The sequence below is a fragment of the Atractosteus spatula genome, chromosome 10 (assembly GCF_055471065.1).
Source record: "Atractosteus spatula isolate fAtrSpa1 chromosome 10, fAtrSpa1.hap1, whole genome shotgun sequence".
NCBI lineage: Eukaryota > Metazoa > Chordata > Actinopteri > Semionotiformes > Lepisosteidae > Atractosteus > Atractosteus spatula.
Genome location: NC_142715.1, coordinates 7,101,145 through 7,173,233, shown reverse-complemented (window position 1 = coordinate 7,173,233; position 72,089 = coordinate 7,101,145). Strand labels below are relative to the sequence as shown.

The following is a 72,089-nucleotide window of genomic DNA, read 5'->3' as shown; positions in this document are numbered from 1 at the left end:
GTCTCTTCAGTCCAAAGGGAGTGTCCCACACTGACAGGCTGGAGGAACTGAGTCTCTTCAGTCTGAAGGGAGTGTCGTACACTGACAGGCTGGAGGAACTGAGTCTCTTTAGTCTGAAGGAACTGAACCTCTTTAGTCTGAATGCGATCCACCAATCAGGACAGGAGACCCTTCCCTTCCTCCACCTCCTGTCCCTGTAGGACACTCAGTCAGTGCACTGAAAGCAGGCTTCTCATCATGATGCTTCTTCATTTCTGTCCCTCCATCTGTCCTTGTGGCCCCCACCGAAGAGCCGCGGGAAACAGGCGGAGCAAAAGGGACGGGAACAGTCTCGACGATGACCCGGTAACCACACGCAAATAAAACAACCGCCGATATTTGGCATGGCCAAGCCAGCAGTGAAATCCGAGACGTACTGTAGGAGTCTGTAAGACAGCTTCACTCAAGATACACTTCCTTATGTAGAGTAAACTCACAGTATACAGACACAGTAAAGACCACACACACACACTGAGACTCAGCTGGAGTCAGATGAGCTGTTGACAAACAAACTTTCTCTCAGACACCCCTCCAGCTTCCTGTATACCAGCACCCACAGTCGTCTTGCAGTTTACAGACAGAGCCAAGCAAAATGAGACTACACACAGACACAGCGAGACTCATCTTGAGTGAGGCTTGAGTCATCTGAGCTGTTAATAAACTTGCTTTCATTTCAAAACACCTTCTTATGGAAAAGCACACATACTAAACTCACATTATGCACACCTGGTAATCTAACAGTTTGCACACGGAACTAAGACCCGAGATTACACACAGACACACACACACACATACAGAGGATAGCATACTGTTATTCTACGCAGAGCTTGTCTTCTTTGTCAGTATGCAGACAGAGCAAAGACCACAGATTCCACACACACACACACACACACACACACATACTGTACAGAGGATAACACACTGTTATTCTACGCAGAGCTTGTCTTCTTTGTCAGTATGCAGACAGAGCAAAGACCACAGACTCCACACACACACACAGATACAGAGGATAACACACTGTTATTCTACGCAGAGCTTGTCTTCTTTGTCAGTATGCAGACAGAGCAAAGACTGCAGATTCCACACACACACGCTGACCCACAACTTCAGTTCCAACCAGAACACAAGCTCAGACACGTGGGAGGAAACCGCGACTCATTCTGGCTCAGCAAAGACAAGCTCTGTGTAGAATAAGCCTGGGCGTGTTATCCTCTGTGAGTGTGTGAGTGTGTGTGTGTGTAATTTGTGTCCTTGCTCCGCGTGCAAACTGTTAGATTACTATGTGTGCTGGTCCATAAGTAAGTGTATCTGAGAGAAAATGACTCTGTCGACAGCTCATCTGACTCCAGCCTCACTCAAGCTGAGTCTCAGTGTGTGTGTGTGTGGTCCCAGGTTTCTTGGCATCTGAACAAAAACCGCCGCATGCGTGAACAGCTTGTGAGGCCGGAGATATTACAGTCCAGTGTCCCCGTCACTTTACTGGGGCATGAGGACCCACAAAGAGCGCAGGGTGAGCACCCCCTGCTGGCCCCACTAACACCAGTCCATCATAGACACAGACTAACATCAGAGCCCGTTCTGGACTGTGGGAGGAAACTGGACCACCTAGAGGAAATTCAGGCCAACACAGGGAGAACATGCAGACTCCACACAGGCAGCCCTCTGAGTCACTCACTCACACACACATACACACACACACACACAGTGGGGCCAATTTTCCCAGAAGCCATTGAAACCCAGCAGCATCCCTTTGGACTGGGGGATGAAACCAGCACACCCAAGTAGGAAACCCATGCGAACGGGGGGGAACATGCAAACTCCACACAGACAGCCCCCCCCCCCAGGTCCAGAATTGAATTGTGCCCCCCTGTGCCCTGCTGTGCCACTCTCCACTAAGAACTGTGGCACAGACACGACTTTAATGAGTCGCTTTGTGATTTTTCTTCTGTCAGTGCCCTCTCCTGGGGGTGTGGGGGTGGGGAAATTCCGATCAGCACATTTTGGAGCCCCCAGCCACGATCTGAACTGCTTTCAAATGAAGGATTGTAGTTGGGATTGCAGTCACTGGTAAACCTGTGTGAGACGGGCTTGGATACGTGCAGAGACAGTGTCCAGGGTCCGATTTGTGAGTCCAACCAAATTTTTACGAAAAGCTTCAATTAAAATACAGAGACAATGTTCAGGATAGATTTGGGCACAACAGCACAGTTGTTGACACAGCAGTACATCTGGTGATCTCAGGCTGATTTAATACCCAAAACGCATTAAGAATGTTAACCGGAATGTTAATTTTTATTATTAAAAAAAACAAAATCAGTCCTAATGCTACAATGCTTTAACGGTCATTAGCACCTCATAGAACATAGCAAGAAGTAAAACTCTTCTATGTACTTGTATTGACAAAATATTTTTTAAAATACCCTGTTCTAATGTCATTGGTTTCAATTGCAGTGTTGTTCATTTTTTTTAAACAAGTTTAGTCTTGAGAAGCTACACTTCTTGCTGGTTCTGGAAACTGGCAAACGTTAAAAGAGTTAAAGTTCACAGAGCTCTGAAGATGTCTGGAGAACGGTCTGAGAGATCACATTCACAGACTTCAGCACCTCTTCAGAAGGTAGTGTTCTTGAAGTCGCATTAAAGAGCCTAAAAGGTAATTACACAAATGAGCAGTATCAACATGATCAGGATATCTATTTACATAACAAGATTGTGGCTCTATGGCTAAGGATCTGCACCTCTAGCTGGAAGGTTGCTGGTTCAAATCCAGCAGCTGGCAGAGGTCCCTGAGTGAGGCCCTTCCCCCCAACTGCTCCAGGGGTGCTGTACAATGGCTGACCCTGTGCTCTGACCCCCAGCTTCTCTCTCCCTGTCTGTGTGTCTCATGGAGAGCAAGCTGGGGTCTGTGAAAAGACACATTCCTCATGCAAGAAATTGTATAGGGCCACCACTCCTCCCTAGTAAATTGACACAAATGTATAGACATGAATTAGAATTCCTCCACCCTTCCCAAGTTCCTCAGTTGATTGAAATAATAGTATTGTGCATTATTTCATGTGTCTTTTTTAAGTTTCTCATTTTTTACATTCGATTTTTTTTCTCCTAAAATTTGGCACCTCATTTTATCTGGATCTGGAACTGACCAGCATCTGCTGTGCGCACCAGTAGAAATAATCCCTTCTATTGTTCAAAACAAATGTGTTCCTGTGGCTCAAAGGCTAGGTTCAGAAAATACTAGTAATGATAAAGAATTCCTTGCATTTATATAATACCTTTCACCCAGATAGTAATTTATATAAAAGAGGGGATATACTCCCCACTGAACTGCTACCACACATGGGAGATGCACAGTGATCATTCTGCACCAGTAACCCCACCAGGGAGACGCACAGTGATCGTTCTGCACCAGTAGCCCCACCTGGGAGACGCACAGTGATCATTCTGCACCAGCGGCCTTACCTGGGAGACACACAGTGATCTCTCTGCACCAGTAACTCCACCTGGGAGATCCACAGTGATCACTCTGCACCAGCAACCCCACCTGGGAGACGCACAGTGATCACTCTGCACCAGTAAACCCACCTGGGAGACGCACAGTGATCATTCTGCACCTGCAACCCCACCTGGGAGACGCACAGTGATCACTCTGCACCAGTAACCCCACCTGGGAGACGCATAGTGATTGTTCTGCACCAGTAACCCCACCTGGGAGACGCACAGTGATCATCCTGCACCAGCAACCCCACCTGGGAGACGCACAGTGATCATTCTGCACCAGCAAAAAGGGGGCTTTGCAACTGCTCTGTTTCAACCAGAATATCATCACCCCCCTGGCGCCAGCCCTGCTGAAGGGACTAACATGCTTAGAGCGTATTGTTTAGTTCCAAAAGAAAACGTCGACCCTTTGATGTGTATCAGGGATGTGTCTTCTAATGTCAGGTTTTACAATAGTCCTGTCAAACAGATGAGGAAAGATCTTATGCACTGCAGCACAGGGGAGGGTCTGTGCTTCTTCATCTCCTGCGTCTCCGATGGCACCAGCAGTGTGTGTGTCTCCTCTCCCAGACTCTCTCCTCTCTGGCTGTGCCTCCTACTCTCCCGTCTCTCCATCATCACCAGCAGTGTGCATCCCAGACTCTCTCCTCTATCGCTGTGCCTCCTCTCCTGTTTCATCATCATCGCCAGCAGTGTGCGTCTCTCCTCTCCCAGACTCTCTCCTCTCTGGCTGTGTCTCCTCCTCTCCCATCTCTCTATTGTTGCCTTTTTGAATGGCAGAGAATCTCACAGGCCTGTCTCCTGCCTGGTTCTCTCTCCTGGTCTTGCTATAATACAGACCAGCCAGGACTCCTAGGGCAGACTGGACAGTCAGGACAGGGGTGAGGATGGAGAGGACACAAGCTCGTCCTGGAGGAGTTGGTCCTGTGAGACGGGAGGAGAACAGAAAGACAATAATAATAATAATAATAATAATTAATAATAATCCTTGGGAACTTTCTGGTTTCGAGTTCTTTTCCCATAAAAATAAATGGAATAGAGGCGGGTTATAGACCGCCAGTTAAACAGAGTTTGTGGTTCACTTGCAGCTACCAAATACAGTACTGAGAGGTCCCATTGTAAGGCCAGCTTATGTTCCTAAAAAATAATGCAACGTCTAGCAAAAGGGGAATTAATATCCATAAAGAATAATGTAATGAGCTTGAGATCTGATCCCAACATATAGTTCAGATATGGGTCCCAGGGCAGAGTGGTGGCTCTGTGGCTCAGGATCTGTGCCCCTCCCTGAGGCTGGAGGGTTGCCAGTTCAAATCCTGTAGCCGGCAGAGGAATCCTACTCTGTTGGGCCCCTGAGCAAGGCCTTTCATGGGTGCCATGTAAGTGGCTGACTCTGTGCTCTGACCCCTTAGCTTCTCTCCCTGTTTGTGTATCTCATGGCGAGTAAGCTGGGGTCTGTGACAAGACAAGTTCCTCATGCAAGAAATTGTATATGGCCAATAAAGTGATCTGATCTACATGGGAAAGTAACTCACAAAAAACAGCTAGTAAAGCATCACCAGCTCCTTTTGAAGTGCTGTCTCATTGAAAACCGATAAAGTCATGCGCTGGTTCAGGGTAGACATTCCATGCTTTATAAAGTCAGAGATAGTGCAGAGTGGTAAAAACTCAACTTTATTTCAGGATTTATAAACTAAGTTCACGTGTCACAGGACAACTGTCGACAGGAAGGGGAGTTTTGCATGCCAGATTATGCTCTTAATTTTTTTTCCCATTTCTGGAGCAAAATAATCCTGCAAGCACCTATGTGTCTGCCTTCTGGTGCCTGGAACAGTAAGCGTGGACATAAGCGTGGGGACGTTTTCCGGGAGTGCGAGGCCACGTGTGGACAGCCAATGTGAAAATGTAGTCATGAGGGGCGTTTCCCCAATTGGCAGGAACTACAACTCCCATAGTGCACTGCCCCCCACACTGTCCTGATTCAGGGTGTAGTTCCATTGCAAGTGCTGAGCTGCATTGCAAGAGCTGCAGATACACATCGCTCAGCCATTGGAGAGGGTTCAGGCCAGGCACAAGCTACACTCCACGTTTTCCAGCCTCATTCTGTAAAAAGCTCTCAGATACCAGAATTCATTCTCCTCCCACAGTAACAATCAGAGTGCTGATGGTGTTTCCTTGAAGGTTCCTCACTGTGTAGCTCCCCTGATCAGCTGGAGTGAGGGAGTGCAGTGTCAGAGAGCTGTTCTGCACTGACACTGTCTCTGTATTGGGGGACACAGCTGGCTGTGCTGTTCTGGACAGAACACACTGAGGTCCAGTATCCACCTCCTGCAGGATCAAACAGCACCTCCACTGGCTCTCCAGTGCAGTGAGCAGTGGGACAGACAGAGAGGCTCCAGGCTTCAGGGTGAGAATAACTCTGTGAGCTGAAAGTCAATCAGGACAGATGATATAAGAACACACTCGGTCAAGAATATAGAGCCCTCTAGTGACCCTACTGTAGACCTGCTCACCTCCCACAGTGATGATCACAGTGCTGATAGTGTATCCCTGAAGGTCCCTCACTGTGTAGTTGCCCTGATCAGCTGGAGTGAAGGAGTGCACTGTCAGAGAGCTGTCCCTCACTGACACTCTGTCTCTGTACTGGGGGACACAGCTGGCTGTGCTGTTCTGGACAGAACACACTGAGGTCCAGTTTCCACCTCCTGCAGGATCAAACAGCACCTTCACTGGCTCTCCAGTGAACAGAGGGACAGACAGAGAGGCTTCAGGCTGCAGGGTGACAGTGTCTTTGTGAGCTGAAAGACAATCAGGACAGAGGATAATATAAGAACACACTCTGTCAAGAATATAGAGCCCTCTAGTGACCCTACTGTAGACCTGCTCACCACCCACAGTGACGATCACAGTGCTGATACTGCTTCCCTTAAGGTCCCTCACTGTGTAGTTGCCCTGATCAGCTGGAGTGAGGGAGCAGAGTGTCAGAGAGCTGTTCTGCACTGACACTCACTGTTCGTACCTGGGGCCAGGGAGCCCTGCGCTGCTCAGTAAGACTATACGAGACTGGACAGATCCTGCAGGATCAAACAGCACCTCCACTGGACCAGCAGTGTGGAGGGGGAGAGACAGAGAGGCACCAGGCTGCAGGCTGTGGACTTCTGAGTGAGCTGAAAAGGGACAGGTAGAAACATGTTGAATATTTAGTTTTACAACAATACCTTGAGTTTGGACTGCGATCAGCTTCATTTTGTATTTCAGCTGTGAAAATGCAATTTCAAAAATGCACGCCCCAGTCATGTTAGGTTCAAGTTACAGTTGCATCACAACTCAATACATTTGCAATTCACTTCAAATGTTGTTTTTGTTTGATCCAGTCTGTCCTCACCTAAAGGAGATACTAACTTTTAACACCTTTTATTTCTTCTGGGAGGTTAACTGGCTTCTGAGATAATTGCTCCTGGTGTTTGTGTTGTGTATGCCTTGCAATGGAGTGGTGAGAAATAATGGACTTATTACATTATAATTAATAATAATTGCTTACACTTATATAGTGCTTTTCTGGACACTCCACTCAAAGCGCTTTGCAGGACATGGGGACTCTCCACCACCCTCCACCACCACCACCAATGTGCAGCATCCATCTGGATGATGCGACGGCAGCCATAGTGCACCAGAACGCTCCCCACACATCAGCTATCAGTGGGGAGGAGAGCAGAGTAATGAAGCCAATTCATAAATGGGGGTTATTAGGAGGCCATGATTGGTAAGGGTCAATGGGAAATTTGGCCAGGACACTGGGGTAAAACCCCTACTCTTTTCGAGAAACACCCTGGGATTTTTAATGACCACAGAGAGTCAGGACCTTGGTTTTACGTCTCATCCAAAGGACGGCGCCTGTTTACAGTCCAGTGTCCCCATCACTATACTGGGGCATTAGGACCCACACAGACCGCAGGGTGAGCACCCCCTCCTGGCCCCAGTAACACCTCTTCCAGCGGCCACCTTAGTTATTATTGTCAAGAAGGAAAGAATATGAGGAACATGAAAAGGCTGAATGTCTTAAATGTATTTTTTATACTGAAACAGAGAGGCACACACACGTCATTACAAACGCACACCCGCACAGAGACGTCCAATTATGGGCTCCAACAGGAACAAAAAACGCCAGCCTGACAACTCGAGCATTCAAACCAAGAACCCAACACGTACTCACGTTGGCAGCCTGTGCAGAAAAGCATAAAGAACCACAAGCCTTCTCTATTGGGAGGAAAAACACACACTCCCTCTCTCACACTCCTGATTTCCTTAAATAGCTCATTCTTCATCTCTGGCTCCTACATACAGTATAGCAGCGCTCAGTCTGCTTTGAATAAGCCATAAATCCAAGATTTGTTTAATCATTTCCTCTTGTGTAGGCCTAGAGTTGCTTTTCATAAAAGAGCTGTTTGCATAAATAGCTAGGGTTACAGCTGAAGACACCAGCTTCATCAACCAGTGTGTAACGCGCATTATACGTTGGGAGCAAGAGAAGAGGCCCAGGCCGTGCCTTTTCATAGATTTTTCTTCTGAAAAGTCGGGTTCTCGGAGGCAGATTTAGCCCCTCATGCATTGTAGAGAGATAGACAGGCCCGCACGCGCACACAGTTAGAGCTGCACCCTCACACAGAGTCAGACCCGCACAGACACGTCCTCTTGTTTAAACAAATACACAAACCTGACGGCACTCACAATGATCCAGACACACACACACACACACACACACACACGACATCAGCAGTCACTCTCGCACACTGGACCCCAGCTCAGTCCTCACCTCCAGCTCCTGCGAACCGCTTCGAACAAACTGCATTAAGAAAATTAGGTTGCGTTCCGGTAGCAGGCCATCCTGGGCACCAGTGTGAGTTACACACTCATTTGTAAAAGCCCTTCCGCATCGTCGGGCATGCTTCACAGTGCTGGACCTGGAGTGTGGGTGCTGTCTTTGTGGAGTTTGCATGTTCTCTCCCTGGTCTGTGGGGGTTTCCTCCAGGTGCTCCAGTTTCCACCCACAGTCCAGGGACAGGCTGCCACTTTCACTGGGCAGTGCACCATCGCCGTGTGTGGCAGCATGGTAAGTCGGATCTGATTTCAGTCTTTATTTCCTTTTTTAGAGATCCTGTAACCAGTACCTGTTCACTGCCATGATGGACAGGGAAGCACGTCACCACTGGACATCCTCTTACCTCCTGTGGCAATGGGCAGCTGATGAAGCTTTGTGCTCGCCGGATCATGGCAATCGCCACTCCACCCTGATCCTGGCTCAGCACAGGGCACCTGGGTTCACTCCCTTCAGACTAAAGAGACTCAGTTTCTTCAATCTGTCAGTGTGGGACGCTCCATTCAGACTAAAGAGACTCAGTTCCTCCAGCCTGTCAGTGTGGGACACACCCTTCAGACTGAAGAGACTCAGTTCCTTCAGACTAAAGAGTTCTTTCAGCCTGTCAGTGTACCTTTGATGGACAGGGTGCCAGGCCGTCAAAGGGTACTAACCACTGTACCAGAACCGTGCCACCGTCTGACTTCTAAACAGTGTAAACTAATTTTCTGAAATAATCGGCTGAAACTTTGTTGCGCCACCTTCTTTGTTGACAGTGTTTTGTCTTTGTTGTATTGGTTTTGCTGGACCCCGACCGTAAGAAAACACATTTACCCCCCCCCCCAGTGGATATAAATCAAAACCTCGAGCAGCAGATGAAATTGATTTGCCAGGGATTTAAATTAAAATGATCCCAAAGTAAAGCAGAGAGACTGATTTGCCTAGGCACCTGGCATGGGGTGGGGGGAGTCCCATTTGAATATTGTCCTTGCAGAGAACCAATTAGATTGGGCCTCGCTAAGCCCGAATGGTTTCCATGGGGACCGCAGCTAGGTGATTGGAGGAGAGACCGAGGGCTGTACAGGCCTGGAAACAGTCCGCGTCTACCCAGCGTCCCGGGCGGGTCGGAGACACCCCCCGCTTCCAGAGGGGAAAAGAACGGTGAGTGGTGACTAAACTAGAGGGGAAAAAAAATGTCGGGGAGCAACGCAAATCGACAAAGAATTACAGAAGTGCAAAGTTTCAGAAACACTGTGTAAGAATGAGTGACCTGTTAGGAAATCCCGATGTTATTGTTTCAGGGTGTGGAGGGAGCTTTTAACAGTTATAGGGAAATTTCAGGACATTTTAAAGATTGTAAATGTCCAAACCTGCGAGAAATGTAAGCCTTGTTCATTTGAGAGTCTGGGAACGTTTTAGCGGGTAGGGTACCCAGCGTACTGACAGGGCTCAAAAAGAGTGTTTACTTCACTGTAGCCCGCAGTGCAACCTGTTCTGAAGAGGGAGTGGTCAGTTGCTTTATTTGAGTAATTGGCGACTCCAAAGCCAGGCTCTGCCTTAAGTGAAAGTGTACTGGTCAAGCGATGTTGACCCAGGGAGAACCTGATGAGAAAGATGATAAATTATCAGCTTCTCCTTTATTTACATGACAACACCTTGCTTTAAGTCACTGCTTATCCAATGAAAACAAAATCAGTGTCTCTGTGGCTCAGGCTCTGCGTCTGGGGCTGGAAGGGTTTGTCGGTTCAAGTCCCGCAGCTGGCAGAGGTATCCTACTCATTTGGGCCCCTGAGCAAGGCCCTGAACCCCAGCTGCTCCAGGGGTGCCGTATAAATGGCCGACCCTGCGCTCTGACCCCCAGCTTCTCTCTCCCTGTCTGTGTGTTTCATGGAGAGCAAACTGGGGTCTGCAAAAAGAAAAATTCCTAATGCAAGAAATTGAATATGGCCAATAAAAGTGATCTGATCTTATCATTTCAGGGCCACAGGACCTATTCTGGCAAGCAAAGGGCACTAGGCAGGCTACATCCTGGACAGGACGCCACTCTATCACAGGTCTTGGTAAATTGATCACGTATTATGTCTTTATTATGTTTGTCGAGCAAAGCCAAGTTCCCATCTGGGCCACTAAGGGCCGGAAGCTAATTGGAAACTACATCTAAATGAAAATCAAAGAAATCTGAAAGGAGCTCTTAAGTGTTTCTCTGATTGCAGATCGCCGACCCGCAGTGATTGCTAAGAAGGCATGCCTCACCTTGATCGTCTCAGGTTAGTGTGTCCTTTTTTCATTTGTGTTTACTAACCCTGAACCTCTGTTTGGATGGATGATGTTGCATTACTGCACAGTATTCAAGTTCAAGTTCATTGTCATTATACTCATATACAGGTATATGGTAGAACGAAAAGCTATTTAGCTAGCTCTCAGACAATAAGTAATACAAAAAAACAACAGTACAATTGTATAATAAAAGAAAGACAGAGACAACAGGCAGTGTGCAAAAACAACAACAGGCAATGTACAAAACAACAAAAGGTAACAGGTAATGTGCAAAACAACGTCTGATGTGTAAAAACATGCATCAACAGAATGAAATAAAAGGATATAAATTATGGGGAGTGAGCTTTTTGACATGTAAGGTAGAGGTAGATTTCAATGTGTGTTTGAGTTTTTGGTAAGGCACTGTGAGGTTCAGATCATAGGTGAGAGGTGAGGTGAGAGTAAGAGAGGCTGGGAGTTTAATAGTTTAATAGTGCGGGGGTAAAAACCGTCTCTGAGTCTGGTAGCTCTCTGTAACTATCTGAAACACAACGACGGTTACTTATCGACAGATACTTTATTGATCCCGTGGGGGGAAATTGCAGTGCGATAGCAGCACTGTCAACACAGCGACAGTGTAACGATATGATACAACAATACAACAACACAATCCAATCAGTACAGTCAGTGAGAAGTGCACTAAGAAGAGTTGCTCACAGTCCAGAATATACAAAGAGCAAGCCAGAACAGTACACAAAAAAGTTGTATTGCACAATGTAAATATATTGCAAAAGTCCCTGGCATGTATTGCACAAAAAACAATTGTAAATGGGGAAAAAACCTAATGGAAGCAGAGAGTTTACTGTTTAGTCCAAAACCAGGTCAGAGTCAGTGCTGCCCCATCCCAGACACACAGTGGATGAGTGGTACAGTCTGGTGGCAGAAGGCACGGTTGGATCAGTCTGTTGCTGAACGTGCTCTTCATTCTCACAAGCGTGTCATAGAGGGGAGATGTCCATGATGGCCTGTTAGGATTTTCCTTGAGCACCTTTTTGGTGTTCTCCAGTAAAGAGGCAAAGAAATATGTGTTCAGCTTCATTCAAATACACCGTTTGCTCCTGCCTACTTGTTTACTTTATTTAGAATTGGTCACAAATTTATATAGTGTCGTAGGGAAAAAAAAACGGTGAATGGTTGTAGACAGTTTGCCAAGGTTAATTTATGGCTGGTTTAAAAAAATTGATTATATACAGTACATGTATTGTAATCTCCTCATGTGGGCTTTTTCTCTCCTTTCCAATTTGGACCGGCGGAGATGGAAGATAAAAAGAGGTTTATTCAGACCTCTGAACTTCGGTATTGAAAGGGCCAGCGCCTCGGTCCAGTCAGTCCAGGGGTCTGTAACTCTGGTACAGTTAGTCCAGGGGTCTGTGACTCTGGTCCAGTCAGTACAGGGCTCTCTGATCCTGACCGAGGGAGAGCTCAGGTCTAGTGAATCTTATAGGTCACCCTGAATCACCGGTTTTATTTATGTTTGTTCCCAATGATTCCTCAGTTACTTAATTGAACAGACCACCTGTTTAATTGATCATAGTCAAGGTGATCCAGGCCTTTATTAATTGATCAAAGCACTGTTATTTACTCCTGGTCCTGGAGCATGACAGGTAAATTTATATGAGTGAGAGCCCTGTAACAGCGCCAATCGAGTCTAATTACATGAAGAGTGTATTCAAGCCATTAAAAGTCCAGGAAAGGACATCGATATGTCCTTTGATTATGTGCTTTGCGAGGAGAGTTTGGAGTTTCTGCAAAGAGTTTTGCACATGCACACCTGTTCAAGACTTTTTCTGTTGGGGGTACAGTCTCTTTCTGCAGGATCAAGATGGCTAACCTCTCATAAGCACTTGGCTCACCTAGATAGATCCTTTTCAGTCAGTTAACTGGGTTTCATTTGATGTATAATGACTGGAGTGGTTGAACCCTGGGTTTAGTTCTGCTGTCTGCTGTCTGGAGGTGGTATGTCCCTCCAGTTCATGTGTGTTTCTTATAGGTTTGCCCCAGTTTCCTCCCACACTCCAGAGACATGCTGGAGGGTCAATTGGCTTCTGGGAAAATTGGCCCTGATGTGAGTGTGGGCGTATCTGTGCCCTGCAATGGGCTGGTGTCCCTGTGTTAACGTAGTCATTCATCTGTCCTGCCTTGTGCCTGTGGCTTATGGCTCACCCACATTGTTTCGAGGATGCAAATGACTCATCAGCATAAACACCTCAGTCTTTTCCCTGAGTCTCCCTGAGTTTTGCATCGAAAGTTTGTTTTCCCTGCCTGCACGCCAGAACCCCACACTTAGACGTCATCTGTCAGGTGTTTCTTTCATTTTCTGCCCGCTTCTGGGCCTCCGCTAATCCCTCTGTATCGCCTGCGGTCTGGACTGGTCCGCTCATCTGGACCTGAGCGAAGTACAGAAATGACTGGGGGGCTGATTGCTCATCAAGAAACCTGTGGCCACCAGCCTACCAACTTGGAGGTTGTACCTCCTTAGACGAATTATCATCTGGTCTTGTTGATGCCGTTGCTTTGTGCCAATTTATCGTTCCACCCGACTTTTATATCAGAGGTGCTCTTGATTATTGATATTCCATCCGCCCACCTGTTCCACCTCATCCAGTTCAGGGTGGTGGCACAGCCAGAGCTTATTCCAGTAAACAGCAGGCACAAGGAGTGGTACTCCATCACAGGGCACACACACTCACACCCGCACTAACTCTCCCAGACGTCAGTGAATATACCAGCATGCCTTTCGACTGGGGAGGAGACTGGAGCACCCAGAGGAAACCCAGTGTGAGCACAGTGTCGAATATACAAACCAGACCAGAAGCAGAGCTGAACCCAGCATCCCAGCGCTGAGAAACTGCAGTGCTTTAGCCCCTGTGCCACTTCACAGTGCATGGGCAGACCCATTTGAAATCCTCCACCAGGGAAGAAGAAACCACTCAAAACGACAACCACAAATGTCGGGTTCAGAAGTGCCGGGCCATTCCCTGACCGGATTTGCTTCTCCAATGCGTTGGCCCATCGTGGGCTGGCTTGGCCAGGCATCGCGAGCTGATCACCCACTGCTCCTAAGCCTCAACCCTGCGTCCCGCGTTCCAGGCCTCTGGGCGTTGGCCTCGCCTCACCGCTACCACTTCGTGAGCAAGCGCAGGACGTGGGCGGGGGCTTGGGCGTACTGCAGGGGTCAGTACACGGACATGGCTACCGTGAACGGGCCAGCCGACCTGGAGCAGCTCCTCACCACTGCCGAGCCGGTCACCAGCTTCGCCTGAATCGGCTTGTACTACGTCTGGGACCTGTGGCAGTGGTCCCTTGGGGGGGGCTACCTCTACGGCGTGGGGAGGTCTGCTTTCACCAGATGGTACGCGGGAGAACCGAACAACTACGGCTGCAAGGAGAACTGCGTGGCGATGATCAGCAGCTGGTTGTGGGCTGATCGCTCTTGCACTTTCACGAGGTATTCTGTTTGCTATCAAGGTAAATGTCCCATGAGTCTTTTACGGTCTTTCTCTCACGAATACTGAATGTGTAGTCATAATAATGCAGCCATATCACCCTGCAACTCACAACTGGCAACCCACTGAAGCTAAACAGGTGTGAGTCTGGTCAGTACCTGGATGACCTCCTGGGAAAAACTAAGGTTGCTGCTAGAAGAGGTGTTATTGGGCCAACAGGGGGCGCTCACCCTGCGGTCCATGTGGGTCCTGATGCCCCAGTATAGTGACGGGGACACTATACTGTAAACAGGCGCTGTCCTTCGGATGAGATGTAAAACCGAGGTCCAGACTCTCTGTGGTCATTAAAAATCCCAGGGCATTTCTCGAAAAGAGTAGGGGTGTAACCCCAGCGTCCTGGCCAAATTTCCCATTGACCCTTACTAATCATGGCCTCCTAATAATCCCCATCTATGAATTGGCTTCATTACTCTGCTCTCCTCCCCACTGATAGCTGATGTGTGGGGAGTGTTCTGGCGCACTATGGCTGCCGTCGCATCATCCAGGTGCATGCTGCACATTGGTGGTGGTGGAGGGGAGTCCCCATTACCTGTAAAGCGCTTTGAGTGGAGTCCAGAAAACCGCTATATAAGGAGCGGTTAGCGTCGCTTCCTCGCGGCACCGGGGCCCTAGGTTCAAATCCTGGGGTGGCGAGGTGGAGTTTGCATGTTCTCCCCGTGTTTGCTGGGGTTTCCTCAAGGTGCTCCAGTGTCCCCCACAGTCCGACGCTCTGGTGGGTGAATTGGCTGCTGGGAATGTCTGACCCTAGGGCTTATGTCTGCGTGCGGTGGACTGGCGTCCCATCCAGTTGGTATCCAGCCTGTTGCTTGCTGAGGCTGCTCCGTGACCCTCAACCAGACTACTGACTGGGGTTCACTTCTTCAGGGGGGGAAGGCGCAGCTGATCAATACTTCCTGGTGGCCGAGGCCAAGAACTGGACAGAAGCCCAGATGTTTTGCAGAGAGCGTTATACCGACCTGACCTGGGTGAGGAGCCAGAGCGAGAATGAGTTAGTAAGAGTCACGGCCGGAGGCAGGGAGGTCTGGATCGGGCTGTTCACCGAGCCCTGGAAGTGGTCTGATGGGGACATCTCCACTTTCCGCCCCTGGTACGAGGGGGAGCCCAACAATGATGGCGGCATTCAGAGCTGTGGCGCTGTGAATCTGCAGGGGAGCGCGAGAGGCTCCTGGAATGACTATTATTGCAATACCACCTACGCGTTCTTCTGCTACAGTGGTAAGTTATTGCGGGGCCATTTCGACAGCCTTATAGGGGTAAACTTGCGGGGAACGTCGCCGGCACTTCGTTCTCTGCGACCACTTGCCCAGAGTCGGTCCCAGGGTGCACTGGGTGCAGTGGTTAGCATTGCTGCCTCGTATTGCCTGAGCTCTGGGTTCAGTCTGCATGGAGTTTGAATGTTCTCCTTGTTTTTGCGTGGGTTGCCTCCTGCATTCCGAAGACATGCTGGTAGGTTTTAGCTCCTGGGCAAAATTAGCTGTGGTGTGTGCCCTGTGACTGACTGGCATTACTTACAGGGTGAACCCTGCCTTGCACCTTTTGCTTGCTGGGATAGACTCTGGAGCCACCTCCGGAGCACCAGTCTTTTGTAATATTGTAAGTGATGTTTCGACGTCCTTGACCATATAACTGTCCCTCAGACCAGGCAGGTTGAATCACTTAATGCTCCTTCAGAATGGGGTTTGCTCTTTTATTGTCTTCTACACTGATTTCATTATTTCCTCCGCAGGGAAGAGGGTGGTGCTGAGAGTGAGGATATTAATGGACTCGGGAGTGAATCCTAATGACCCAGATGTTGAGGAGTGGCTTCTGGTCCAGGTATAAGAAATCGACTGCTAGACTGTGTCAGTGTGTATAGGTGGAGCTGCAGCAGACAAAAAAGATAATCCAGTCAATGCTATGCATAATGAGCCACACATTGCTACATTATACAGAAATCAGAAATACACTCAATCAAAATGGTTGTCACACATTACACGCAGTGGGTTCCTACCAATATGAGTCATTACTGGGGATTTTCTTTAGTTCAAAAAAAGCATTTTAGTAGTTTCTTCCAAAATCTACTAATGAGGAAACAATCAGGTGAATATAAAAGGGATAGTGTACTTTTTATTTTAGTGTTACCTCACCTGGCTGGGGAAATCATTTGTGAAGAATGAGCCAGGGAGGCAGCCTCAAGGTTGAAGTTGGGGTGGAGGGAGGGAAGCAAGAGAAGATGAGCGCAGAGCTGTGGACAGACTGGGAGTATTTATAAACTGGGGAGTGGAAGTGATTAATAAACACCATACAAAACAAACACAAGAAGTTACTATTATCTTCCTTTTGGCATTTTGCATTAAGGGTGCATATGAATAGACACAAAGATATAGGGTGGAGTTATAGAGTTGTAGTTTCCTCTCACGAGGCACCAGTAATGTAGGGGTTGCACATTTACTGGGACAATTCTTAATTGTAGCAGTAAGTCACAAAATGATTCTTTTCATGGTATTAGAATCCAACTTGCGGGATAACTCAAACAACGCACACACACAGGTACTAATACACGAGAATACATTTATTAATACATAAAATGTGCATATAAACATAACAGATCTTATCGAGAGTTAGCAGAATGCAACAGGTATATATTCAATCACGAAGAGTTACCAATACCAAGAGGACATACGTTCAGTATATCATTCATTTAGACCGTTTTGTAAGTGGACTTGGTTACAACTTCTACACTAGATACTCAAAACAAGTACATGGGCACTGGGCAACTTGACTTTCTGACCAGCTGCTGAAAAGTTGGGTTTCAAAGTTTTAAAGAGAATGAAAATGGTTAGTCGGTTGATGGTGGATGACATTGAAGCCACAGATCAGAACAGGTGGACTTACAGTAAGTGGAATATGATTAAACGTCAGATTTTCAATGTTGACGGCTTAGAGACTAACAATAGACTAAACAGATTATGAACATGTATTCTACACAGGGGGACACTGGGATCTTTGTAAATTATTCCATGTATCGTAAGTACATGTGTACAGGACAAACACAGAGCTCTAATAAGCTGACTTGTCTATTGGTATCATTACCTTTTCATATGTTCTTAAGTAATTTGATTTGTTATAAATAATAATAATTGCTTACACTTATATAGCGCTTTTGTGGACTCTCCACTCAAACCTCTTTACAGGTTAATGGGGATCCCCTCCACCCCCATGTGAGCAGTGTGACAGCTGATCCACTGTGAGAGCGGACGGGTGTGTCTTCCTCTTGTGGCCGCAGACGCTACTGCATGGACACCGGAATTCCTGGTTAAGCCGCACTTCCTTAGTGACCGTTGCTATGCACGACTTTCGTTTTTTTTATTGCAACAACAAAAATTCATACAGTACAAACAATAATACATATAACATATAACACCAATAACACATTCAGGGGCTACAATCTGTAATACAATTGCACTTGACAAAAAAAAAAGACTAAACAAGGTAAAAAAAGATCAGGTCCACACAGCCTCAGACCATTTAATTTTATCTATATAAAAACGCGTAGTATTAATGATTTAAAAGGAACATACTTCAAGGAACTTCTTGAAGGAGACATACTGTATATATCTGTGCATACTCAGGGTTATAGTGCTACTTAATCACGCTGGCATGTAGGGAATAAATACTGGATTATAGTGACCATGCAGCTTGGTGTCGGTCACCAGAGTAATTAAACGCAGCAGTAATTGGCTTTGCTCCTAACAAGGCTGTCAAGAGAGGATCGAGGCTGTCAGGGTTGAATAAATCTGGAATATATCTGCTCAATATCTGAGGATGGAACTGCAGGGGACTTTCATGGGTGTAAGACATCGCCCAAACTAGGTACTGTGTAATCATTGTGTTTGTAGCTACTCTGTTATCCTATGGAAGCACAAGGTTCAAGTCTTTTGCTAGGTCATGTGCATGCATCCAGGATGGATAGTGCATGCATCTATCCGGAAGGAAGTGTTTGCTGACCTGGCCAGCTGCTGCACCACTAAAAGACAGGTGGTACTTGGCGGGGATTTCAACATCGACCGGGAGAAGGGGAACTACTCAAGCAGTTCTCCCTGGTGGACGGCTTCAAACGGTGCCGCCCAAACAACGCCAGAACGAAGTGGAGAAACTCCCGGGGAGTGTGCAGCCGCTTGGACTACATCTTTATGCACACGACCTGCTCCCTGGAGTCGGTGACGGTGTCCCCGGCGTGGTATTCCGACCACGAGTGCGTGACGGTGGTGGCTAACACCAACCTGCCTGCATTCGGTCGTGGGTACTGGAAGCTGAACCGGGAGATACTGGAGGAAGACGACTTCAGGGCACTGTTCAGTAAAGACTACGCAAGCTGGGTCAACATGAAGGACGGCTACAGCTCTGTGGTGGAATGGTGGGAGTCCATGAAGGACAGGACCCGAACGCTGGCGCAGACGTACTGCAGACGGAAGGCGGCCAGGGAGAGGAAGGAAGCTGCGTGATTCCCGAAACAACTAGAGGAGGAGTACAGCTCGGCTAACAGGGGAGGAGCCTTCAATTCAGCCCGGGCATGGGACCTGAAGGAAAGGCTCCGCAAGCTGCACACCGAGAAAGCCAAGGCTTTCCTGGTCAATGCACAAAGGGAGCATTATGAAAATAATGAAACCTGTTCCTCTTATTTCTTCAATCAGGTCCGAGAAGCCCAGAAAAAGAGGGTGATCTACAGCCTGAGACGGGGAGATGGAGAGGAAGTGCTGGACGAGAGCAACAAGGTAGAAGCGACCACCACTTTCTACAAGGAGATCTTTTCAGAAAAGCAGACAGAGGTGGAGGCAGGCGATGCTTTTCTGGAGGGACTGAAGGCACGAGTACCGGAGGAGGTGAGGGAGGACTTGGAGGGTCCGATCACGGCCGAGGAGCTGAAGGCGGCGCTCTTGTCCATGGAGAATGGCAAGGTGCCGGGGCCGGACGGACTCCCCAAGGAATTCTACACCTGCTTCTGGGACACCCTGGCGGCAGATCTGGTGGAAGTGGTGCAGGAGATCTTCCGCGGGGGAAACTCGGAAACACCATGAGGAAGGGCGTCATCTCCCTGCTCTTCAGGGGAGGAGATGCCGCCGACCTCAAAAACTGGAGGCCGATCACGATGCTCTGCATGGACGTAAAGATCCTGTCCAAGCTTCTGACCGCCAGACTGAGAACCGCCCTCCCCCACATCATCCACAGCGACCAGACGTGTGGGGTGGAAGGGCGATCCGTCAGCTGGAACCTCCAGCTGACCAGAGACGCCAGCGCCTGGGGCGAGGACCAGAATATGCCCATGATGGTGGTCAGACTGGACCAGGAGAAAGCCTTCGACAGAGTGAACCATAGCTATCTGTTCAGGGTGCTGGAACGCTTCAGTTTCGGAGAGAGTTTCAGCCTCTGGATTAAGATACTGTACTCTGACATAGGCAGCAGAGTCAACGTGAATGGAAACCTGGGGGATTTAATTCCCCAGGAATCCGGAGTATGACAAGGCTGCCCCCTTTCACCCCTTCTCTATGTTCTTTTCACAGAGCCCCTAGCAGAGGCGGTGATACGGGAACCTGTCATCAACCGCCTGGAGATACCGGGAGGCGCGGGGGAAACCCTGAAGATCTCCCAGTACGCTGACGACATGACGCTGTTCCTGAGGTCGGACAAGGAGCTGAGGAGGGCTCTGCAGGTCATGGAGCAATACTCCAGAGTCTTCGGGTCGAAGCTCAACCGCCAAAAGAGCAAACTGAAGTTCTCCGGGCCCTGGAAGCACAGGACGACGGCGCCGGAGGGTCTCGAGCTCTGCACGGAGCCTCTTAAAATACTGGGGGTTTCCTTCCAGAGCCAGGACAACGAGACCATCAACTGGACTGAAAGGATCGCCAAGGTGAATGCGATGCTGGGTCTGTGGAAAACGCGGTCGCTGTCCTACACAGGGAAAGTGATGGTGTTGAAAGCAGACATCCTGCCGGCTTTGGTTTACCTGGCGGTGGTGTACCCACTGCAGGCTAGACTCAGACGAGCCCTGCAAGGGATGATCTTCGGCTTTGTCTGGGGTGGCAAGTACGAGTACATCATGAGAAACCGGATGTGTCAGCCAGTCGAGGAAGGGGGTCGAGATGTCCCACATTTCCCCCTGAAACTCGACTGCATCTTCTACTGCAACCTCTGTCGGGCGCTGCGGGAGCCCATTGGCCACAAGTACCAGTACTTTGTCAGGCTGTGGCTCTCCGTCCCGATGAGGCACTTGGTCCAGTGGTCAAACACTGGGCCCAAGGCAGAGATGCGACCGGAGTTCTACATCCACGCTGTCAAGTGGAGCAGGAGGTACGAGGCCACGAGACAGCCAGAGCTCTGCACCAACCACAGAGCCCTGTACAAAGAGGTGAGGGGGCATTTGGTCGCTGACGAATAGCTGCAGGTTCCCAGACAAGTCTGGGAAAGGACACAGCCCAAAGAACTTGACAACCAACTGAAGGACCTCAACTGGATGGCCGTACACAAGAGACTGGCTACCAGAAAGGTCCTCTACAGACACTCGATCTCCAGGAATACGCATTGCCCCCGGGACACGTGTTTCGTCGAGGAGACTCAGGAGCACATGTTCTGGAGCTGCCCCTTCGCCAAGGCGGTGTGGGGCAGAATGGACAACACCATGCAACTCCTGAGAACGGATGCAGTGCACAGTTACCAGTACATTCTGCTGGGGCTGGCACCTACCGGATTGGACAAGGGGAGACAGATCCTGATGTGGCTGCTGCTGTCGCTCACAAAAAAAGGCCTGTGGGACGCGAGGAACAATCTCATCAGGCACAACATCGAGTGGGGAGCGAGAGAGCTGGAGGAGAGGATCCTGGCGGACCTCAGGAGGAGGATGAAGCGCGACGTAGCCAAATGGGGTTTCCCCACGGCGAAGGAGCTCTGGAAAGCACTATGGGCCCTGTACAGGGATTAATGGACAACAACAAGTGGTAGGGTTTGGAGGGACTCTCATAATAGCGCAAATCCGCCCACAATGATTGCAATGATTGATAACCTGAGATGGTTATCTCTGCTCCGCCGCAGGGAAGGCTCGCTCCGTGCGCACACGTCCTTTCAATGCCAGTTCAACAAGTGCTCCGCATTAGCAGCGTCGGGGCTCCGGCGTGTCGCACCTCACCTCACCTCGCACAGCCCCCTCCTTGAATGTCTGGCGCTGGGCATGCCCCGCTCTCCTCCACCTTATCTTATCGCGTGTGACCACCAACAATGGCCACAATGCCGGGGAATGGCACCTGTAAAGTGTTAATTGGGGCACAGGAACAGCCCGTCTTGTCTCGGGGGCTGGCTTCAAAGACAATACAGCAAACACAGCGGGGCAGGGGAAGAAGGCGACACGACACATGCAGGTACATTCAGCTCCGGCGGGAACAAGTCATTTGTCGGTCTTTTCAAGTGCTGGAAGCCGAGTAATCCTTCGCTTGTATCGTTTCTCCCCGGTGACTAGATCTCACCCTGCGACTCTCGACTGGGCTCACCCACGGCAGCCCAGCAGGTGTGAGCTTAGCCGGGACCCGGATGGGAGATTCCCCATGGAAAAGCTCAGGTTGCTGCTGCTCCTGCAAAAGGTGTTACTGGGACCAGTAGGGAGCACTCACCCTGCGGTCTGTGTGGCTTTCTTATGCCCCAACATCCTGATGGCGACACTCTGCTGCACAAACAGGCACCGTCCTTCGGGGGAGGCGTAAAACCGAGGTCCCGACCCTCCTTGGCCATTAAGAAATCCCAGGGCGTCTCTCAAAAAGAGACGCCAGGGGTGTCACTCTGGTGTCTGTGTTCCCCTTTACCAATCAGTCGGGGTCTCCTCCTAATCCCCGTCTCATATGTAACAATCAATGACGAGGCCCCCCTGTGCCGCGATATTGTACTTGTCTCCTGGCCGCTGGCTGGCGCCGTGAGATTTAGTACTCACGCAAGAGACCGGGGGCAGAGCACGAACGCGGTCCCCCGCCCCCCACAAAGTGTGCGCTCCAGGTTCCCTCTTGGGGCTCTGCAACACAGCGGAAAGGCAGCGAGAAGGAGCCTCTTGCTCTGACGCCACAAGGCCACAAGAGGGCGGAGGCACCGCGTGCCCGGCCGACGTGTTGGACTGGTGCGCTTTATGTGCTGAAATAAACACGCGACAGCCCAGAAATGTTTTGAGTGCTGTGCACTGGAGGTTTTTGTCTTGTGAAGACTTGCCTTGTGCTCCTCCGTGCAGTTTGTTTGTCCTCCTCCAGTGCGGGACAAGCCAACACAAGGGAACACATTCGCCAACATCCAGGCACGCAATACGATTTGGAAAGAGGCTCCTTTCCAAAGAGTTGCACACAAATGATCCTTCAGTCCCGCTCGGGGGGCATGGAGCCCCCGCCACACACAGTTTCAAGTAGCGAGTCAGGAGATGATGCTTTTGCTCATGGCTACACCACCCTGAACACGTCTGATCTTGGAAGCTCAGCAGCATTGGGCCTGGTTAGTACTTGGATGGGAGACCGCCTGGGAATACCAGGTGCTGCAAGCTTTTGCTCTCTCGGCCAGCAGGGGTCGCCGTTGGTGCCGTAGGCTTTGGGAGGAAAACCTGGAGGATGGAAAGGTGATCTATAGCCTCATCTCTAGAGATGTTTTGATGCTATGGCATGTGGGTTACCCATATAAAAAAAGCTGCCTCTAAATCTGCAAATGAAGATGAGTCGATAAACCACTTGTTTTTCATATAACTATACATATATTCATTTATTACTGATTTCATTCATTGAGCACGGATGCGATAGAGGTACAGCCAATCACTATTTGACATGTCTGCACTGGTACAGAACCTAGCAATCAGAAAACGGGTGAAACTGTCTTTAGAATTAGCATACAGTACCAAGGCCCCCATGACCAAATAAAGGCTAACCTCGATAATCAGCCTAAATAATGCAGATTACAGTGTAGCAGCAATGCTTGTTAATAAGACAGAATTAAGTGTTGCTGTGCTTTCCTAAATGAGGCCCCATCTGTCTCTTCATCTCTGTGGTGCAGCCACAGAGAAACTATTCATGCAGGCTGATTTAAAGATGTTTTCTTTTGATAAGGGAAGTTCCCAAATGGGGATGTACTTAGCTAAGCCTGGCTATCATGATCAATGGTCATCCATTGGCACCTATCTGTCTAGGGAGTGCCAGATGGACATCTGGACTGCATTCCTAAGTGTCAGGAGTAAGTGACTCATATCTCACCTTGATCAACCAATCAGGGACTGGTAGGGCCGAGTAACCCACGTGGGTCTCTGATGCCCACAAAACTTTCAGCCAATGAACAAGCTGAAGTTCCTCCAGGTAAAAACAGGCAACACAGAACTATTCAAAGGAGAATTCCAGGGGTGGGAGACAGCCCAGGAGCAGAAAGGCTCCCAAGGGTAGGACATTCTCGCAGCGCACCTCCTGACCATCCTGAGACTCAGCCCGGACAACCACTGTGTCCGAGTGCCAGAACTTTCCTCTGTTCTAAGAGTCTAGAGCAGAGGTTGCCAGAAAGTAACCAGAGGATCCACCCGAGGTTAGCATCAGCAGCAAGCCTCGTGAACAGGTCGGAACTGTGGACAGCTGAATCACTATTCAGAACTAGCGCTTCATCAGGAACGAACCGGTCTTCTTCCTGACCTGCTGGGACCCACAGTCATCTTTTCTCCTGTGCACAAACTTTGCTAGTTAAAGCCAACACTAACTAGCCGGTCAGTGAGCATCAGCAGTGCACCGTCACAAGCCGCACAGCACAGCCTGGCACGGAGCCAGAGAGCCCGCAGGAGATCTGAATCCCCAGAGATTGGATGAGTATTCAACTTCACTGCATTACAGCTCGAGAATTCAATTGTTATCCCAACCAGTTGATATCACTTTAATTCCTAAGAGTTATGTACTTGTTTTGAGTATCTAATGTAGAAGTTATAACCAAGTTCATTTACAAAACGGTCTAAATGAATGATATACTGAACGTATGTCCTCTTGATATATGTAACTCTTCATAACTGATTGAATATATACCTTTTGTATTCTGATAATGCTCTCGATAAGATCTGTTAGGTTTACATGCATATTTTATGTATTAATAAATGTATCCTCGTGTATTAGTACCTGTGTGTGTGCGTTGTTTGAGTTATATCGCATGGTTGGATTCTAAGGCCAATAAAAGAATCATTTTGTGATTTACTGCTACAATTAATAACTGTCCCAGTAAATGCCCAAACCCTACAGAACTGGTGCCTCATGAGAGCACACTACAACTGTATTATTATTGAGAGACAGGCTCACTGTCTGTTCCTCAGGCTGGGACAGTAGATCACACACTGTATTTTTATTATTGAGAGACAGGATCACTGTCTGTTCCTCAGGCTAAGACAGGAGATCACATACTGTATTTTTATTATTGAGAGACAGGCTCACTGTTCCTCAGGCTGGGACAGGAGATCACACTGTATTATTATTATTGAGAGACAGGCTCACTGTCTGTTCCTCAGACTGGGACAGGAGATCACACAGTTTACTAATATTATTGTTGAGAGACATGCTCACTGTCTGTTCCTCTGGCTGGGGCAGGAAATGACACACTGTTTTATTATTATTATTGAGAGACAGGCTCACAGTCTGTTCCTCAGGCTGGGACAGGAAATCACACAATGTATTATTATTATTGAGAGACAGTCTCACTGTTCCTCAGGCTGGGACAGGAGATCACACTGTATTATAATTATTGAGAGACAGGCTCACTGTCTCTTCCTCAGGCTGGGACAGGAGGTCACACACTGTATTATTATTATTATTGAGAGACAGGTTCACTGTCTGTTCCTCAGGCTGGGACAGGAGATCACACACTGTATTATTATTATTGAGAGACAGTCTCACTGTCTCTTCCTCAGGCTGGGACAGGAGGTCACACACTGTATTATTATTATTATTATTATTGAGAGACAGGTTCACTGTCTGTACCTCAGGCTGGGACAGAAGATCACACACTGTATTATTATTATTGAGAGACAGGCTCACTGTTCCTCGGGCTGGGACAGTAGATCACACTGTATTATTATTATTATTGAGAGTCTGGCTTACTGTTCCCCAGGCTGGGACAGGAGGTCACACACTGTATTATTATTATTGAGAGACAGGCTCACTGTCTGTTCCTCAGGCTGGGACAGGAGATCACACGCTGTATTTTTATTATTGAGAGACAGGCTCACTGTTCCTCAGGCTGGGACAGGAGATCACACTGTATTATTATTATTGAGAGACAAGCTCACTCCTGTCTGTTCCTCAGGTTGGGACAGGAGGTCACACACTATATTATTATTATTGAGAGACAAGCTCACTTTCTGTTCCCCGGACTGGGACAGAAGATCTCACACTGTATTATTATTGAGAGACAGGCTCACTGTCTGTTCCTCATGCTGGGACAGGAGATCACACTCTGTATTATTATTATTGAGATACAGGCTCACTGTCTGTTCCTCAGACTGGGACAGGAGATCACACAGTTTATTAATATTATTGTTGAGAGACATGCTCCCTGTCTGTTCCTCTGGCTGGGGCAGGAAAGGACACACTGTATTATTATTATTGAGAGTCTGGCTCACTGTTCACCAGGCTGGGACAGGAGATCACACACTGTATTATTATTATTGAGATACAGGCTCACTGTCTGTTCCTCAGGCTGGGACAGGAGATCACACACTGTATTTTTATTATTGAGAGACAGCCTCACTGTTCCTGAGGCTGGGACAGTAGATCACACTATATTATTATTATTGAGAGACAAGCTCACTGCTCTCTCTAGAGACTCTCTTCCGTAGTGTAGTGGTTATTATGTTTGCCTCACACACGAAAAGTCCCCGGTTTGAAACTGGGCAAGAACAGACCGGCTTCTTTTGTCGCCACGCACAAAAGGGGATTGGGGATTCGCCTAGCGCTGTGATCAAACAGACCCACTCACCTCTTAGTGTGGCGGTATCTGCACAGTGCATGTTGCAGCGCATCCTGCTATCACTTCAATGCGCGTCCTGATGTACCCCGGTCTCCCGCGTGACAGGTGGGGATAATCACCACTATACTAACGAGGAAGACATCGCTCTCTCCGACCCCCGGCATCGTGTCCCGACCCACCGTGTTGAAAGCCGACGCGTGCTCTGATTCCTTTACGGAGCAGAAATGACAACCGAGGAGCCGAGAGATCATTTCAGCATTTCGCGTCTGAACACAAACGACCAACTCGGAATGACTTGCTTTTGACGCTTTTCAGAGCGTTCTTTGTGCACAACGACTGCGCCGCCTAGCAGATACAAATGGGTTGTACAACTTTGAACTAGCAAATGGAAGAGGGCTAAGCCCCCTCTCTTTTAGCCCAGGTTCGATCTGTCTCCCAGAATCACCAGGGCGCACGCACACACACACGTTCCGTTGAAGTGCTCTGCTTCATTTCTAAGGGCAACTCAACATTCACTCCTACCCCGAGAATAGAAAAGACAGCGTCCACAGCAACAACAGCTCAGGTCTCTGCACAGGAGCTAAGCTGCCCCCATCTCCTCTGCTCTGCGGCTCCTGCGGAGTGGAGACCTGCCTGGAACCGTGTTTGCAGGCGGCGGCTCCCCGCGCTCTGTCTGTGCATCGTGTCCAAGAGCTCCTGGGAGGAAGAGAGAGCCCTCCCACTCGGGGGCTTTTCCACGGTCTGTGTGAGGAGGGGCGGGTGTGTCCAGTAGCTTATGTAGTGGAAGCCTGGGGTGGCGGAGAGCTGTGATCGTGCAGACCTTGAGGTGTCACCTCTTTGTCTGCTTTCCCGGCCCCCCTCTGCCCAAGCTCTGCTCCAAAGTGGCCCGGCAACCCCTCACACCTGCACGTGTCACAACCTAAGGTGTGGTCATGAGACACCCGTGGGGTGTTGTTCTGTTCTTGCTAATTGTTTCCTGCCCGTCGCAGGCAGGAGTCCATGCGAGGAAGATGCGCTGGACAGAGCTCAGAGGGCGCAGCTGAGTGGCTTTCCTTCTGAGTGACGTTCCTGCAACACTCTCCCGCTCCTCTTGGTGTGCTCATGCCGCAACACAGGAAGGCTGGAGCATGTGGGTGTGGGCTGTGCACACCGCTGAAATAGCTCAGTTGGGAGAGTGTTAGACTGAAGACTTAAAGGTCCCTGGTTCAATCCTGGGTTTCGGCTTTATGTTTCATCGCGCCCTTTTTTCCTCTCTCCAGCGCCCCCTGCCTAAAGTGACGCTTCCCTTTCTCAGCCCGAAACGCAAGCGAAACACCAGCAGCAATCCCTGCAGGTTTCCATAGTGTAGCGGCTATCACGTTCGCCTTACACGCGAAAAGTCCCCGGTTCGAGACTGGGCGGAAACAGCCTCTTCTTGCATGCTCCCGTACTTCACAGAGGTCTTGAGCAATTGGTCATTTGTTCCCCATGTATTTCCGGTGCCTTCATGCACTCTTGTACCAAACGCACGTTCCTTCTGTACGCGGAGCCGATCATTTGCAATTGTGCTGTGCCGACAGACTAGGACGAGCTCTGTCGGCTCAAAAGCAGCACAGGACCTGCAAGAACAACAGGAAGATTAGCATCCAGAGCCTAAGATCTCATCAAGAATCGGCTCCAGCAATGGGGCTGGGCGCATTGTTCCATACTCCGACCACTCTCGCTGTAAACTGGTCCCTCCTGTTCTCTGCTTGAAATGAAATGCACTTTCCTGCATTTGCTTCGGTCTAACTGGCTTCCCCTGCGTGGGCGAATGTGAAGAAGATCCTTAGTAAGTCATTGAAGAAAACCGAGAAGAGGTCGGAGTGGCCTCTGAAGTTCATCAACAATCCAGTCAGGCAGTACTCCTCTGTAAAGCGCCGTTTGTTCACATCGATTGGCTTTTTTTTGCCTTCATTGGTGCAAGTAGTAAAAGCAGACACCCCTATTCTGCCGTGACACGGTTTCGAACCGGGGTTGTTGCGGCCACAACGCAAAGTACTAACCACTACACGATCACGGCGAGTTACCGAAACACACGTGGCAGGGTGGAAAAGGCTGTGCTCTCTTTGTGTGACATAATTCGGAAAAGTCCTGATGTTGCATTTCAACTGAGCCCCAGTATACATCGACCCTTCGACACTCTGAGTGACAACTCTCTTGCGTGTTTTCTCATATTTATGTAGTTTGCTTGCATAATGCCCGGAACAGCAGGGTTGTGCGCTCCCATATGGTCTAGCGGTTAGGATTCCTGGTTTTCACCCAGGCGGCCCAGGTTGAAAACTCCATACTTCCGTTATGGGAACGTGTCAGTTTTGCCTCCTGCTTTCCAAAAGATCAGCACCGTGTACGAAGGAGCCGCATTAAAACCACTCGAACGTGCAAAACGTGCGAGAAGAGGGGGCGCTTGTTTCCAACTGAAGACTTCTCGCGTGTGAGACGAGCTGATCATCGCTGCAGGAGGTGGGAGGGTTACTCTGGTAGACAGGGCTGACCTTCGGCAATAGGATTTATACTCTCCAAGATGATATTTGCACTTTCTGGAGAGGCAATTTTCTCCACTTCAGTAGCCCGATTTGGTCGATTGCGTGAAGAGAGCTGTAGAATGTGGCGCCGCCTTTCCTGCTCCGTCCATGACAGGCGTGCTGGTCTCTGGAGAGAGAGCACGGTCCATCAGCGCACTCCAATAAAGGCACTGGAAGCAGCTGAATCGCATTGGCGAAGCTCAGCGCTGGGCCGCTGGGCACGGTTTGCCACCGTTTCCGTCGTGTAGTGGTTATCACGTTCGCCTCACACGCAAAAGGTCCCCGGTTTGAAACCGGGTGGAAACAGACAGGCTTCTTTTGTCGCCACGCACAAAAGGGGATTGGGGATTCGCTTAGCACTGTGATCGAACACACCCACTCACCTCTTAGTGTGGCGGAATCTGCACAGTGCATGTCGCAGCGCATCCTGCTTTCACTTCAATGCGCGTCCTGATGTACCCCGGTCTCCCGCGTTCTAACGAGGAATACATCGCTCTCTCCAACCCCCGGCATCGTGTCCCGACCCACCGTGCTGGAAGCCGATGCGTGCTGTGATTCCTTTACGGAGCAGAAATGACAACCGAGGAATCGAGAGATCATTGCAGCATTTCGCGTCTGAATGGAAAACACAAATGACCAACTCGGAATGACTTGCTTTTGATGCTTTTCAAAGCGTTCTTTGTGCATCGAACAGACCCACTCACCTCTCAGTGTGGCGGGATCTGCACAGTGCATGTCGCAGCGCTTCCTGCTTTCACTTCAATGTGCTTCCTGATGTCGAGTCGTGTGCCGTGCGGAGGCTCTGAAAGCGAGAGCAATGAAAAGGTGCACGACGCTATGAAAGTAAACAGAGAAGTGAAAGGCAGTCCTTTCTCTAAGGAGGTAGAAGAAGAGCGATGTGTGCAACCCCAGTCTCCCGCGTGATAGGGGGATACTCACCACTATACTAACGAGGAAAACATTGCTCTCTCCGACCCCGACATTGTGTCCCGACCCACCGTGCTGGAAGCCGACGCGTGCTGTGATTCCTTTACGGAGCAGAAATGACAACCTAGGACCCGAGAGATCATTTCAGCATTTCATGTCTGAACGGAAAACACAAACGGCTGGGCAGCCAGGACTCGCTCACACAAGACCCAGACGTGCTGCACACACGTGGCAGCTGCGCGAGTCTCCTCCCAGGTGCTGCGGGAATTGCAGTTCACCCTCTCACGCCACCAGGGTTCAGAACTGCCCTGCCCATGGGCATCAGTGTCATCGATGCAGCAAATAAAATCAAGGTCCACCGTTCAGCACTGGCCCGCCCGCGGCACTCAGCCTCAGCTTCGCCATCCTCTGCTCCTACCACAGCTCAGACAGTGAACACAGCACCCAGAGCTTTCAAAACGTGCACTGTTGAGACAAACGGCGTGTGTATTCCCATGCTGCTGGACACTGGGGCCGCTGTCTCTATCCTCAATCTCTCAACAGTGGAGTAGTTTTTCTCTTACCTTCCTCTCTCAGCACCATCCACTACCCTGTGCGGTTATGGCAGTTCTAAAATTGATATAGTGGGCTCACTCAGCTTATCAGTGCGCTATGGCTCCAGGCCTCTCCCTGCCTTAAGTTTCCACATGTCTCGCCACTGCTCCAACCTCCTGGGACTGGACCTTTTTACTCACCTCAGGTTCTCTCCGCTTGACAACAGTGGCTGAGCCATTCACACTGTCAGCTTTCAGTGGCAGGCCCAGTGGCCTGCAGTGTTCCATGGCCTTGGCTGCATCACTGCTTTTAACCACAAGCCTCTGATTGACACCACTGTGCGCCCAGTCATCCAGCCACTGTGATGCATCCCACTGGCCCTCTGTGGTGAGGTCATTGCCGAACTCCAGAGTCTCCAGGAGGGGGACATCATTGAACCGGTCAACACATCCCCATGGATATCCAATCTGGTGGTTGTGAAGAAGAAGTCCGGGGGCTAGTGAATCTGCGTGGACCTGAAGGCAGTAAACAAAGCTGTCATACCAGATAAGTACCCACTCTCCACAGTGGAAGAGCTCACCTCACAGTTCTCCAGTTCCACTGTATTTACGAAATTGGATCTTCGTCAGTCCTACCTCTAGATTCCTCTCCACCCTGACAGTCGAAACTTGACAGCTATCATCACACACATTGGTGTCTTCCGATTGAGCTCCGCCCCCAGCTGTTTCCTGAAAGTGATTTAGACTATCTTCGCTGGAATCGACATTGATGGTTCACGGCCCCACCCGTGCCATGATGAGCACCACCACCTCACCCTCAATGGAGAGATGTGTGTGTTTGCCGCTGACGCCATCGAGTTTGTGGGTTTGTGTCTTACAGCTGCAGGTCTCACCCCATTGCAGTCCAACATCAAGGCCTTTCAGTGCATCCCAGAGCCACACCAGCTCAGGTCATCTCCTTCCTTGGGATGACTGCCTATTACCTCCAGTTTCCTCCATACCACTCAGCCACTACAGCCCCACTGCGGCAGCTACTGCAAAAGGATGCCCCTTCGGTTTGGATGCCTGCCTGCTCTGAAGCCATCAGCTCACCACACCGTCTGTCCTGGCACACTTCGACCTCTCCAGCCCCACCTTCATCACCGGTGATGTCTCCAGCACTGCTGTGGGAGCTGTACTGTCCCATCTTCACAAATGGGGTGAAGCAACCTATCACCAACCTATTCACCTCCCGTGCTCTCAGTCCAACTGAACAAAAGTATTCTGTTGGGGAGTGAGAGGCCCTGGCCTCTGGGCATGTGAGATGTGGCACATGTATTTGTATGGTCGTACATTTACGCTACAGACGGACCTCCAGGCCCTCACTGTGCTGCTCGTCACTTCAGGAATAGCACATTGACCACTCAGACTCCACCACTGGTCTGAGAGGCTCCATCAATATAATTTTACACTAAAGTTCACTCCAGGATGTGAAAATATTGTTGCAGATCTACTGTTCTGCTCCTTTCTAACCTGCCTGGAGGCCGTTATTCAAACACACTCGAGTCCGACATCATCCAGATGCTCCACAATCCACTTCAGGCCACAGTCTCTCTCCAGGACCTACAGAGGGCCTCAGAACAGGACCCAGTGCTCTCCCAGCTGTGCACCTTTATACGCCTGGGCTGGCCTTCCAAAGTCTCTGCTGAACTGGGCCCCTTTCTTCGCGTCAAAGATGAGCTCTCTTGCTGGAATGACTCCAGTGTTGCCCGGGGGACCTGTACGGTTATTCTAGCCAGTCTCCAAGCATGTGTCCTGCACACAGCACATGAAGGCCATCTGGGCATTGTTAAGGTCATGCAATGGTGCCAGGATCTCGTGTGGTGGCCAGGAATCAATCGTGATATAGAGACACTGATCAGAAATTTTGAAGCCTGCCTGCTTAGTGGGAAAACAGGAGGGCCTCCTCTGCCACCTCTTCAGCCCCTGGGATCACCTCCAGGTGGACATCTGTGGGGAGCTACATGGTGTCCTGCTCCAACAGCACTTCCTCATAGTGGTCTATGACCTACATACAAAATAGCCAGAAGTAGCCTCCACAGGATCAGTCACAAATCAGGCAGACACGGACTTCCTGGAATCCCTCTTTCCCTGCTGGGGGCTGACAACTGTCTTCACCTCAGACAACAGGCCACAGTTTGTGTCTGGAGAGTTTGGGTCTCTGCGTTCTACAACCCAAAGGTGAATGGGGATGTGGAACGACTCAATCAGACTCTCAAAAATCAGAGTCCACCTGTCTGAGGGTTGTTCCTTCTCAGCCATGCTCCTCTGCACTATCACTACAGGGCCACACAGAATGCCATGACTGGCAGCTCACCAGCCTTCCTCATGCTCTGTCATGAGCTACAAATGCCGCTGGACAGGCATACCCCTCCAGTGCGCACCCACAGCAGGGTGGCAGAACAACCGCAGCAGATGAAAAGGTGGTATGACAGGTCACACAGAGTGAAGCTGCCTGGAATCACTGTGCAGGATTGGGTCCAGACCAGGAGACACAATCAGGAGTACAAGCTCCAGTCTTTTTGTCTTCTCCTTTACAGGCCACAGAGCAGCTGGGTCCTGCCACCTTCCGCCTCTCTGATGGGTCACGCTGGTACACCAGCCACCTCCAAAGCTGTTGTTGAGTCTGAGGCTGCCACTGCTAGACTCCCAGACGAGGTTGACACCTCTGTGGAGCCGTCCGTTCCTGTGAGAGAGCAGTCCATATCCCCTTCTCCATGGCCAGACAGTCTTTGTAACTGACTTTTAATTGCTTTTGTTGTGCTTGCCAGCCTACTTCAGGCAGTCCTTTTCACCGTCTGGAACAACTGAGATTGTTTCATTTTCTGAAAGGGAATGTTATTCATTTCGGGTTTACGACACTGTTGCATTGTTTTTTGTTTGGGGGTTACCACTTTATGGCACTTAGGTTTTTGCCATTCAGTGACAGTTAGGAGTTATGTACAATAAAGACCAGATGTCCACAAAATCTGTCCCCCACAGTTGCTGGTTTTCCACGGTGTTACAAAACTGTCCCAGGGAAATGTACAATCAGAATTATTTTATTTGAATACAAGTAAATCTTATCATTACCTATGTAATTTCTTAAATTCTTACAGGCAAGTTGTTTTTAAAGAAAACACTATTGTAAAATATACTTTAAATAGACAGGAGTTATTATTTTGAGTTTACAGATCATTTGGCTTTTAACATCCGAACTGGAAAGTAGTACTGTGAGTTGCAGTGGGCTGTCAGTTGTGAGGTGCAGGGTGAGGTTACTGCTGGCTTCTGGATACAACTAACATAGTATACAACATGATATGAGTACAGAAAGAATGAAATTTCCTACACCCTTCTAGATCTCTAGTGACATTTGTCCCATCTTCTTTTCAGATCCAGCCACCCTTCCCATCCAGCAGAGCTCCCCTCTTCCCTCAGTCTATGGAAGGCCTGAAGGTGTTCCTCTTTATCACACAGTGACCCTTCAGCAGTAATTCTGTTAACTCCACTAGCCAATACTCTATAAGAGGTGACCATGATTTCAGGAAATATCTTTCATTCCCCTTCAGAACTGCACTAAGCCTTTCATGGAGCAGTACACTAAAACATTCTCTATACCAAAGTGTAACAGACATGTTTTTCTTCCTTCTGATGATTAAGATACATTTCTAAGCTGACAGAAATGTATTTTAATCAACACAGCTGATTAGAAGGTAGGCCAAGGGTAAAGAGGCCAGGCTCCTTTATTTTAACATATAAATCACCACTCAGGTCCTGGGAAATAAAACCTCAGAAACATGAAAATAATCTGCAGTCTCAATAATAATGAATGTTTCGAGTTTGCTGCAGAATTGTACACATAAAGGGGCATCCTTCACTCTGTTTATAGAAAGGTTGTGGTATGTAATCTCTGTAATAACTTATATATATAGGTTTTTTCTTAATCAATTGCATGTAAACATTCATCTGACAGAATTTACAACCTCTATAAATTCTGAACGCTACACTATACAACATAAACAGCCAAAAGTCTCTTAAAACAAAATTTACAGATAAAAGAAAATTCTTAATTTTCCCAAAGTTCCTGTTAGCATGTAATTTGTACAGATTTTTTTTAAAATGGAGAGCGACTTCCAAAAAGGTTTCCGACACTGCCACACACTCCATGTTAGATTGTAGCAAGAATGCAGTGGTAGTAGCACTTGCTGTAGTTGTAGCGGAGCGCTCAAGGTGATGGACTAGAAATCCATTGGGGTCTCCCCATGTGGGATTGAATCTTACCGATTATAGTGATCTAGTTATGTCATTGTGTTCCTGAACAAAAAAAGATAAAGTGCCCTTTCTTCTTCCCTGGTGCTATTAAAATGCTAAATCACTTGGACCCAAAGCCTTGGAAATAAGTTCTTCAGTGTCCACAAACAACATTTCACAGCTGGAAGCAGATAACAACACTCCTTGCATCCTCATGTCTTATGCCCTACTTCCAGCCTTTGAAAACCTAATCAGTAAAGCTGAAAGAACCAATTCCATTGGTGTTCGTAGCTGTGTTGGGTGAGTTGTGACAATAGAAGAGGAGGAGTGAGGATGGCACAGATGGAAACCCGTTTTCTTGCACTCTGGAAGGAATGAAATTAAAAGCTGAAACCCAAAAACAGTAGTAACCATAAGAGGAAATTTTTAGAAAATCTACCTATGTGTTTGATTAATTTTGTTATTTTTTCAAAAAAGTTCATTATTGATCACAATCTCTAGTGAACAAAGAAAGTTCTGAAGATGTGAGGCGTTCTTGAATCTTGAATCAGCTACACGGGTATCTGTTCAGTGGTGGTCAGGATATATATGTATGAGAAACCAAGAGGAATCACTTCACTCCTATCAAGAATACAGCATAGGATAGATACATAACAGTATAGGAACGGGACATTTTGTGTGTTGGTGCATATGTCAACGCATTATCTACATCATAGTGCCTTTCTCATTTGCTCCATACTAGAAGGACCACAGAGCAAGCATTGTCAAAAGTGGGATTCAAACCCATGCATCCAGGGTGACACCACTATTAAAAGCTTTGGAAAATGTGTCGGCTTTTATGATTCATCTTCTTTGTGGAGTGAATGTTGTATCTGAGAGAAAAGCGAGGACGCTCACTAAGGTAGGGTGACATAGGTTCTGGCTATGCAGGAACTGTGAATCATATTCATTCAAGGTCATCAGAAAATAATGTTTAATAATGTTACTTGCATTTACTTTATGTGGCTGTTAAAGTGTATATCCTTGTGTCCTGTCTGGTTTAATAAAATAGTTGCATTGAAAAAAAATGTTAAAAACATTAAAATATGGATTAGTAATGGTGCCAAAATTGATTTTCTTATTAAGATAGATTCATACAATATCTCCGATTCCTCATTATTTACCATTTATTGCATAAATATGTCTTTTACCTGATATTTATTCTTCCGAGGGGTAAATACAATTTTGATTGTGCAACAAAGACTTTGAGGTTTTTGGTGGAATTTAATCAGATGTGTGACTCTTGTGAAAATTAAGGATCCTAATCTGTTTTATACACATTTCTCGCTTAACATGGTAAGTTAAAAGCTGTTACAAAATTACAAGCCTATTCAATGAGAACAGTCTCAATTGTAAATTAAACAGGACTAAACTTAACATTCCAAGACTGTAAAGAAATAAAGAATTCAATTTAGACTTAATTTTTTTAATTGAATAAAACTAAATCTTTATACATGTTATTATACACATATAGTAAAGTAAACTGCATGACAAGAACTAATTCTGTTCTAATCAACCATAAGTGAGAGAAATTATAGTCAACATTTAGTTGACTAGACTAAATCAAAAGTGGGTGACTACAAAGTGACTAATAGACATTTTAGGAACAAGTACAGGTTTGTTCCATGCTGAAAAGAGAGGAAAGAAAACGCAAAGTGTCAGCTGAGGAACCTTTAACAGATGTCACATGCTGACGCAGTTACCTACTTCAACTAATAGACATTTCAGTTGACTTGACTAATACTGTGATTAAATCAAAAACTAAAGTGGGTATTAAAGCAGTGTATTTTTAAGTCACCTGACTGGATAAAACCCTTTCCACATTGACTGAAGCTGAAAGGTCTCTCTCTGGTGCGATTAGGTGCAGTGGCTCTGTAGCTAAGGATCTATGCTTGTGGGTGAAAAGTTGCTGGTTCAAATCCCACAGTTGGCAGAGAAATCCTATGCTGGTGGGCCCCTGAGCAAGGCCCTTAACCACAACTACACCAGAGATGTTGACCCCAAGCTTCTCTCCCTATCTGTGGGCCTCATAGTGAGAGTGATGTGAGAAGACAAAATCCTACCATGAGAAAGTGGCCAATAAAGTGATCTTCTCTTATGCACTGGTGGTGTCCTAAGGTGATTCAGTCACTAAAACTCTTCCCATGCTGACTGCAACAATTTATTTTCAAAGTTTATTTATCAAATGCACAACAACAGAGCATGCAGCAGTAGTTGCTGGCAATGAAATGTCTTTTCTGCAAGCCCACAAAAATCACAAGAATCACAGAAATCACAAAAACACAAAAATGACAAAATTGAGATTATGAAAATAAGGTTACATAATAATAGATGTAATAAAAATTGAATAAAACTCAATATGAGTAGAGCTGCTATGTGTCCATGGTGTATGCAATATATACAGGTAGTGCGGTTATGCTGAATACAGTGAAAACTGTGTGTCCATGTAGCCATTACAGGTGATTTGCTAAAGGAGCTGGAGGTTGGCTATTTAGCAGTCTTACTGCCTGGAGGTAGAAGCTGTTCCGTAGTCTGTTGGACTTGGACCGAATACTTTGGTACCGTTTACCGGACGGTAGGAGGGAAAACAGTTTGTGACTGAAATGACTGGGGTCTTTGAGAATGGACCTGGCCTTCTTCAGACATCTAGCTGAGTAGATATCCTGGATGTTTTGTAGCTCACAGCCGGTGATGAGCTGTGCTGACTTCACCACCTTCTGCAGTACTTCGCGATCCCGGGCGGAGCAGTTCCCATACCAGGCAGTGATGCAACCGGTCAGGATGCTCTCAATAGTGCACCTGTAGACGTTGGCCTGGATATGTGATGGCATGCCAAACCTCCCTAGTGTTTTCTATTGCCTCTCTCCTGTGTGAATGCGCTGGTGGGCTCTTAAGTTACTTGAAAGACTAAAACATTTCCCACACTGACTGCAGCTGAACGGTCTCTCTCCTGTGTGAACAAGCTGGTGCCTTTTTAAGTCATGTGATTGACTAAAACTCTTCCCACACTGACTGCAGCTGAATGGTTTCTCTCCTGTGTGAGTGCGCTGGTGGGCTCTTAAGTTACTTGATTTACTAAAACTCTTCCCACACTGACTGCAGCTGAACAGTCTCTCTCCAGTGTGAGTGCGATTGTGGGCTAATAAGGCACTTGAGACTCTAAAACTCTTCCCACACTGACTGCAACTGAATGGTCTCTCTCCTGTGTGAATACGCTGGTGTCTTTTTAAGTAATGTGACTGACTAAAACGCTTCCCACATTGAGAGCAGCTGAATAATTTCTCTCCTGTGTGAATGCCCTGGTGGACTATTAAGGTACTTGACTGACTAAAACTCTTCCCACACTGACTGCAGCTGAATGGTCTCTCTCCTGTGTGAATGCGCTGGTGGACTATTAAGGCACTTGAGTCTCTAAAACTCTTCCCACACTGATTGCAGCTGAATGGTCTCTCTCCTGTGTGAATACCCTGGTGTCTTTTTAAGTGGTGTGACTGACTAAAACTCTTCCCACACTGACTGCAGCTGAATGGTCTCTCTAATGTGTGAATGTGCTGGTGGACTACTAAGATACTTAAGACACTAAAACTCTTCCCACACTGACGGCAAGTGAAAGATTTCTCTCCTGTGCGAAGGTTTTTTGAAATGCTAGACTGACAGAAACGCTGCTCATCCCTGTGTTGTAATGGCAGTTTGCCCACTCCATCTGAGCAAGGCTTTGAGTGATTCTTCCTCATTGTCTGATCCTGCTGGGGTTTCTTATTCTGCAAATCCTTCATGGAATGATTTTGCTCTCTGTTCTGAAACTGAGATTTGTTTTCTCCATCGTGTCCTTCAGTGTGCTGCTCAGCAGTCTGAATCACCTGGGGCTCCTTCTTCAGCTCTGCGGGGTCAATCAACTGGGGCTCCATGACCTGCTCTGTAAGATTAAACTCACTCAGTTCTTCTTTGAGCTCTTGTACAGAGACACAGTAAAGTTCATTACAACCTTGTGTCATATTGTTTGTGTCCAGATTATTAATCTTCTCTGTAAAAGCATCACATAATAAGAGTCCAGGTGTCCCACTCTCAGGCTCTGTCTTCATCATGGGCACAGAGTCCAGATCCTCCACACTCTGTCTGCTCTCTGTGTGCTGCTCACTGAGTGTCTCTTTCCCTTCTGCAGCAGTGATCTCTGTCTCCTGCATCAGACTGGAGCCCCACTCCTCCTCCTCACTGTGCTGCTGTTCAAGAGGAGCCCTTTCCCCAGCATCAGGGAGAACACTGGCCTCTGAGCCTGAAAACACAGGACAAGAAGACAAGACCTTTATAATAATAATAATAATAATAATAATAATAATAATAACTTTATTATACAGATGCAGCCATTCAAAATGCACGCTACAAACCCGTACTGCAGTACGTGATTGGCTGGCCAAAATGACCGACGGGCACTAGTGCATTAGTCGGTAGTGAAAAGATTTAATAATTTAATCTTTTTACTGTGCACATTTTAATCCGCTTAGTATTGAATATTTATAGGAAATTTTACCACTAAAGGGAAATTTTAGTAGCTGAGCATAAAAAGAAGAGGAGCATAACACATCTGAAGGTAGATAGATAGATAGAAGGTCATAAACGATATTAATTTAGGAACATACAGTAGGCTAGTCAAACGTTCCGAGGTCAAATTCTTCCAGGACGGGGGTACCTTTAAAGCGGAGACGACGGCATCGAAAATTTTTGGCGCGCCCTCTCTTTAAAGCCCTGGCCAAATATGAAGACAGTACGTACAGTTATACTTCAAACTGAATTAAAAACTACACATCCCAGTTACCATGGTGGTGCATGTGATCATTGCGTTTAACCAATGAAACAGGGTGAAAAATCAGTCACATGACTTTGGGGCTGAGTTTCGAAAGCTTAACCTATCAGCAACAAAGCAAAATCTACACGATAGGCTACCTCAAACTGTCAGTTACATGACTGTGTACATCGCTTAAGCCACTCCTATTTGGCATTTTAGTTATGGAGGCAGGAAGACGCACCCCCCTCCCCCTCCCTCTGGGTGCCTGACTTGTCGCCATCTTTAACCGTTCCGTTTCCGAATCACAGTAGGTACACGTACGAAAAATAGGTAATCCCAGATACAATACATATAGATTTTTGTGGTAAGAGGGAGCAAAACATCAGTATTTACCGCTAGTAATTAGTGTGCGATTTATGGTTGAAATCTGAGCCTAAATATAAAGTTAAAATCTCGACAAAGCAATGTAGGAAATACGCACGCAGAAATACACAGAGAAAATAAATCCTTTCTGACATCTAAAATCAGTTTCGATCAAGGTCTCCAAAACGAACAAGAAAACATTTTCAGAGAGCAATTACGCTGTGTTTATTTAGAATGAGTGATTTATGAGCAATCTAATTTCTTATTCGTTTAAAACAGTGAAATGTCAGCTGCAAAAGATCGCACCAGAGACAGCACTATCTCTGCCAGTCACAGACGTTCAGGAAAGGGTGAATGAAGTCATGTCAAGTACAATACTTCGGTGATCAATAATTACAGTTGTAGGACAAGAAACAAAAGATAATGAAAACTGAAGCTTTTTAAGGCTAAAACTAAAATTCGTCCTACAAATTAAGGCAAATAAAAATTTAGGACGTTAAAGTGCTAGAGGTGTAAAAAATACAAAAATGCACATGAGAAAAAAGTTTTAGAAATGGAGCAGGTGTTACTTTGAAATAAGCAAACAGAAAAAAGCCATGACTATACATAGTGCAGAAGAGGGATGCAGGAACACTTGCTTAGATATACAAAAAAATCACAAAAAAGTGTATGTTACAAAAGAACATGCAAACATGTTCATGTACATGAACTTGTACGTCAATTTCCCTTTGGGATCAATAAAGTCTTATCCATCTCTACACATGAAACAGAGTGAGGAATCTGAAAATTAGCATGCATAAAAAACAGCAATTCTGTCAGTGAGATCCAAATGAATTAATAGCAACCATGGTTTCATGGAGAGCTTCTCAGATAGTTGGGCATTCAGGTAGATTGCCAGGCGAAAGGATCTGTAAATATATTTTGTTAAAGCAAGTCAGTTTTTCGCAACACATAAAAGACATTTTTCCAAGAAAGTTTAGCCTGTGTCACTAATGAAACCACTAGATAAAGACAAATATAGAAATCTAAAGTTTTTTTTTATTCAATGTTGGTAGCAGGATGAACTGTCAGGTTGAGCTAAGTGTATATTTTGTCGCAGAGTTGCTGCAAGATATTAACAGTGAAAAAAGGTATTTAGAAATGAGTCATTTCAAGAAGAAAATTTTCAGAATAATTGTAAATCTAACAGGATAGAGAAAGCACAGAAAATAAGCAGTTAGATTGATCAGATTAGTATGAAAAGCCATTTAGCAAAGAGGGAATGAGAAGAGTGACAAAGCAATAAAGCAATACAGTAGATGTAAAAACAGTTAAAAGGACCACAGATTACAAAGTAAATACATAAAAAAAGACAAGCAGTTAGAAGTGCTACCACAATTAGAAAATGAAGCAGATACAGACACTAAGTCTTCTGAAAAAGGTTTTGAGGTTAGATTTAAATGCACTCAGGGTAGGTGACTGATATCACTGGGGATACAAATCCAGAGCTCTGGGGTGCAGCTAGAGAAGGTCCTGTCACCCACAGAATGTAGATGTTCTTGAGAACAGCTAGAAGACCAGAGTCAGATGGTAAAGGTGGGGAGTAGACAGATAATAAGCCAGATAGGTACTGAATGAGGATGAAGATTTTGAAGTTGACTCGAAACCTGATAGGAAGCCAGTGCAAGGACAGGCATAATGCATCCCGATCAGGATTCTCGCTGTCAAATTCTGAACATATTAAAGATTGCTCAGTGTGGATTTAATTTCCCCAGTGAACAGGATGTGCATTTATTAATTCTAGAAAAAAACGGCTTTCTTGATTTCTCTAGTTCCTAGTTTCTCTAGCTCCCTTTCAAATAAACTATTATTCCACCATGCAGAGTATTACATGGCCAGTATTTACATATGATATTTGTGATTTAAAGAAATTAACACAAGCAGCTTTTGAGGGGTTAAGTGTTGGCTGAGTTATTGCAGGATATAAGACTAGAGATGATGGTAGGAAAAAGATAATTTGAGGAAAGTTGAGGAATACACTGATAACAAGAACACTTCCTGATGGGGTTAGGCATACTTTTGATGAAGACGATGAAGTTAACAGACTGTATGTTTACATAGATACTGAAATGAGGATTGTATTTTAGATTTTGTGTAGTTGCTAGCATTGAACTGTGTGTTGGATGCACATGAATTGAAGGAATGGGCAAACATAGCTGATGCTGATCCACAGAGCCAGCATCTTAAGATTTTTATATTTAGAGGCAATTTGTTGAAATAACTAACTAGGTATGGATATTGATGTGCAAGAGAGGTGGAAAGGCTGTTTCCTTAAGCCAGCACTATAAAATAATTTATCCTCAGTGAGATGCTGCCATCTCACAGTGGGTTTCTAACACCGTGTATAGTTCCATCCACACAGTGCCTTTACTTCCATCCATTTTCTAATCTCTTTATCCAGTACAGAGGATTTGGAGCCTATCCCAGTAAGCAACGGACGCAAGGGAGAATACACCCTGGACATAGTGCAAGTCCATCACAGGACAGACAGACACAAACACACATAACTAGGGCCAGTTTTCCCATAAGCCAATTAACCTACCAGTATGTTTTGGAGTGCGAGAGGGAATCATTAAAATAAATACAGCTTTTTAGTATAGATTACACTTTCCTAAAATGTATTTAAAAAATAAAAACGATTACAATCTAATCTTTCCACGTTTGATCCCAAAATCCCAAGAAAAATAAATCTAAACGGGGAGAAAGCTATGCTGATAGTTTATTAAGATACTTAAAAGACAAAGATTTGTCTGATTGTATCAAAAAAGACATTTAATAAAACGGATAATTCTGGTCCCAAAGTCTGATTGCCTGACACACATTCGAAGAAGTCCTATATTTTCTAATATACGCACATCCCGGAATTTTGACTTCACTGCGTGATGAAGAAATTTTAAAGACTACTTCTTAGCGTAGATAAAAAAGCTTGGATTCTCATGTACAGTATCTGATACACATCTTTTTCTGTTGTCTTTGTTGATCTCTTGAGGATCCTTGTGATATTTTGAGCTCTTGTTATAAAAGTGTCGCAGTTTAAATCATTTTCGTTGTTAGAAATTATGAAACGCTCTGTTAAAAGCAAGGGAGTTTTTATGTCTGTTATAGTAAAAGAAAATGCCCGACGAACTAGGGATTTGGCAGTTTTTCAGTGCTTGTACAATCGATGGAAATGTTCAAATAAATGTGCTAAAGAAATAAACAAAAAAAGTCATTTATTCCATTATCATATTGTCAAGCTAATGTCCCGTTCTTGTTAGTTAGATCAACGAAATGCTGTGGTGTTACTTTTTATCGATGAAAAAATAAAGTATTTTCATTTAAAATGACGGTTACAAGTAATGTGGACCAGCATAATAATACAAGTTTACAGCTTGTCCAAGGTCATTCATTAATACTATTAGTGATATCTTCGGTAAAGGTTTTGATGCATAAAATATTTCTGCATAATTAAAATATTTATGATAAAGGTTGTGTTGTGTACTTTTGCCCAACTGAGCAATCTTGCTTTCATAAAATATACCAACTTTTTAATGACTGATGATTAACATGCTGTAATACACAAGCTCAAATGCTGTACATGAGAGTTAACCTTTAATGGCTCCTCCTGGCAGTTTTACAAGGTGATTCCAGATACTTTCCAATATGACATCATATGACGCGTTACACTGCATCATACCGTGTTTTGATGCGACACGCCCATGCGACATGGTACATGTTGTACCATGGTGTACCTCACGCGTTTTGAATGGCTGCATCTGTATATAGAACCTTCAAAGGTGGCTGTATAGTATGTGAAAGGAAGATGCTTTGACAATATGCTGCACATATGGGTCCAATGTCAGGTCTGAGTTAAATATCATCCTCAGGTTTTCAATTTAGACTGAAGCTCAAATACAGAACTATCTACGGATAGGTCTAGAGCATTGGTTTTACAAAGTTTGTGGGTGGTGCCAATAAGCATGACTCTAGTCTTGTCACAGTTAAGATGAAGGAAATTCTGAGTCACATAGGTTTTTTATGTCGGAGATGCAATTCGATAAAATAGAGAAAGCCACATCAGTGTCAGGTTTTGTATGGACCTCTATTTGAGAATCATCAGCATAGAAATGACAGTTGAGGCCATGTGACCTTAAAAGCTGACCAAGTGGACACATGTAAATGCTGAAAAGTAAAGGGTCGAGTATTGAGCCCTGAGTTTTAACACAAGCTTCGAGTAGTGCTCAAAAGGAAGTAATACCCACACAAAAAGTATTAGCTTAAAATTTAAATTTCAGATAGCAAAGATGTTATTTAGCAGTGAAGAGATAAGGGAGAGACCTAGGAAGTGAGATGATAATATCATTTTTTTGTATTTTGCAAACTATGCAGTCTAGTGTCTTGAAGTTAGCTTTGCGCCCAAATATTTAAAGATGCTGCCTGTTCTTGGTCAGTAAGGTAAAGGGCATGTATTTGGTAAGTTGGCTGTACGCCCAGAACGTGAAAAGAACTAACTGTTGTCTAGTCTGCAACTTAGATATACAGTGGTGTGAAAAAGTGTTTGCCCCTTCCTGATTTCTTATTTTTTTTGCATGTTTGTCACACTGAAATGTTTCAGATCATCAAACAAATTGAAATATTAGACAAAGATAACACAAGTAAACACAAAATGCAGTTTTTAAATGAAGGTTTTTATTATTAAGGGAAAAAAAAAATCCAAACCTAAATGGCCCTGTGTGAAAAAGTGATTGCCCCCCCGTTAAAACATAAATCAACTGTGGTTTATCCCATCTTTGGAAAGCTGAGTTCAATTTCTCTAGCCACACCCAGGCCAGATTACTGCCACACCTGTTCTCAATCAAGAAATCACTTAAATAGGACCTGCCTGACAAAGTGAAGTAGACCAAAAGATCCTCAAAAGCTAGACATCATGCTGCGATCCAAAGAAATTCAGGAACAAATGAGAAACAGAGTAATTGAGATTTATCAGTCTGGAAAAGGTTATAAAGCCATTTCTAAAGCTTTGGGACTCGAGCGAACCACAGTGAGAGCCATTATCCACAAATGGCGAAAACATGGAACAGTGGTGAACCTTCCCAGGAGTGGCCGGCTGACCAAAATTACCACAAGAGCGCAGCGACGACTCATCCAAGAGGTCAGAAAAAAACCCACAACAACATCCAAAGAACTGCAGGCTTCACTTGTCTCAGTTAAGGTCAGTGTTCATAACTCCACCATAGGAAAGAGACTGGGCAAAAATGGCCTGCATGGCAGAGTTCCAAGACGAAAACCACTGCTGAGCAAAAAGAACATAAAGGCTCGTCTCAGTTTTGCCAGAAAACATCTTGATGATCCCCAAGACTTTTGGGAAAATACTCTGTGGACTGACGAGACAAAAGTTGAACTTTTTGGAAGGTGTGTGTCCCATTACATCTGGCGTAAAAGTAACACAGCATTTCAGAAAAGGAACATCATACCAAGAGTAAAATATGGTGGTGGTAGTGTGATGGTCTGGGGCTGTTTTGCTGCTTCAGGACCTGGAAGACTTGCTGTGGTAAATGGAACCATGAATTCTGCTGTCTACCAAAAAATCCTGAAGGAGAATGTCCGGCCATCTGTTCGTGACCTCAAGCTGAAGCACACTTGGATTCTGCAGCAGGACAATGATCCAAAACACACCAGCAAGTCCACCTCTGAATGGCTTAAGAAAAACAAAATGAAGACTTTGGAGTGGCCTAGTCAAAGTCCTGACCTGAATCCGATTGAGATGTTGTGGCATTACCTTAAAAAAGTGGTTAAGGCTCGAAAACCCTCCAATGTGGCTGAATTACAACAATTCTGCAAAGATGAGTGGGCCAAAATTCCTCCACAGCGCTGTAAAAGACTCATTGCCAGTTATCGCAAACGCTTGATTGCAGTTGTTGCTGCTAAGGGTGGCCCAACCAGTTATTAGGTTTAGGGGGCAATCACTTTTTCACACAGGGCCATGTAGGTTTGGATTTTTTTTTCCCTTAATAATAAAAACCTTCATTTAAAAACTGCATTTTGTGTTTACTTGTGTTATCTTTGTCTAATATTTCAATTTGTTTGATGATCTGAAACATTTCAGTGTGACAAACATGCAAAAAAATAAGAAATCAGGAAGGGGGCAAACACTTTTTCACACCACTGTAATTAATCGGCATGTGTTGCTGTCTTATCATTTGTTTAGAATGCGTCATAGTAACTTGTTTGTTTAAAGGTATAAAAGAACATCTTTAGCTACTTATTTTTAAGTCCGGTGGTTGGAAGCCAGACTTCCATACGCATATGAAATAAAGAGACTTCTGCTTCACTGACACCTGAACTTTGTCATTTGTATGACACAATAGTAGTAAGTAAATTAACTTTTCAAAACTCATTTTCAGAACTTGATATACATCACAGATTCAAACACACTTCATCTCTGAACACATAACTTGAAAAAGGATTTAAAATACAGCAGACTCATATTTTACGTTACATATTTTTTACACAAATTCATGTATAGCCAGTCAGCTGTGAAAAACAAATCAAATACTATAAATAAAAATTTAAATAATGTGGGAAACCCCAAAAATTCAAGTCTTAACAGCACACAGCTCAGCTGCTCTTTGGGAACTAGTCACTAGTTATCATGCAGCATGAACATCAATATAAGTACAAATAGGAAAAAAAGCAAGACAAGAAAAGTTAAATTGTATCACTGTTTTTATTGTAATTTAAACTATATACATGGACATGCTAGTACAGTGACAGATGAGTTGTTTAAGATAAGATTACTTTATTAGCCCTATACAATTTCTTGCATTAGGAATTTATCTTTTCGCATACACTAGCTTGTTCTCCATGAGACAGATAGGGAGAGAAGCTTGGGGTCAGAACGCAGGGTCAGCCATTGTACAGCACCTCTGGAGCAGTTGGGGTTAAGGGCCTTGCTCAGGGGCCCAATGGAATAGGATTCCTCTGCCGGCTGCAGGATTTGAACCAGCAACTTTCCAGCCACAGGCACAAATCCCTAGCCACAGAGCCACTGCCCCGCCCCTCTGCTCCGTTTAAGGAGGGTGTTCTGATTATATGCAATTTTGGATATACAGGCTTTGTCAGGATCGAAACTGCTGTATAAAATATGAGTCTACTGGAATAATATCACAACTACATTACACATAAATTAACACTGCACTGACACTCCAGTACATTAAAACTGCACTGAGAGAGAGAGAGGGGTTAATAGAGACACACTGACTGGACACTAAAGTACATTAATGCTACAGTGAGAGAGAGGGGTTAATTCACACACACTGACTGGACACTGTAGTACACTAACACTGCACTGAGAGAGAGGGGTTAATGCAGACACACTGACTGACTGGACACTACAGTACATTAAGATTAAGACTGCATTGAGAAGAGGAGGACTGGAGGACTGAAATACTTAAACCGATTAAAATTATTGTTATATACACAATCATCAGTAAATATATAAAACATCTAAGCCAATACGAAGTAAAAACAATATCTATACGTTTTCTTTCCTAATGACGTTGTATTTATTCGCTGATTCAGTGAAACAATTGTTGAATCTGAACGAGATGTTTATAACCGTAACCGGACAAAACAGTTCAGTTTCCAGTAAAGAATCCCGTTGCTACATCACACAAGTCTTTCCCACTTCACTCTGCATCTCTCCACTGTACTCTCACCAGTGAGGAAGTTAAAGACACTGTTTTTAAACTCGCACACACCCCGACTACATACAAGTCACCACACTGACCTGACAGCTCTAGTTTCGTGTCCATTTCTTCTTTTATTCCTGCAGTCACTTCACAGGGAAGCGTGTATCCAACATGATCTGTCGGTCCCTGATATCCTTCTGCTCCCGACTCCTTCTCCCACAGCTGCAATCTCCACTTCAAGCTCTCGTTTTCCTTCTTCAGTTGCGCCATTTCACTCCCGACACTGTCCTCCACACACTGTGTGATTTTAAACACGGCCCGTCTCACCAGGATCTGGGAGATATTGCGGAGTTTGTCTTGAAACTCGTTCTCGGAGTCAGACATCCTGTTTCCAAAAACTTCTGACACTTCATACACGATCGATTTGAGCAAAACGTGCATGAACGAGTCAAGCTGGGTTTGCAGATTTAACAAGCACTCCGCCATCCTTCTTCAGAGTCGGTCAGAAACAAAGGCTGACTTCCGGAGTTTAAACAGAACAACTTATTTTTTATTCTTCACAGATCCTGTTGTCAGGGCTGTGCTCTGTTCAAGCATAAACACAGTCGACAAGACGTTACGTATTCAGAACCTGAAGTTATTTTAAAGAAAAACAACAACTTTCTTTATCTAAAGAAAATGATTCAGTCACCCACACGTGGGTGAAATAAATGCAGGGTCGCGCAGTATAATGACGTCATTCGTTAGCGCGGCCGCAGCTTCAAAACAATCGAGAAGCAGAGCTGAGAAAGAGGAGTTTCTTCGACCGGATATAAACTTCTCTGCACCTCCTAGCGCCACCTAGTCAAGAGGAGTGAATCACCTGCGACCTTCGCCGTTCGTGACGGAACAGAATTTTTTTTTTTGCCCTTCCACAACCCTCCTCCCCAACGAAAACGTCTCAAGTGGATTTTTTCAAGTGGATTTTGATCTCCCTATGTAGGTTTTTGGTTAAAGAAAAAAAAATGCTGTCGTTTCTTGCCAACTGGCAGTATTTCTTCTGCACTGATAAGCAAGATTTATATTTCGTATTTCACAAATTGTTTGAATTTGTCCATTGCCCATAATTGTTGTTTATGTTTGATTAACAGACAAAATTTGACAACCCCTCTACTGAGCATATACTTTATTTTCCTGATGTACTGTAGCAGCCCCGACACTGAGAAACGAAGAGAAAATGGCTTTTATCTAGCATTTTTCATGTTCAATGCGTTTGACATATCCCAACAGCGACAGAGTTCTTTTGCGACACTGTTTCTACTTTTATCTTCTTTCTGTACGCTTTGATAAAAAAACGAGAAATCGTGCAAGGGGAAAAATGTCTTTTTTCATAGAGAAAACGTGCACCAGGAACTGTTCTGTTGAGAAGAAATGATTTAACACGATATGTGACCTTATTTACCGGAGCAAATGCTCACCCAGCAAGGTCTGGAGAACTTGGAGAGTCTGGTGGATGTGATAATTTCACGGTATTGTGGAAGAAAACAGTCTTTCTTTGAATTTTCAATCAATCGGAATTTCAGTGCAAAACATAAACCCCTTGTCTGATTTAAAGAGATTATATTTTAAAACTCATAAAAAATCAGAAAACATGTTTCTCACTTTGAAATTTTAGACGGGGCGGTGTATTACTAGTGGCGGCGCTGAGCACACTACGGGGGAATTCAGGTTATGTGATATACTAGAGTTTTAATAAATAACGCATCTGATTTCGGATCATAAGATTGTAGGTTCGACTTCTAGCTGGTTCGTGTAAATTTTAATCAGGCTCTTCAGTAATAGATTATGTAATGAACCGCACCTGAAAGCGAACGTTGGGTCTGTTTTCTTTGTTTTCCAGCATGAAATAGCAAATCGTTACAAAAAGCACCAGCTAATGTCCAATAGCGGTTTTTTTTCAAATTACATTTTCAGGTTTAAGACACTTTTTAATAAAACACAAGTGTCCTTAAAATCTCCAACTTTCAGGTTTGTTTTACTCTGTAATAAGAAAGAGGAGATCTGAAACCTCCAGGATTCCATTCTCTGAGGTAGCTGTCTCTAAAGACGGAGGTGATGATTCGCAGATGTGAACCGTGCCTTTTCTCTTGTATTCAAGGATATTCGCTGCGTGAGCTCCTAAATCCGTATCCTGTATTACTCTGTTTTGTGTAGATTATCTATGTGGTGTATAGATAGAACTCAACTACATGGTGTGAATTCTGTGTTCAGGACAAGCAGAACCTGAAAAACCTCGACGTGATTTGAACACGCAGCCTTTTGATGTTATATGTGCATCATTTTTTGATGTTATATGTGTACGCCAAACAGCTACTTTTAAGCCCCCATCAGCGTCGCGAATTTTTTTTTCCTCCCGTGAGGAGCGCCGGTCTTCCAAAGAGAGTCTCTTCTTCCCAGACCACATTTTATTCTTGCTGCGCAGCTCTTGAGCAGGTGTTGTTCTCGACAACAGATCCAGGAACACTGATTGTTTTTTTTTTTCATTAAGTACCCCATGGTGCAACGGTAGCACGTCTGAGTGTTTTAAGTACATGGGAGTCAACTGATACTGAACAGGTTCTGCTGCTGAACCTGCAGCCTTCACCATAAGGTCCAATTCCCCAGCCTTCTGACCTTATATGTCCATCCCTTCTCGTCAAAACTCGTATTTTCACAGGTTACCCTTCAGAAATCGCAGTATAGAATGAAAAAACTCCAATAAATCTCGGCCGCTGTTGGTGATTTTCCTTTAAAAACAAATGAATCTCCGAAACTTTTACGGAGTGTATCACTTTCACTGAGACCGAGACGTGTTAAGCTGTACATGAGTCTTTGTGGCTCGGGTGTTAACCAAAAGGGTGGTGTTTTGAGCCCTCCCAGGGACGCTGAGCCCCTTTTAATGAACTTCATTACTACTCCTCACTTCATTTCTCCACGGCCGGTCTTGTACCGCAATCAAATACGGAGCCTGCAGGAGGCAGTAAGCTCGCAAATATAGCTCGCTGTGTATATAATGAAGAAGCAGAGGTTAGTTTCTCATCTGCATGTTGCAGAGCCTTACGCAACTCGTACCAACAGCTGGGGTTTGATCCCTGCACGGGCTATTAGTTGAAAGGCCATTGTAAATGAAGTGTAACAGATTTTCCAGCTGGCTTTTATGTTTCACACTAAATTGCGATCTTGAAACCAAAATAATTAGAAATATGGAACACAACCATTGTTCCCCAAGAAGGAAAGCTGTTTTACACTGACATTACTCCTTTTAATATAATCCAGATTGTGAAGACAAATGAAAATATTACACAAAAGTTGGAAAGCACACTCTCAATCCATCTGTATATTTGATTTCCGCCATCCATTCAAGGGTGCTTGGTGCTTCGCAAACAAATCATTTCAGGGAAGAAACTTAGTTTAGTGAACTACTGTTGTATTTTCACTGATTGAATTTGATCTTTGTACTCTCTTTCTGCATTCTCAGATATAATATTTCAGAATTACAGTTCAAATTTGTTGGAAAACTTCACAGGCATTATTAGGTTAGCACTATACAATTGTATTTTAATATCTTGATATATTTACCTTCATTTTAATATAGAAGTAACCATAAATGTTGTTATTTTGTATTTTTGTCACACTTTTTAAAACATTTTAGCTGAGGATGCACGGCGACTATTATACCTTGTGATACATGCAATACATCTGTAAATGAAGATGTAATTACAATAAAATTGGCAATTAACAGAAAACCACAATTTGTATGATATTATTCCTTGATATCGATGATCAGTTGAAGGATTTGAAGAAACTATCAAAGAAACAGCAGCAATAGCAGATGATTTTGGTTTTTGAACCCATCTTTACACCTCAATAATCCATTTGTCCTTGAGAAAAAGAAAAGACAGGCATGTTTTGAGTTTTGAGAGGAATGATCCTCTTCTCGATCGAAAAGAAACGTATAAATTTGATTGCTTCTGTGGTATTTTGGATTTTCTTACGAAGATCTCACGAAGTATTGCCAGGATCTATATTTAGCGTTCGGTAGTGATAACACTGCTGATATTGATGGAGTAGAAATCTATGATGTATTGACAGCTTTATCTGAAGCAAAAAGTCCTAGAACGCATCCTATGAAGTTTTGGGATTCATACCAAGAAATACTCTTTGTTTTCCACCCCAAATGCTACTATTACATTACACATTATGCAAACATTACCAGTTTTAGTAGCTTCTGGGCGCGATTTTCCAAAACTGAAACTAATTACAAATTATTTAAAATGAACCATGTCCAAAAATTGTAAGTCAGGATTAATATAATATCAACTGAAATTACTACAGAAGAAAAGATTTAACTGAAATATTAATAATACTATGCAAGCCTGAAAAGTAGAACAATTCAATTCATATAACTTTTATTTGTTATTTTTTGACAAATGGGCTCACACACCGGAAAACACTAACGTTTCTCTTTATTAGAGAATGTGAATAACAGTTTAACCCCAAATGTTTGTAATTGTGATTTTGTTAAAATTCAATAAATCATCTATCTATAGTAAGAAATTATTAAGAAAGTAAGAAATTGTGTAAAACAATAAACTGTAAGACATGAAGACATTGACAGGTTATATCCTTTGCTTTGTCTTTTAACGTAAATGTTCAGGATCCAAGCCCATGTTTGGACGGTTGTGTTTCTCTTGTAATCATCAAATGTCATTGTTTTGTCCATCAGTTCTTTCTCGAGTTGTACCATGGATATTTTATACCACCAATACTTTTCATGCTCTTTTGCATTTTCCTTCACATACGGAAAGAAACTCAAGGCGTTCCTTTCACTGTGCTACACAATACAGGACACACAGTGAGGAATTCGCACAGCTTTCAGCTCAGTGCGGAGTCCAGAGGGAGGATTCACTCGGTGAATGATCTCTCAGGAAATCCCGGGTGAGATTCAACATCCCGGGTGAGGTTTTTCTGCAACAGCCACGACAAGTGTGAAGACGTTCTCTGGATTTCCTGAATATGAAGTTAAATTAGTTCAAATCCTTTGGTAGTTAACAGAACTAAATGCTTTGGAGGTACATTTAAAACTGCAGAGAACACTGTAGCACTTTGAGTTTAATTGTGTAAACCTGGTTCTCTATGAACACGAGCAAAGAGTTCTCACTCAACAAAAGACTGCGATGTGAGTACAGTAACATAAAGCACTTGGAGATGCCAGGGATTGAACCCAGGACCTCATACATGCAAAGCATGCACTCTACCAGTGAGCTACATCCCCAACATAGAAGGCTGTGGAAGTGACTTAGAGATGTGCAGGTGCTCACAGAACACAATCCATCTTTTGCATCTTTTAAGTGCTCTTGATTAAACTATGCATAGAAAAACAGCAGTACTGATGATTTTCATGGACTGATGCACACTTGTTCTGTACAACTCCAGTGATAAAACCTTGTCTGTAAATATTGTAGAACTTAAAAGGGCGAAACAATGCTCCAACCACAGGAATGGTAACAGAAAGGATCATTTTCTTATTTAATATGTCCTTTTGAGATGCCTTGTCAACGCACACAGACGTTAGAGCTGAACAAATATTTTGTACACAAGACGGAAGTGCAATATTAGAATTCCTGTTTTCTTGATGGATTCAGACTCCTTCTCAGAGGTCCTTGCTCGCCAAATAACTTTACAGCTAAGGAAGAGTAGTTTGGAAAATACCCAACTCAACAAGCGAGCGTGTTGGTTGCTCTTGCTCTTAATGCAAGGAGCTGTTTTTTTTTTCGCATTAATCATTATTAACCAGAAACAGCTGCACAACTGGTCGCATTTGTGATTATGTCACTTCTCTGCTTCAGCAAGGTCAATAAAAGACTCTGAAAGTAGTAGAGAAAAACTGAATTAAAATCATATTAGCAATTCTGAGCGATATCTGCATACAGGCAATCCAGTAAGAACGCTGAAATCTTTGAATATCATCTCTCTTTATGTTGCGCTGCTTTTTACTTGGACTAAAACTATTGGATTGAAGGAATGCTTACCGCTGGGTTAAAATGTATTGTTGTTATTTGGAGAAATCAATGAACTCGTGATTTTATATGTTTTAAAAGATGGTCATGCGCACAGAAAAAAGACAGTACTGATGATTTTTCCTGAGACGAAGCACTGATGACCTCTCCGAGCCAATTGATAAAGCCCACCCAGTGGATACTCTAGCAGAATGTGGAAGAACATTCAGCTTTGTAACCAACGCAACCACAGGAACAACATCAAGAAACAGATTCAATTCCCCATTTAGATCTGACATGTAAGGTATGCTTTGTGATTGCTTGAAGTGAAACCCACAATCTCTTTTTAACTTAGACAAGTTATTTCTGATGGAGCGCTATGCGGAAAGACTTAATCAGCTCTACCCCTGAGGATGACTCGACTTGAAAATGCAGAACATTAACGTTTCACAGATAAAAGGAACACAACCGACATTAAAATTGAGGGTGCACTGTGATTTGCACTGACTCAAAAGTGATCTTGGTAGACAAACTTCCCTGCTGAAGGTGGAAATGAGAATTTGTGTTGAGAAGAAGAATCACTTTTTTCTCCCTGCTTTGATGTTAAGCTGATAAAGCTTTTAACACATTGCTCCATTTGGTGGTTGTAACACAAAAACTCCCAGCAGCAGTGGGATTCAAACCCACACTCCCAGAGAGACTGGAGCTTTAATCCAGCACCTTAGACCGCTCAGCCACGCTACCGGCTGTGCCCTGTCTCTTTGTCTCATTACTTGCCTGGAGGAAGCCGGGTGGGTTTTGCTCTTGTCCCCCGACTTAGTGGCGTTATGACCGTGGAACCGACTGCACCTGCTTTTTCTGAGATGCTTCCCCTCTCATGGCGAGATCTCGACTTCTTTAACACCTCTGGATAAAGATCTTCTGTGGAGCAGGTTTCAGACCTCTGCGTACAGCACCCTTGATGTCATTTTATTTTTACAGCAGCCACATCCGGAAAGTTGTGTCTTTTACTTTTTATTTGAACAACAAATCTACATACAATACAAACAAGAGCACATATAACGTATCAAGAAAATCGTCAGGGGCACGTGCTTTAATACAATAACACTTTAAAAAAACGATTACACAAGGTAAATAAAGATAAGGTCTGCACAGCTTGTTCTTACATTTCGAAAGAGTCTGTAAATACCCCTTTACATCTATTTTGAACTGTTCAAACATAGGACTCTTCCCAGAGCATTTCACTTTATATCACATTCCTAAATGAGAATGCATCTCCTGTTTTAGAACTATTTTGGGTGGTATGGCTTACACAACGCACCCACAGTTTTCTAATTGTGGACTGCAGATCTGTGCTATAGTTCAGTCGAATTCGAGGGATCCAGCAATCGTACTGGATTTGACTGGGATTCTGAAATGTCTCTTGCAAAGGTATTCGGGTTTGCTTGAACCTTTAATAAAAAAGTGATCTGAAACTACCCAGCTTTACAATCTCTGAGGTAGTTGTCACTAAACTCGGACGTGATGTGGCACACATGTGCCATGTGCCTTTACTTTTGTAAAAAACTGGTATTGTTTCTTAATATTTCTTTTGATTAACATACAAGAAAAATTGATCATTACCTATGGAATTTCCCGCCAGCGTGGAGCTTGAATTCACAACCTGAAGCGTTCTTTGTGCACGACGACTGCGGCACATAGCAGATACAAATGAGTTGTACAACTTTGAACTAGCAAATGTAAGACGGCTAAGCCCCCTCTCTTTTAGCCCAGGTTCGATCTGTCTCCCAGAATCACCAGGGCGCGCGCGCGCGTACACACACACACACACATACACACACACCAGTACCGTTGAAGTGCTCTGCTTCATTTCTAAGGGCAACTAAACATTCACTCTTACCCCGAGAAAAGAAAAGACAGCGTCCGCAGCAACAACAGCTCGAGTCTCTGCATAGGAGCTAAGCAGCCCCCATCTCCTCTGCTCTGCGGCTCCTGCGGAGTGGAGTCCTGCCTGGAGCCGTGTCGCAGGCGGTGGCTCCCGTCGCTCTATCTGTGCATCGTATCCAAGGGCTCCTGGGAGGAAGAGAGTGCCCTGCCACTCGGAGGTTTTCCACAGTCTGTGTGAGGAGGGGCAGGTGTATCCAGTAGCTTATCGAGCGGAAGCCTGGGGCGTCGGAGAGCTGTGATCGTGCAGACTTTGAGGTGTCACCTCTTTGTCTGCTTTCCCGCCCTCCCTCCGCCCAAGTTCTGATCCAATGTGGCCCGGCAACCCCTCACACCTCCACGTGTCACAACCTAAGGTGTGGTCATGAGACACCCGTGGGGTGTTGTTCTGTTCTTGCTAATTGTTTCCTGCCCGTCGCAGGCAGGAGTCCATGCGAGCAAGATGCGCTGGACAGAGCTCAGAGGGCGCAGCTGGGTGGCTTTCCTTCTGAGTGACATTCCTGCAACACTCTCTCGCTCCTCTTGGTGCGCTCATGCCGCAACACAGGAAGGCTGGAGCAGGTGGCTGCATATGGTGCGCACAGCTGAAATAGCTCAGTTGAGAGAGTGTTAGACTGAAGATCTAAAGGTCCCTGGTTCAATCCTGTGTTTTGGCATCTTGTTTCATTGCACCCTTTGTTCCTCTCTCCAGTGCCCCCTACCTAAAGTGACGCTTCCCTTTCTCAGCCCGAAATGCAAGCGAGACACCAGTAGCAACCCCTGCAGGTTTCCGTAGTGTAGCTGTTATCATGTTTGCCTCACATGCGAAAAGTCCCTGGTTCGAGACCAGGTGTAAACAGCCTCTTTTTGCACGCTCCCGTACTTCACAGAGGTCTTGAGCCACCGGTCATTTGTTCCCAATGTATTTCCGGTGCCTTCATGCACTCTTGTACCAAATGCATGTTCCTTCTGTACGCGGTGCCGATCATTTGCAATTGGGCTGTGCTGACAGACCAAGACGAGCTCTGTCGGCTCAAAAGCAGCGCAGCACCTGCAAGAACAACAGAAAAATTAGCATCCAGCGGGGGCCTCTTAGTGAGCCCAAGATCTCATCAAGAATCGGCTCCAGCAACAGGGCTGGGTGCATTGTTCCATTCTCCGGCCACTCTCGGTGTAAACAAGTCCCTCCTGGTCTCTGCTTGAAATGCACTTTCCTGCGTTTGCTTTGGTGTAACTGGCTTCCCCTGCATGGGCGAATGTGAAGAAGATCCTTAGTAAGTCATTGAAGAAAACCGAGAAGAGGTCGGAGTGGCCTCTGTCGTTCATCAACGATCCAGTCAGGCAGTACTCCTCTGTAAAGCGCCATTCGTTCACTTCGATTGGCTTTTTTTTGCCTTCATTTGTGCAAGTAGTAAAAGCAGACACCCCTATTCTGCTGTGACCTGAATTCGAACCAGGGTTGTTGCGGCCACAACGCAAAGTAGTAACCACTATATGATCACGGCGAGTTACTGAGACACGCGTGGCAGGGGGGAAAAGGCTGTGCTCTCTTCGTGTGACATAATTCGGAAAAGTCTTGACGTTGCATTTCAACTGAGCCCGTATACATCGACCCTTCGACACTCTGAGTGACAACTCTCTTGCGTGTTTTCTCATATTTATGTAGTTTGCTTGTGTAACCAGGTGGTTACAGAGTGGATATTTGAAATCTGACACTGAAATTGGTAGCTGTCGCTTTAAGACATGCACGTATGAGTGACGTCAGTTCACCAGTAATTGTGGAAGTGGACGTCAAAAAGTTGAGCTTGGTGTGTGGCTCCGTGTGATGTGAATGCAGACGTAAATGTTCAGAATTTAGTTGATGGTGTAGCTATCAAAATTGAAGTTTGGAAATCCTTGAAAGAGATGTGTATTGTTGATATATGAGGGGAGGGAGACATATTAGTTAGACAAAATTGATTGAATTTTATGGATGAAGTGATCCCGACTCCCATGAGGTTCCAGTGCTGTGTGGGTGGGTTTGCGGGAATAATGTCCGTAACGGTAAATGGTCATACATTTTTGTTAGTTTGCATTTCTTTAACCATTGTTTGTAGAGGAAATTATTTGTTTTATTCTTTGAGAATGACCTTATTCTGTTTAACTTGTTCAGAGTGTGTTAAAAGAAGACTGTGATATTCTGTGCGTCTTGGATTAGACGAGATTAAAGAGTGAGTAATTTTGTTTTTTTATATTTCTGTGATGTAATGGGACCAATGAAGAATGTGGCATTCAGACTAATGTGGAGTATTTCTTTCCTTAGGGAAATTGCCACTACCGTATTTTTTCTTTGTCTTTGTTATTTTAGTAGCACTTTGTGCATCCTGGTGTGTGTATATCTCCATGTATATCTATGTGAATCTTTCGGGTTAAAGGTTATACTGCATCCAATCTAAGTTCTGTAACAGAAAATAATACAACCACTAATTTTTATGATTTCATGCAGATCCAGAATAAAAAGAATCCCCATTTAAGTTTATTGTAGTACGGTGTGTTCTTTCCCGGGCTACAATTCTTGGTACCAGGAGTGGGGTATTCTGAGCATTTGGATGCAGTATAAGATCAAGTAAAAAAAAACGGTATGGGTGAAGAGCTGCACTGCGGATGTCTGGGCTGCGCAGAGAGGTGTGGGAAGGACACCAAGGTGAGCATCCTGGACGTCCGGAGCAGGGACCCAGGAGAGGATCGCCGGCAGAACCAGCATCCCAGACTGTTCTAGAGCAAGTTGGCAGAGACTTTAGTGCTAGTTATCACTTTCTGTAGCCAGTCACTGAGTTTGAGTTCTACAGACAAATAGTGCACTATACAATGTCACGAGAAGCAGATGACTGTTCTCTCTCAGAGGAGGAAACTCTAAATGAGACAGATGTGCAAACTCAGCTTAGGGAGTTAAATAGGAAGCACGAAGAAGCAATGGCCAATATTGCTTCTTTGAGTACTGCATCCTCATGATCTTATGTCTGTGTCCCTAGGGAACGTCATATTTCTCCATTTAGTGGTGATTATGAAAAAGATGGCAGGTCAGTTGATGACTTCATTGATGAAGTAGAGCGGGTATTGTGTGTTCGTAACCAGTCACCTGTTGCTAAGTTTGATTTTGTTATGTCTCTTCTGAGAGGTCCAGCCTTAGAAGAGGTTCGCCTGCGTGGTGTAGATCAAACGGATCAAATCAGTGATATATTTGGCTATCTCAGAGATGCATTCGGAGATAAGCGCAGTACTTCTCAGTTGCTGAATGATTTCTATGGCCGAAAGCAAAAGGAGGGTGAGAGCATTCGCGATTTTTCACATCCTCTGTCTCAAGCTTGGAGTTTGATCTTGAAACAAGCTCCTGGGGTTGTGGCCAAAGAGAGAGAGATGCTTAGAGATCAATTCATAGAGGGAGTCAAAGATCCTGTACTTAGGAGGGAGCTCCGAAAATATGTGAGGGACAAACCAGAATCTACCCTGATAGAAGTGCGTGAGGAAGCATATATGTGGAGTATGGAGGAGAGCTCGGTGAATGTAAAGGCCTCTAAAACTACAAGCAAGGGGCTTGATAAGTTTGCAGAGGGGGCAAAATGTACTTTGGTTATCGCTGATGAAACAAAGTCAGTCACGCTGGAGGATGTCCTGAAAATGGTAGCAGAGCAAGGGAAAGCCATTAGAGCTATCCCAAGTGGTAAAAGATCTTGTCATTCAAAGAATGAGGCCTAGGGGGGTTAGAGGTAAACAAAGCATTCAGATGAAGTTCACAGATGATGGAAAGCCTATATGTTTTAAGTGTCAGATGGAAGGACATGTAGCACGAAATTGTCCAGTGAGGCTGACTGAAAATGGGGAGGGGTCAGCTGCTCCTAGTTAGCAGGGAAACTAGAGCCCTTGGTTGTGGTGAGTTGGACAATCGAGGGGCAAGCAGTAGACTCCAACAGAGTGAAACGATCTCGAGATCAAGTAACGGAACGTGCTATTGGGGTTTGTCCAGTGGTTGACATAAAGATAGCAGGAGTTTCTACGCCCTGTTTGTTGGATACCAGAAGTCAAGTTAGCACTGTAATAGAGGAGTTTTTCAGAAAGCATTTGTGTGGGGAGGATGAGGATATGTTGAAAACTGCTGGCTGGCTTAGGTTAACTGCAGCCGATAGATTAGAAATTCCCTTTTTGGGATATTTGGAGTTAGACATGGAAGCATTAGGGCTGACAATCCCTGACTGTGGGTTCTTAGTGGTGAAGGATCCCCACAATAATCAGAAGTCTATTCCAGGAATAATTGGTATGAATATAATAAGTCGGTGTAAACAGTTGGTCCATTCTTAATTTGATACAGTGTTGGGGGGGAAATTAGACTCTGATTGGGGACAGGTATTTCATAAAATTCAGACAGGTAATGTGGAGAAGAAGGCTGTTGCTACGGTAGCCGGTAAAGGTACAATACATGTGCCTGCATGGTCGGTGGTCACCCTCATGGTAACAGGTAGTCCAAAACCATCAGAGAAGAACATGCAGATGTTATTTGAGCCATTAAACATACCACTGCCAGGAGGCCTCCTTGTTGTTCCCACTTTGATAAAGGGTCATAAACATATCTCGCCGGTACAGGTAGTTAACCTCTCTGCAGAGGATGTGTGGCTTCCTCCTGGAACTCGGCTGGGTGTCTTGTCAATAGTGGAGAGCGCTAGTAGTGCATCAGGTTGTGAAGTGAAGTTCCAACGGGTGTCTGCTGATGTAGAACAAGTGACGGTGGATGTGAAAGATGCACAGTATTCTCCCAGTGTGTTGTCAGTGTTAGACCAGTTAGATATTGAAGGCTCTGCAGAACAGCAGGCAGAGTTATGTGCATTACTATCTAGGTATGTAGACATCTTTGCCCTGGAGGAGGAAGATTTAGGGTATACAGATAAGGTTAAGCATGAAATCCATCTAGTGGATGATGTTCCAGTGACACGGCCCTATCGTCGTATTTCTCCGACGCAATACAGGGAAGTTAGGGAGCACATCTCGAAGCTCTTGAAAAAAGGGGTCATACAGGAGAGTAGTAGCTCATATGCTTCTCCTGTTGTCATAGTGAAGAAAGCAGATGGTGATATCCGCATGTGTGTAGACTACCGGAAATTAAATCAGAAGACAAGAAGAGACGTGTTCCCTTTACCTCGCATTGATGAAAGTTTTGATGCATTGCAGGGTGCAAATTATTTCTCGACTATTGATCTGGCCAGTGGTTACCATCAGGTAGCAGTAGGTGAGCGAGACTGGCATAAGACGGCCTTTACAACACCTTTTGGGCTATTTGAATACATTAGAATGCCAATGGGAGTCTCTAATGGGCCAGCCACTTTTCAGAGATTAATGCAGGCAACTATGAATTACTTGATTTTTCAGATTGTGTTGGTTTATTCAGACGACCTTCTTGTATATTCTAAAACGTTTGAGGAACATCTGGAGAGGTTGGAAATGGTCTTAAAACGCCTTAAGGAAATGGGTCTTAAAGTGAAATTGGAAAAATGTCATTTCCTGAAGCAGGAAGTTAAATTTTTAGGACACCAGATTTCGGCTGAGGGGATAGGAACTGATACTGTTAAGATTTCAGCTGTGGAGAAGTGGCCTGTGCCCTCTACCTTGAAGGAACTAAGATCTTTCCTTGGTTTCTGTGGCTATTACAGAAGGTATATAGAGAGGTTTTCCAAGATTGCAGGCCCATTCCATGATTTGGTCAATGGTTACTTGAAGGTGGGAAGGCCACACAAAGCCAATCAGATGCTTCCCTCATGATGGAATTCAGAGTGTCAGAGTGCATTTGAAACTTTAAAAGAAAAGCTTACCAGTGCACCAGTACTTGGATTTGCTGATTTCGCAAAGCCATTCATTTTAGAAACAGATGCGAGCAGTCATGGTCTAGGAGCTGTCCTCTATCAATATCAAGGTGACAGAAAACGAGTGATTTCTTATGCAAGCAGACGACTTAGAAATGCAGAAAAGAATGACAAGAATTATAGCAGCATGAAACTCAAACTTCTGGCTGTCAAATGGGCAGTGGGTGAAAAACTTCGTGGCTATTTACTAGGTTCCCGGTTTATGGTGGTGACTGATAATAACCCACTATGTCATCTTCAGACTGCGAGGCTCGGGGCCATTGAGCAGAGATGGGTTGCTCAGTTAGCGGCATTCAATTTTGATGCCCAGTATCGCCCCGTTCGGGCGAACACAGCAGCAGATGCCCTGTCTAGGCAGCCGTTAGCAGGGGAGCCAGAAGCAGATCCGGAAGACCTGCGGTTTGATAATTGTGTGGCTATTTGTAACAGGATGTCACGAGGAACAGTCCTTGACACAGATCTCGTAACCGCTGGACTGACCAGTTGTAAGGTAAGACAGATTAGAGCTCTTGACACAGGAACATGTCCAGTGAATTATGGGGGTCAGGGGAATACTCCCACTCTCCCTGGATATAGTAAGGATGAGTTGCTGATGTTTCAGAATCAAGACCTGGTGCTGAGTGTGTTTAAAACCTTTTGGGATAGAAAGAGAAAACCAAGCTTTAAAGAACGGAGTAGTCTGCCAAAACCAGTCAAGGTATTACTGAAACAGTGGAATAGAGTCAGAGAGAGGGATGGGTTGTTGTATCGAGTGATAGAGGATGCGAGACATGGTGAGTGTTTTCAGTTGCTCTTACCAGCATGTCTGAGAAACCAGGTGCTTGAGTGTGTACATGACAATATGGGACATCAAGGCATTGAGCGTACATTTCAGCTTCTCAGACAGAGGTGTTTTTGGGGAGGCATGTATGATGATGTGGAGTCTTGGGTGAAGAGATGTCAGCGTTGTGTGCTAACTAAGATGCCTCAGCCCAGAATCCAGCCGCCTATACAGTCTTTCTTTGCCTACAGGCCCCTTGAAGTAGTGGTGGTCGATTTCACACTGCTTGACCCAGCATCAGATGGTCGTGAGAATGTTTTGGTGATCACCGATGTCTTTACCAAGTTCACCCAGGCCTTTCCGACACGTGATCAAAAAGCGGATACTGTAGTGAAGGTGCATTTAAGGGAGTGGTTCATGAAGTACGGTGTGCCTGAACGGTTGCATTCAGATCAGGGACGTAACTTTGAGACTGAGGTGATTGCTGAGTTGTGTAGGTAGTACGGAGTCAAGAAGAGCCATAGGACACCCCATCATCCTACTGGAAATGTGCAATGCGAGCGGTTTAATAGAACCTTGCAGGACCTGTTGCATACACTTCCTGCTGACAAGAATCGTCGGTGGCCAGAGCATTTACCGGAGTTGGTTTATGCCTATAATGTGCCGCCCAATGCGACTACAGGGTATTCACCATACTATCTCCTTTTTGGGGTAAAGCCGTATCTTCCAGTTGCTCTGCTTGGGCAGGAGCAGGTTGTGAATCCGAAGGTGGACTGGTTAGTCGTGCACCAGGAAAAGTTGAGGGATGCTCACAAAAGAGCTAGAGAATGTTCTGAGCAGCGAGCAGCGGAAAGGATTGCCGCACAGAGAGACAAGGTTTACTGTCCACCGATCAGTGTAGGTCAGTTGGTGTATCTTAGAAATAGACCTCTGGGTCGTAATAAAATCCAAGATGCTTGGGGACCTACTGTTTACTCTGTGCTTAAGGTACGAGGGACAACTTACACTGTGGAACCTATCGAGGGTGGACCAAGAGGGTAAATAGGGTTGATATTAGGCCTTGTGTGCATGAGAGAGCAGCCTCAGTCCCTACTCCTCGTAAGGGGATCAAGACTACCGACCTTGGTTCTAGGGTAATTTCGCACTCGGAGTCTGACTCCGAAAGTTCAGAGGATGGAACTGAAGGGGTACTGTTGATGGAGGAGATGAATCCGGGCTTAGATCCTGATAGGGAGGTAGATGAGGCAAAGATGAGTCCTGATTGTAGGGATCTAGTAGAGACTGTTGACGTGGTGCAGTCTGCAGAAGCTGACGATTCTGTCTGGGAAGCTGCACCAGGGAGCGCGATACCAGCTTTGCGTCGAAGTAAAAGACAGAAAGAAGGGGTACATTCAAACCCACTGCATGAGCCAAGGTCAGTCTTGGGGTCTATGGAAATGAGTTCAGCAGTTGTTTTGCAAAAACCGGCTCAAGGTTTTTTTTTAGAAGGTTTGAAGGAGCTTAAAATGATGTATGGTGTCACCGAGGACGTTGACGCATAAGCAGGGGAGAGTGTAACACAAGTGTGTAAGAGACACACGTATGAGTGACGTCAGTGCGCCAGTAATTGTGGAAGTGGACATCGTAAAGTTGAGGGTGGTGTGTGGCTATGGGTGATGTGAATGCAGAGGTAAATGTTCAGAATTTAGTTGATGGTGTAGCTATCAAAAATGAAGTTTGGAAATCCTTGAAAGAGATGTACAGATGCAGCCATTCAAAGTGAGCGGTACAGACACGTACCGCAGGTAAGATGACATGGGGTACCGCGGTGCGTGATTGGTTGACCGACAGGGGCACTCGTGGTCCGTGGAGCATACTGTAACGCGTGTGAAGGCCATAAATGATATTAATTTTGGAACATAAACATACAGTATATAGCTGGTCTTGGTACTTTAAAGAAAAAAATACACACCAGTATTCCATTTCTCCCTAAACATTGTAAGCTTCGAAGTCCTTAACTAACGTGATACCGGAGTCAACAAGCATACTTTTAGAATTTGATTAAAAGGGAATATAATATGGAATCGCGTATCTAAAGAATTTAATAACGGTATGATTATATCCGTGTACTGCGACAGGGCTGTGTAGGGCTGTTTCGCCTGCATGTTTATGTGAGCTGTCTTGTAGCCTACTGGTCTAGGTGCGTGACTACCAACTGGCAGGTTGTGTGTTTAAATCCAGCTGGTGCTGGACTTTTCTTTAAACAAACATTTCTTCGAAAAAATAGGTAAGCGATATTATGGACAATCAATTGACTTTTATATTTCAAAATATCGCAACATGATCGATATTTGCGATATTTTGAACATATCTTCCCTTCTGACAGTGGTTCCTGCTTCTACTGTGTGTGTGTGTGCAACAGAGTAAATTTTTATAGAGAAATGGAGGCTGGACAGTATGCGTTACAATATAAACATTTATATTGATTTGAATCGTGTTCTGATTTAAATCGCAAACGCGTGTTTAATTATGTGTTTTTTAATCATAATCAGGCTAATGCATTTCTACATTTTCTGTATGAACCAGCTTAGAGGTTCATACAGAAAGACAGCTTGTGTTTAAATTGAGTGTAAGGTAATTTATGCTTCTAAAGTCATGGTCAGCATTTATTATTGTACTGTGCTGTAAACTTTTTCTGTGCCTAGTCACATTATTTTATAGCGTTTTTATTGCGTTATTAAATCCGGTGGCGCTGTGTGTTAGTTTCCTGACTCCCATTATTTAAACTGCGACACTGATCATTCATCTCTAAATAAACTTTATTTTATATAGCGTTTTAAGCGAATAGGTAATTAGATTGCTCATAAACCTAATCGCTTTAAATAAATAACCACATGTAAGACTCTGATGCTTAAAATGTTTAGGGAGAAAGTGGAATACTGGTGTGTATTTTTTCTTTAAACTACCAATACCAGCCATATACAGTCTGTAACTTAGGGATTTCTATATGTCTTTATTTAGTGGTTACATTAGTGACAAAGGCTCATAAACCTAATCACTTGCTTTTTCTTTTTATTTAGGCTCAGATTTCAACTTTAGATCGTATTATTAATAACCATAATAACAACCAACCAACAAAAACAACCATATAAACATAATACCAACCAAAAACATAGATAACAACCACAATACAAAATCAAATATATCAAACCATTTTACTCTCGCAAAGTCCTCCAATTATCATAATCCCGCCCCTTATGCAAAACCAAACCTTCCTTCCAACCCAGTTTATCCTGTTTATCATAAACAAAATCCACCTCAATTTTCAACATAAAGCATTACACAAAATCAATACCTCAACACTCCATACTCAACAACGATAATTCACAAACAGCCAGAACATGTAACTACACATTCCCAAACAGACCTAATTTCCATAGCCCCGCCCCTTATGCAAAACCAACATCCCTCCCCTGTTCTCTCCCTCCCCTGGCGGTTGTAATTGTTTTTATTTTCAAATAAATTTTAGCAAAGTCATGTATTTTAAAAATCTTAAGATTTTTATATTTATGTCTTTATTTAGTGGTTTCATTAGTGACAAAGGCTAAACTTTCTTGGAAAAATGTCTTTTATGTAAACCATGTTTGCTATTAATTCATTCAGGGCTAAAATATGTTCATTGTCTTCTAATGAAAGAAGGGTTCCTTTCGCCGTAGTCGGGTTGAAATTAGAAGCTTGCCACACCCGGACTGTTACACCAACGCATTAGCATGTTAAAGCGATTTCATTGAGGAGCCTAGCCTTTAACTAGTAAGTACTGTACTTACTGGGTTTTTGAGGGGGGGGGAGGATGTCTTTCGCTGGAAATCTCGCCTCCTACTTTGAAAATACCCGTGAAACCGGTTCAATTCGTCACAGCCAGCACTCCTGCAGAGAGGGGGGTTGTACTTGCAGTGTATACAGTACACGCATTATGCTCTTCGTTAATGTCAAAGCCGGAACATATCATTATATCTCATTTTGTATTTCTTAAAAAAAAATCGTTTTCCCAGCCTAACAGTATTGTTTTTAACCTGTAAAGCGCTTTGAGGAGCCACCTTTAAAGGCGCCATATACAATAAAGTTCATTATTATTACTATTGTAAATTTGCTGGACAGAGAGGTGAACATTATTACACAGAAGACAAAGATAGCGATTTACGTTGCATTGTGTATCGTGCTGCTTTAATACAGTTTTAAATAATTAAAAGTCTAAACAGTATCAGCTTTATTTATGGGTTTTAAATAAAGGTGATTTAAACGCGATTTAAATCAATATAAATGTTTATATTGTAACGCATAGGTGACTATTCATTGTTATTAAAATGACTTAAATTCGATCATGTTGTGATATTTAGAAATATAAATTTGTTTGGTGCGAGTGAGGTTTTATTTAATCTCTGACTCAGTGATGGCCTGGCATGGTGAGGTGCGCTGGCAGCTATGTGGTGTTACGCAGTGGTGGCCTGACACGGTGAGGTGCCCTGGCAGCTGTATGATGCAGTGGTGGCCTGGCACGGTGAGGTGCGCTTGCAGCTATGTGACGCAGTGGTGGCCTGGCACGGTGAGGTGCGCTGGCAGCTGTGTGATGCAGTGGTGGTCGGGTATGTAGAGGTGCACTGGCAGCTGTGTGTTGTGACGCAGTGGTGGCCTGGCACGGTGAGGTGCGCTGGCAGCTGTGTGATGCAGTGGTGGCCTGGCACGGTGAGGTGCGCTGACAGCTGCGTGGTGTGGCGCAGTTGTGGCCTGGCACGGTGAAGTGCGCTGGCAGCTGTGTGATGCAGTGTCACACATATTTCAGCGCCATATATTTCATGGATATTATGGAATATAATGGATGGATATCTTAGTTATCTTTCTAGTTCACAGGTTTGCATGCATAATTTAATTTTGAAAGCCACTGAGACATCAGGTACTACTGTTGTATTTATGAAAAAGAAACAAAACAAAAAACATACTAACAACTGTGCCATCCTACTCCTTAGTTAATACATTTTATTATTCATAAACAGTTAACATTGTTAGCAAAATATTTTGAATTATATTTAACCCTATTTTTTCTTTAGTTTTGTATTTAACTTATTATATGATAGTCAGACTTAATGTATATTTGAACAATGAAAATATATTTTTACAAGATTTTACATTAAGCACTTAAAATTAATATGGTTAATAATAGTAAACTGTAACATGCTGTAACAAGATCGGTTAAACTGCGAAGAAAATGCTTTCAGAGAAAATGTTTCAGGTGTGAAGAACATAGATCTCCAATGCAATTTCAACCAAACCTGTTCCCACACACCCTGCCCCCACTACCATTAGAATATACACAAAGCACTCAAATCTTTCGAGCTAATGATCAGGTGACCCGAGAGAGAGCGAGAGAAACACCAAGGGGTGCGGAACCAGGGAACTATTTACATGGAAAACGGGCGATCTCCCCAGACTGTCCGCCCGTTTCACTGTTACCTGGATACCTCTTTATTTAGAACTCACTAACACTGATTTTTAGTTTAGAAGGATTCAAGTAGGGTTTTAGATGAAAGGCAGCGACCTTAATCAAGCCCAAATCATAATTGAACCCATTCAGAGCCTACATTACATTTTAGCGTTTCATTCTGAGCAGAAGACCCTCACACCTGAAGAAGGGGGAGGTGTTTTTCGCTGGAAATCTCGCCTGCTTCTACTTTACAACCGGAGTGCTGGCTGTGACGAATTAAACCGGTTTTACAAGTTTCAATCACAGACCATGTGACATGGGAGTCAGGAAACTAACACACAGCGCCACCGGATTTGATAACGCTATAAAAACGCTATAAAATAATGTGACTTGGCACAGAACAAGTTTACAGCACAGTACAATAATAAATGCTGACCATGACTTTAGAAGCATAAATTGCCTTACACTCAATTTAAACACAAGCTGTCTTTAGCCCTCTAAGCTGGTTCATACAGAAATGTAGAGATCCAGGCTCAGAACACACAGCTTCATTAGCGAATACATATGCAGGACAACTAGAGAAGACGTTTTACAGAGGATGGATTTTTAGAAACATCCCATCAGTGACATCACTGAAGTCAACTCCTAGGTACTGTAACTGTCGTGTGGATAGTTTCACAAGAATCAGACAAAGGTTTAAGCATCGCTTGTTCTAGATAAAACTGCAAAAAAAAAAACAACAACCCATAATGTACTTCTTTGCGGCTCTGTTTGCCCAAATCATATATTCACAACGTGAAATCTAGAAAATAATATTACGTAACCAAAATCCGCAATATGGAAACAGAACCTGTGTAATTGTTGATAGATGATGTACTCGTAACATTTTTTCAAGACGAACTACAACATTTAAAAAATGACTTGTATGTACTTGATATCTCTAATCAATCCACGGGTCCCAGCACGAAACGAAACTAAAACGCATACCGTTTCGCGCTTCTTATTAGTTGCTCAAAAGTAATTTGACCGTATGAAATGCATAATATAAACCTAGAAACATATACGTGAGCAGTACTTAAGCACTGTAGTATCGGTGTTAAGACATACCTCTCAAATACTGTAAATCAAGTTAAAAATATCTCAAGACCGATTCTGGTCATAATGAAACCATGTTTCGTGTATGTTTTCTTTAAAGTACCGAGACCAGCCATATACTGTATGTTTATGTTCCAAAATTAATATCGTTTATGGCCTTCACACGCGTTGCAGTATGCTCCTATTCTTTTTATGCTCAGCTACTAAGATTTCCCTTCAGTGGTAAAATTAGATATGAATATTCAATACTTAAACGGGCACAGTTAAGACATTAAATATACATATACATACTGTATACAGTACAGTTTGCATACGGTAATATGTTTATGTTCCTAAATCAATCTCCTTTATGAGCATGTGAAAGGCATGGTGAATCACTGTACTTTGCATGATTGGAAACAAATGCGTGATTGCGAAATGCTGTGGTGTTACTTCTACAAAGATGGTCAATGAAAAAAAGAATGTTGACCAGGGCAATACTTTGAGTTTACACTTACAGCTTGTCCAAGGTCATTCATTATTAATACTATTAGTAATATCTTCGTTAAAGACTTTGATGGCCACAGCTCAAACATGAGAGGTTGAGCTTTATTAGCTCCACCTTGCAGAAATTCCGGATACTATTATTTTGCTTGTCGTATTATAGGAGAATTTACGGTAACTCGCGGTATTTACCGGTAGCTTGCGGTAGACTGCGTACAGCGTACCGCAAAATAATGCGGTATCGCCCGCGCATTTTGAATGGCTGCATCTGTACTCAGTTGTTACGTGCTGTAATTCGATACATGCAAAGCATTTGCATTCCCTCCAATTATCAATAAAGTCAATAATGTATTAAGCATTACATGCCACTTCTTCCCTAGATGATGTTCATGTTGGATCAGTGAGAAAGGGATGCCAGGTTGTGCTTTAACCAGCACCTTACTATCATTTTAGTCCCAACCTGACCGCACTAAGCAATTGTACCACAGAGACTCAAATGGGTCGGTTTTCTCCATTTACGGTTTTTGGGAAAAAAATCATCTGCATTTTTAAGCAAGATTGTATTTCAAATTTCACAAATTGTAAGTATTTCTGGAAAAACGCTGTTTCAGAAAGAAACTGAGTAGACGGGAATAGCCCAGTCAGTAGAATTGACAGGGCCCTTGCCCGAGCCAAAAACACCCCCCGGACCATCAACCCGATCAGGAACTCCCGCCGTAACAACCGCATTCCTCTGGTGCTTCCTTACCACCCTAACACACTTCCTATCCCCAGGACCATTAACCACAACTTTTCCATCCTACAGGATGATCCCTCCATTGGGGCCCTCTTTTCTGATCGCCCTATTATCTCATATCGCCGACCACCTAATCTGCGTAACCTCCTTGTTCACAGCTCCCTTGACCGCCCTCAACAACCATCCACACCAGGCAACAGAGCTCGCTGTATCACCTGCAAATACACAGCCACCACCACACTCATTCAAGGCCCCTCAGGACAATTCCGGATCACCCAGACAGCATCTTGTACCTCCAGCAACCTTGTTTACTGTATCTCTTGCAGTAAATGCCCAGCCATCTACATTGGAGAAACAGGAAGGAGACTCGGAGACCGTTTCAGAGAACACGTCAGGGCTGTAAAGATTAAAGATCTCTCCAAGCCCATTGTTTCTCATTTCACCTCTGACGGCCACGACCACTCTAATCTCTCCGTCTGTGTTCTCAAAGACGGTTTTCCAAACTCATACATCAGAAAGACCACCGAAACTAAAATTATTCTGCAGCTAGGATCACACCTTCTCCCTTCCCTTAACGACAGACTACTGTTCTTTTAAATTTTCTCCATTCATTGGAAGTTTCATTTCACACCTCTCTGCACCCATTCGGATACAGATAAACACAGGGATTTAAAATTCAGGAATATGACTGGCCAATTGCTTACAGCTAGGGTTTTTACGTTTTCTTATTTAGCGATTTGTGTATCAATCTTTTAACAATTCATTAAAATGCTAACAATATGTAAAATCAAAACAACAGCACCGTTAAATGCTGGGGAGACAGGTAGCTTTTTTTTCAGATTCCAATCTCTAATGCTGTGTGTGAGAGCTTACGTACCTTTCCTTTTCTCACATTTTCTGACAACTATTCCAAAGGGGCACCCTGTCAGCTCCTAATACTTTTTAAAAATCTGCCTGCATGTTTGATTATTGTCGTTTTATTAAGAAAAAGTTCAATATTGATCATAACTAAAGAAAATTAGGATCCCGAATAAAAAAAGGGCTAAAGATGCGAGTCGCTCTTGAATCAGAGCTGGGCGACACGGGCTTCTGTTCTAATATGATTGTACGAGAAGCAGGAGGAATCTCTTCTCTCCAATGGAGCATGAGCTGAATCAGGAGTGAGACATTTCGTATGCTCGTGCATATGTTAACGCATGACCTACATCGTAAAACTAAATTAAAAACTAACATTAAGTTGTCAAAGACATTCATTTATATACAAACAAGAGACAGACATAGCAATGGTTCTACATTAACTTGTTCTACACTGATCAGACTAATTGAAATGTATGAAAGCCCGTTTCTGCCAGGGAGTTAAAAAAACGCGCTATGGTATTGCAGAATTCCGACTAAGTAACTCAAAATTGCGACTTGGTAACTCAGAACTCCGACTTCTTATCTCACATTTGCAACTTCGAAATAGCCCATCTTTAATTGTCTGTCATTTCGTTATTGTGACGGATTCGGGTTCTAGGGCTTGTACCCTCGCTACTCCCACTCTAGTTCGTGCCTCACTGCATTGGCTCGAACCCAGGTCTTGCCAGCTGAGCTAAAGAACACTTTCTTTAGCACCGGCGGCCAGCATCCCTGTTATGCGCTGGGGAGAGCGGTGCCGTCATCACTGCAACCAGATCGTACAAATTGTATGTCGCAAAGGAACAAACGTTTCAGCCGAAACGTGTTTTCTTTCTTCTTTTTTTTCAGCATGGAATAAACCTATTATTTGTTCATTTGCAGCCTACGCATGCTGATGCAGCTACCCACCTGAACTACAAATTCTATGTCGGCCGTCCCGTTACTCTATATTGATTAACCGTACAAGATCATAGGATCTATAGGCCTGATGACTTGTCTTGTACAGTGCCCTGATAAAAATCAAATTAATTACATTATTTTTTATGGAATCCCATTTCCGCATGTGAGGCTTCCATAGTACCCGGATGGAATAGTGGCCGGTGGGCTTTTTTTTAAAAAAAATATTGAAAAACCAGAAATACAAAAACGGAGACAGAATATGAAATAAGATACAGAAATAGACACTTCACATCCAGAGGAATTCACAATTATAAAATCTGAAACTTATACTTTTTACATATTTCCATTGTATGTCCTTTTTTACTTAAAAAAGAAACTCTTCTTTAGCTCGGCTAGCAAGGCCTGGGTTCGAGCCAATACAGTAAGGCACGAAGTAGGGTGGGAGCGGCGAGGGCACAAGAATCCGTTACAATAACAAAAGGACAATGAAATATGGGCTATTTCGAAGTCGCAAATGTGAGATATAAAGTCAAAATTCTGAGTTTTTAGGTCGCAATTCTGAGATTCTAAGTCACAATTCTGAGATAC

General features: G+C 44.7%; 1 protein-coding gene and 1 non-coding gene across 2 annotated transcripts; both read right to left on the bottom strand.

Annotated features, from left to right (window-relative positions):
* Positions 1-36,649: 36,649 nt before the first annotated feature.
* LOC148824665 (uncharacterized) lies at positions 36,650-48,068 on the bottom strand. Its single transcript, XM_088926428.1, has 2 exons — positions 47,443-48,068; positions 36,650-38,762 (listed from the first exon to the last, which is right to left on the bottom strand). Exons 1-2 carry the CDS (start codon positions 47,828-47,830, stop codon positions 37,342-37,344), a joined length of 1,809 nt encoding a protein of 602 aa, XP_088782554.1. The 5' UTR covers positions 47,831-48,068; the 3' UTR covers positions 36,650-37,341.
* A 4,497-nt stretch (positions 48,069-52,565) lies between these two features.
* Positions 52,566-52,637, bottom strand: trnaa-ugc (transfer RNA alanine (anticodon UGC)). Its single transcript has one exon. It is a non-coding gene; the product is annotated as a tRNA-Ala (tRNA).
* Between the last annotated feature and the right edge of the window lie 19,452 nt (positions 52,638-72,089).

Bases quoted from the DNA above. Each gene is read 5' to 3' on its own strand.
- LOC148824665 (XM_088926428.1), bottom strand. From the start codon at position 47,830: ATGGCGGAGTGCTTGTTAAATCTGCAAACCCAGCTTGACTCGTTCATG. The intron at 38,763-47,442 runs GTCAGTGTGGTG...CTGTGTTTTCAG, and splicing joins CACGAAACTAGAGCTGTCAG to GCTCAGAGGCCAGTGTTCTC.